This window comes from Corvus cornix, chromosome 4A (genome assembly GCF_000738735.6).
Source record: "Corvus cornix cornix isolate S_Up_H32 chromosome 4A, ASM73873v5, whole genome shotgun sequence".
Classification (NCBI taxonomy): Eukaryota; Metazoa; Chordata; class Aves; order Passeriformes; family Corvidae; genus Corvus; species Corvus cornix.
The window spans coordinates 2701374-2762321 of NC_047058.1; the positions used below are offsets into that span (position 1 = coordinate 2701374).

Consider the following 60948-nt stretch of genomic DNA (forward strand, 5'->3'; position numbering starts at 1 on the left):
GGTGCCCAGAGAAGCTGTGGCTGCCCCTGGATCCCTGGAAGTGTCCAAAGCCAGGTTGGACAGGGCTTGGAGCAGCCTGGGCTAGTGGGAGGTGTCCCTGCCCATGGCAGGGGTGGGGACTGGATGGGCTTTAAGATCCCTCCAGCTTAAACCATTCCATGATTCCATGAAATGGGTTTGGGTGGTGTTTGAGCCATGTGTGTCCGTGAGGATCTTTCCACTATGTCCAGCTGCTCTCCACACCTTGAGGATCCTATGGAGAGTCGGGATTTCCTCAATCCAACATGTATGAATGATCCCTCTGGGAATGCATGGTCCTAGCTGCTGATCCATGGAGTCTGTCTCCAGGTCCAGCTGGTGAGACAGCCAGAGCACCCCGCTCCAAACTGGAGCCTCCCAAATGACCCAATATCACTTATTTTTTAACTGGTTTTGAGTATCACTCATGCATCTGGAGCCACGAGCCTTAATGAGCCATAAAAAGGAGGAATTTTGCTGGGTAGGTCTCCTGGACACAGAACAGAGCAGAGGATGGAAATGAGATCCAGCTCTGCCCAAGCCAAAACTTTCTGGAGGCGATGGCGAGTGTCTCTGGTGGCCATCCTGCATTGGGCTCATGGGGCAGGGATCCTCCTGCATCCACTGACTTCTCCCACCACCCTGCATCGAATCCAGACCCTGCTCAGGCTCCTAGGAAAATTCCCTCAAAAATTTGGAAGCTTCTGTGTCTCCTTGGGGTTGCATCCCTCACCAGAGCCACGGCTTGGGGGGTAGCGGGGCTTGGTCCATGTCCCACAGGTCTCCCTGTGGACTTGCTCCTCAGCAGGTAAAAACAGGGATTTGCTCCTCAGCTTAAAAAAAAAAAATATATATATATATATATATATTAATGTAAACATCTCTGGGGTGGAGGAAAGTGTTTTATTTGCAGAAATTTGGCTTGGCCCATTTGGATCCCGGCATTCCTACCCCGGCAGCCACGTGGCCCCAGAACCAGCCCCCGCACTTTAATTCTTCCTTTTTTTTTTCTTAAAATAGGACACACCTGTAAGGAAGGGGAGTTTCTTCAAGACATTCCTGATCCGGAGCATATTAAACTGATATTTTTGTTTTGTATTTTGGGTGATTTGCTCCAGTGATAACATAATAGCATGATATGTAGCCTGGGACTGATTAAAACATTTCTTTTGATCAGTGCAGCAGATTGCAGATGTTGTTTATTACTGGACAAAGCTTGGAGAAAAGAAATTAAGAAAAAAGAGCTGAAGAAAGAAATGGCTCTGGGTGGCTGTTGGGTTTGGTTTTCACTGGGATATTTCCTTTGCTTTGGGAAAATTCTCTGCTCCAGCCATGGTTTGGGAAGTGCGAGAAGGGAAGGATGATCCATCACGCTGATGGACAACGGCTGAAAAGCTGGGCACTGGCTGTTAAAACCACACGTGTGGGGAATAAAAGTCATTTCTCCCTCTCAGGACACACCGGTGGCCCAGTTCATCACTGATGAATTTGTACATCCAAATTTGGCATTTCCTAGGAGGAAACTTCTCAGCTACATCAATCACTGCACATTTCAATGCTGCCTATGTTTTAAAATATACGATTTCAGTTAAAAAACCTTTTATTTTGCTTTATCATTTAAAAAAAATGCAGCATTATTTTATTACAAACCTACAACATCTGAATGTAAACATGTTATTCTGGTTTAGCTGCAGTTCCTCTAAAGGCTTTTAAGGCTATAGATTTTAATTACACGAATATTTTTAATAAAATCCCCTTTTTAACTGCTGGCAAGACTGAAAGGGAAAAAACAATAATATCTGGCTCTGTCTCTTTGACAGGATAATTCTTCAAGTTGCGTTTGCCACATCCCCGCAGCTGCGACCAATAAGCCTCTGTCTTTATGATTCTCCTCCGATATGAAATTAAAATGAACTGGAAATGTTTATGCTGCAAATGGTGTGCAACACATTAAACAGATAATGCCAGCAAAGGGTTTGCTTCAAACAGGGGTTCTTCCTCCAGCAGAGCCCCCCTGTAACTTATTCCCCCCTTTTCCCAGGCAGCGGGAATTGCTGCTCCGCAGAAAGCCTCGGACACATCATGATATCTTCATTAAAGAGGAATTACTTCCATCTCGCCATCCCCAGGTGCCACTGAAAGCGGGGCTTTGTTTCATGTAGCCTGTTGCAATTCCTGTGTTTATAGCAGCGGATTCCTTGGCTTCCCGGGACATTTGGAGATGAATCTGTTTTGGGTCCTCTTTGCTTCCCCCAGCCTTTTCCCCGCAGTGTGTTTATAGCTGCATATTAATTCCTTGGTCATGCCTTTGTAATTTTTCACTGCTGACAATAAAAAAAAAAGAGGCCTCATCCTATTTAATCATCTCAGCCCAATATATTTTTTGCTTGCTTGCACCAATCAATACATTGGGCTAAATCAAATTCTTTCAGGTTGTTAATTCCGAGGGGCTCCATTCCCAATGCCTGCACCTGCCCTGTGTTTTCCTTGCAAGGGGACACCTCTCCCCAGCTCTGGAAGCGACTCCCTGACATGTGTGTGCAAAGGGATCCTGGGGATGCAGAGAGCCGGGGGCTGGGGAGGTGAGAGCTGCGACCTGGTCATTTGTGTCACATGTCCCTCGTGTCCCACAGCCAGACATGGTGCCAGTGACTCAGGAGGGGAAAGAGCTTGTCCCTAACTGGGGTGTTTTTCCAGCACAGCCAGTGGGATTTTTGCCTCCTGCTGCTCCCTGGACACAACCACCACAGGATGGTTTGGGCTGAACCATAAAGTCCATCCGGTCCCCATCCCCTGCCATGGGCAGGGGCACCTTCCACTGTCCCAGCTTGCTCCAAGCCCCATCCAACATGGCCTTGGACACTTCCAGGGATCCAGGGGCAGCCACAGCTTCTCTGGGCACCCTGTGCCAGGGCCTCCCCACCCTCACCTCAGCTCAGAAACATGGTTTCTGCTACACGGTGCTGACTTCAGGACTGGAGAGTCCCATCAACTTTGCTTTAATATTTCAAAGCATTGGAAATAATTGCTAATTGTTCCTCCAGAGAAACCCAACCCCTCCAGACAGCACCTGCAGAACAAAAAAAATAGATTTATAGGAGCACATTGTCATTTTGGGGTGGGTTTGGGTTTTTTTTTTCCAGGCTGCTTTAAGCAGAACAGAGTTTATCCCACACCCTCTGTATGGCAGCATAAATCTGGCCAGGGAGGGAAGGAAGGGAATGGCAGCACGATCTGTCAGCAGCTCCCTGGGATCTGACAGGGTCCAGCAAACGCTCCCCCCATCCCGACCCTGCCTGTCAATCAGCTTTCGGGGAGAAGCCCCTTCCCACCCTCCCCTCGGCCCTTTGGCGAGGAGCAGCAGCCAGCTCCAATTTGGAGTAGCTGTCATTTATCATTATTTCGGGGAGGAAGGGGCCGGGAAGGTTCTCCTCACCCCGAAGGTGCGGGCAGAGCAGAATTTGAGATGATGGGTGGGGATTTCCACCGGCACAGATGGGAATAAGACTCGGAGCTTTCCAGGCTGCACCAAAAATAGCGGCCCAATTTCAATCTCAATTAGAGCTCGGTAACCCCGGAGTATAATTCAGGAGTCAGCTTCTAATATTTCAATTCAGGATGAAGAATAATATTCTACTTCCCCCTCTGCAGCCGAGCGATTTTCATTTCATAGGGGCTAATCTTGACTCGAACATGTGTTTCAGTGAGATGCTCAAAGATATGAGTGTGCTAAAGAAAATAGGGGGAAAACTTGTATAGAAATGGCTGTGTTAAGGTCTGTGCAGGAGTCAGCTCCTTGGAATTAAAGAATCATGGAATGGTTTGGGTTGGAAGGGATGGTAAAGCCCATCTTGTTCCACTATGCCAGGTTGCTCCAAGCCCCATCCAACCTGGCCTCGGACACTGCCAGGGATGCAGGGGCAGCCACAGCCTCTCTGGGCACCCTGTGCCAGGGCCTCACCACCCTCACAGGGAAGAATTTATTCTCAAAATCTCATTAAAACTCCCCTTTTTCAGTTTAAAGCCTTTCATTTATTTTTTTGGATGTCTCTATTACCACAGAGTTCCTACCAACAGGCCTTATGGAGAAGAAAAAAACGCAAAAACCCTCCCAGACTTATTCTTTATTTTGGAAAACACTCCCTTTCCAAGGCTTCCAATCAGTATTATCATTCTAATAATAAATTCCTTTAAGAATTAATATCATAAAATGACTGCCTGAAGAATATTTTTAATTTTAGAAGGCAAGTCTCAATATGATTTCATTCTGATGACAAAAGAAATTAGCTTTAATATTCAAATTAACATTATTATTTAATAAATATCATATTTTTCACTTACATGGTTCACTTGTAAGCACTTTTTTAGCATTTAAAAGTAAAGAGTTGTATGAAGGGATTGATCCCTTGAGTGGGAAGAGGGGGGAAAAACATACATGTTTTTCCAACAGCAAAATACTGATTTTCCAGCCCTTTTTCATTCTGTCACTGGAGACTGCTGGGGTAGAAAAGCTCCTTCAGAGTTTTTGCCCACCCATGGACCTTCCTGCAGCTTTGGCTCATCCCTCCAAACAACAAGGCTGGTGCATTGGGAAGTGCCCCTTCCCTGTGCCGCTGGCGTTCCCCCTTTGCCGTAGGAATTATTTCTTTGTTACTTAATCATCTGTAATTATCTCCTGGAGTAAATTCTGTTGGTGCATCAATTTTCAAACACAACAGTCATTTTTATCAGTCATGTTTATTTAATTTTAGCTGATTAGCACAGAACCTAACAAGTGGCTTAGACTAACAGTGTGTCACTGCCCAAGTATTTTGTAGGTAACAAGAAGACATGGAATAGTGCACATGTTGCTTTGTCTGCATTAATCTATTTACATTGTAATTCTTCAACTGTTTTTAATGGCTGGTTCAGCTGGAAGCAATTAGTTGTCTAAATTAAAGCCACATTTCTCACTTCATGCACTGGGAAGGTTTTTTGCCGTTGTCTTTTCCTTGCTTTTTTGTTTTCCAAATCAAGATGGATACCATTTAAAAATGCATGAAATTTTATTGAGGGGATTGATGCGGGTGTTTGGAGCCGTGTTCCCGTGTGTTTGTCTGGAAGCCAAAGTTTTGGACGGGCCAGGGAATGGTGTGTTTGGAGGTGCACTCTGGAGCAGGGCTGTCAGCACAGCAGCAGCAGCAGCCAGGCCTCGGAGCAAGACCTCGGGGCAGCTCCAAGAGCAGGAGTGGAGCAAAGCCAGGAGAAGAGAAAGCAGCGGATCCCCTGGGCTGCTCTGCAGGGGCAGGAGCCCGTTGTTTATATATTAATTAAATTAACAAATAGGTTTGTGTTAAACACAACGTAATTTATGCAGCACTTCAGAGCAGAGGGTCACTGCGTGTTGGATCCCACCCTCATTTTACTTTACAGGTAAAAATGTCACATTTTTAAAGCACTCGTGGAACACTTGGAGTAAGGCTGGTGCTGCTCCACCCCATCTTTGCTCATCTCATTCTATAACTCTATGATATTACAGTCCAGTGTCTCCCATGAGGTTTGGACTTTCTGTGCAAGATGGGAATTTTTCCTTAAAAAGTACTATTTTATACCATTTGTGAAAAAATAAAATAAAATAAAATAAAACAAAATAAAATACTCTCCAGGCATTGACTCTGAAATCAATGCACAAAGTCAATGACTTATGAAGGCAAGGAAAGAAAAGCCCCACTGTGCCCTCCATGGACTTGGGAAGATCCATGGTGGTACCCAGTGCACCAGACTGGGAAGGAGGATAGAAAACACGGATTTAAGTTGCTGTGTCCCAGTGGAGCACCTCCGGGGGCCATTGGACAGGTTCCGGTCTTGACGTCATTGAAATTGACACATTTTCTTTTCATTTTGGTAACAAAATTAATAAAATTCACACGTAGTTTAGTCCAGACTGAGTCTAGGCTTAAGTTGATATTCCAGTAAGTCAGGTTTTGGCTCAGATTTCCTCCTGAGGAAGGTTTAGTTGGTGATCCAGCAAAACAGGGTGAAGGGAAGGAAGGTTATCACCCTGTTTGCTGCTCTTCCTTCTCACCTCCAAACCCAAAAGCTCCAGTGGAGAGTTCTCTGCCTTCTCCAGTTTGTGCCAAGCCAGGAGCCCCTCAGGTGTTTGCATGTGTGTGTGCGTGTTGTCCCTTCTCCCTCAGACATTGTGTGTGTTTTCTCCCTTCTCCCTCAGACATTGTGTGTGCTGTCCCTTCTCCCTCAGACATTGTGTGTGTGCCCCTTTTCCCCTCAGACATTGTGTGTGTTCTCCCTTCTCCTTCACACATTGTGTGTGCTCCTTCTCCCTCAGGCATGGTGTGTGTGTTCTCCCTTCTCCCTCAGACATTGTGTATGCTCCCTTCTCCCTCAGACATTTGTGTGCGCTCCTTTTCCCCTCAGACATTGTGTGTGCTCTCCCTTCTCCCTCAGACATGGTGTGTGTGTTCTCCCTTCTCCCTCAGGCATGGTGTGTGCTCCCTTCTCCCTCAGACACTGTATGTGTGTGTACTCCTTCTCCCTCAGACACTGTATGTGTGTGTACTCCTTCTCCCTCAGACACTGTATGTGTGCTCTCCCTTGTCCCTCAGACATTTGTGTGTGCTCCTTCTCCCTTGCACAGTGTGCGTGTGCTCCCTTCTCCCTCAGACATTTGTGTGTACTACTTCTCCCTCACACGTTGTGTGTGTTCTCCCTTCTCCTTCAGAAATTTGTGTGTACTCCTTCTCCCTCGGACATGGTGTGCGTGTTTTCCCTTCTCCCTCAGACATGGTGTGTACTCCTTCTCCCTCACACGTTGTGTGTGTTCTCCCTTCTCCCTCACATGTTGTGTGCGCTCCTTTTCCCCTCAGACATTGTGTGTGTGTGTACTCCTTCTCCGTCAGACACTGTGTGTTCTCCCTCATCCCTCAGACATTTGTGTGTGCTCCCTTCTCCCTCAGACACTGAGTGTTCTCCCTCATCCCTCAGACATTTGTGTGTGCCCCTTTCTCTCAGACATGGTGTGTGTGCTCCCTTCTCCCTCAGGCATTGTGTGTTCTCCCTCATCCCTCAGACATTTGTGTGTGCCCCTTTCTCTCAGACATGGTGTGTGTGCTCCCTTCTACCTCAGGCATTGTGTGTACTCCCTTCTCCCTCAGACATGTGTGTGCTCCCTTTCCAGTCCATCCCAGCTGTCCCTCATTACATGCTCCGCCTGAGCCCCACGCAGGGTCGGGTTGCGCCGAGGCAAAGGTCAGAGGTACCTCCAGCCTGCATTTTGCCATCGCTTGATTATTCAGATAACAAACAACGTAAAGACTGAGGGGGCTTCTCTGTGCCCACAGACAGGGCCCGATCACTGTAGCAAAAGAAAAAGGCCATTTCTAATTCCTCCTGGCTCCCTGCTATCCTGAATCTCCCAAAAATAATTAAGCGAGCAGATGGTGTTTGTGGAGCTGGTGCTTGGCCACAGACTCCTTGCTCTGCCACGTCCTGCTTTTAATATACTGCCCAGCATTAATCAAGCAGTTTAGAAGCATCCTGTATCAGTTGTGCAAAACAGGGCTTAAATGATTTACTGTCGGATTCTTTCAGCTCCTGTTAGGCTCCTGTTTTTCTTTCATGTGGGGAGCAGGGGTCAGCAGCGGCAGGAGATCCGTGCTTTCACTTGGCCAACATTTGCTGCTGTCATTCCGAGCCCGCTCCAGTCCCTGCCGAGCGACGGATGTGTTCATGCTCCCAGCCCTGGATGCTAATTGATTTTAGGGAGCCCATTTATCAGTTAAATTTAGTAGATCACCCACCAGGTTTGCTGTTCACTGTCAAAGGTAATTCAATTAAAACTCCACAAGTGTGACTAACCAGTGGATGGTAAATATGTTCACCAGCTGTGTTTGCTGGACCTTCTCCATCCTATTGTGTCTGTGCCTGGTGGAGGATGTGCCCGAGCCCTATACCTTGGCTGATTAATGTATACAACAATTCTGCAGCACTGCCAAAAAAATTAAGCCCAAATGCCACCTTTGGGATTTGAATGCCTGAACATAAGAGCTTCAGAGAAGAGAAATCCTCAGGTGTGTTAAAGGCAGAAGTGCTACCATGATTGAATTAACTCAGGTCTTGGGGTTTTTAAAAGAACCTCTCAAAGAATCTGATTTGGATTTTTGGTTTTGAAAATAACTTCCAAAAAATCGAATTTGGATTTTAAAATCCATTGACAGTTTGGTTTCTCCTCATTCACTCCCAGTTTGCCCTCAGCCATCAGTCAGAGTTGATGTGAAACCATCCAATGTGGTTTTATCCATCATCAAAGCTGTATATAAATCAGGGAGATGTTCAGGAGCTCCTGGAAAGATGTTTCTATTAAACCCTGAGGTGGGGGAGCCTTGCTGGACCCTCCTGCCCGATCAGCTGGGCTTTGAGTCTCCTGCCTGCTGCCATCGGGCACTCAGATGCAGTTTGGTAGTAATTAAGCACATCATTAACAATCCCATTGCACACCACAGGACAAAATGGTGCGTCTGCTCAATAGATTAAAGGAAAACACTCTCTGAAAAGCACAGGTAAACAAGACACTCATCCCTCAACCTTTCACCCTGGAAGACCAAGGTTCACATCCCACTGGAGCACAAATAAATAGGGACTGGACTCCCCTGGGTCACTGCTGGGGGGTTTATAGTCACAATGAGACTATTTTGGAGCACGACAGAGTTGGTGGGGATGGGAGAGGATGGGTGGGATGCAGGCTTGGAAGGGGCTGGGAGCAAGCAATTCCTTAAATCCCTGCCTATCTAGAAAGCAGTCAATACAGTACTTACAGTGGCTGCCTAAAATTCTTCTTAAAAAATAAATTAGGCAGCAACATGGAGTTTCCAGGAGCTTCCATTACACAGATCCCATTCCAGCAGCCCCTTCTGCAAGAGTGAAAGCCCACACAACACTGAGATTTCCTGATTTCTCTGTGGTTGTAGGAAATAAATGAGCTGGAGCGACTCTGCAAACCACCGGCTTTCCTGCACATCTCTGTAGTGCAGGAGGAGGAAAACCTGTGTGGTAAAGAGTATCCTGAGAAAACAGCCAGATTTCCCAAATATCCCCATAAACCTTAATAAAGAGCTTGGGAATAGCTGGTTTATTACTCCAACCACAGGCTAAGAAAATTGTAAAACTTCAGCAAAAGCATTAAGTTTAGAAGAGAACCTGATATATTCCATATTTGCTGCTTTACACTCACCACACACCACACAGCTCAGGGTTTGGTGAGTATTACCTTTGTATTTCTAAACTACTTGGATGAAAAAACAGTGCTATTGTTAAATGTAATAATCACCACTAATAAATTATTACTTCTACTCTCTTTGCACATAAAACTACTCTGCAAAATATGTTATAATTACACATTTTACATGGAAATAGGAAGATTTTAAGCAGTGGTCAAATACTTACAGCGAGGTAACTGGATAAGGAATGGCTTCGATATACAGCTGCTGCCAGGAATTCTCCTTTTGTTGGTCCTGTTGAATCTCTCCCTTCTTCTAGCGTTAATAAATAAAGGCACCTGCTCTACAAATCAGCAGAAATCTGGAAAATCATTATCACTCCAACCTGGAAACAATGTCCATCATGACAGAACAAATGGGGAATGAGCCTACATGGGACTTTAAAAAAGGGCTCTATTTGTCAAATTACCAGAGGAAAAGTTGATCTTACTGTTATGGACTTTATCCACTTCCAGGTCACATCAATTAGTCACAGCAGGCTCGTGGAGACTGGAACTAATTTACAACACTCTGAACAGGCCTGCCTGCTTCTCCTATGGATTTCCAGGCAAATATTGGGACTTCAGATGGAACCTGGAACTGGAAAACCACCAGCAGCAGAAATTGAGCTTAACGGTTCTAGTATTGACCCATCTTGCAGCAAGAGAAACAAAGCCCTCATTGTGATAAGAATAAAGGGAAATATCTCCTGTAGAGACTCCAGGGTTATGTTTATCTAATCTTTGAAAAAAGAAAGGAGTCATAAAAGATTTAATAAAAAATGCTGAGCGCCTTTAAAGGAAGTTTTAAAATGTTTTCCTATCCCTGACAGCTCATTTTGACAGAAATTGATTGTGATAAAGAATTATGAATCAGATAGCAGGGAAATTAAATTAAGCTGATTATTATCTTGTCAGATACACACATTATGTCATGTTCGTTGCTTTAAACTTTTTGCAAAAAGATTGTTTCACTCAGGCTTAATAAATTTAGACTATCCTAAGCAATACACACAGGCGTGACTGTAAAACATCTTTTTTTTAAGACATTTAGATTTTATTTAGATTATTTCGATATTTTTATTTATATTATTTTCATTTTATTATTTTATATATAATCAACATATTTATATCACTCTCTAGATTATTTGGATTATTAAATATGCATATTTAGATTAGAAATATGCAATATGAAATACTTTATTCTCTGAAATCTCCCTTGTTTAGGTAAGGGCTGAGAGCAGCTTCTGTGCTGTCTGGATCTGGAAGCTCCTCATGGCGACCAGCACCACTGGAAGACCCTGGAAAGCGTTCCCAAAACCTGGATCCTGCAGCCCTTTGATTTTCTCTTTTGAACCACATCGTGCCGCTGATCCAGGCTGAGTTCCTTAATAAAGAGCAGTAAAGGGAAGCAGGAGCCTGGAAGACTCTCTGAGTGCATCTTCTTCCCAGTGAAAGCGGCTCCACTGGCACGTGAAATTAGTTACAGATTGTTCACGTCGGGCCTTTCCCTCATGGAATGGTAATGAAGGGAGCTGCTTCCGAAACAAGCAAGGCCACTGACCCTTCTCGGGGTTCCACTGGAAAAATGTTGTTTGAAAAAAGAAAGTTGGGAGCCAAGTGCTGCCGTGAGCTCAAAGCAGCCCAAGCAAGACGTGAAGCCAGAACTGCAGTGAACTGCAGAGAGAATCCTGAAATTAAAGTCAATCCTTCATCAAACCAAAGCTCATCAAACCCCTGATAAAAAATAAAATTACCACTAAAATCCATTTTCATCAGTACACACTCATTCCTTAAGTATAAAACAGAAGAACTACCACAGGACAGAAGCAGAACGCCAACGGCTAAAAACCCCCAAGATTTAACTAAAAACGAAATTTAAACCCAAGTTTTAAGCACAAGGTTACTCACTATCACACTCCTAACAGATCTCAGAGACCTGAATTACCCCCAAAGGCAGCTTGAAGAGTATTTAGTGCAAACTGACCCCATTCAGCTGATGGCCCTGTGGACGTGCCGGATTTCGGGATCACAGCCCCGGCACAGACACGTCCTACGGCGAGTGGATACTGCCCGAAGAGAGGTTCCACGGGAGAGGCTGTTCCCTAAATCAGCCGGCTCTCCTTAAACTATTCCAACCAGTCATTTCTGTAGGATCCACAAAAGCAAAGCCGGAGGTGCCCTCTGCTGGTTCCCAAACGACTGAAGAGAAATGTTAAAATGCACGGGTTTTAGGTCTGGGAAAGCCAAACCCAATCCCAGACTCAAACCCACACCACCTCCTGCCAGTTTTCCAGTGGTCCCTTGTTCTGTGTGTAAGGACAGAAAACCCTCTGAGTTGTTTAAGCACAGGGCTCTCTCCATACCAGACTAAACATTTTTAAACACACCATAAAATTAGAGTTTATGTTGCTACAATTAATATTAATTACTTCCCAATTGTCCCAAATCTCTCTCAGTAGTACCCACTTCATTTTCTTCTTGTTTTCTCGCCATAAAGATTTAATTTTCTGAATTTCTTCCCACAGGAAGGACATCTCATCTGCTTGTCCATCCATGTACTGAGACCTGTAGCAGCCACACAACCTGGACACGCATCCAGAGTAAGTTGTCTGTACAATTTTATTTACCACCTGCAGTTACATTTACAAACTGTCCCATACAAGTAAAGCAGTTTTCAAAGTGAACTCAACCAGAGCTACAAAAATTATTCTCTTCTCTATACACGGTACCAGCTTCAGAATTTGTCTATACACAACTGCTGATTATGTTTAACAAAAATTCACTATTTTTTGGCTCCAAGGATCTCCACAAAGGCAACTTGACAATTTTATCCCATTGCAATCATGACATTAAAGTTCTTTTTCTTGTTTTGCTTCCCTCTTCTTCCACCTGAAGCTTTGCATGGCTTTGTTTTGGAATTCTAACGAAGACAAAGCTACCACAGACCAGCAGTTTTAGTAACAGAGGACAAAAATGCTGAGCAAAACCATCCAGCAACATTTCAAGCAATGTTTCACTTTACACGTGCCTGCTCATCAGCAGAAATATTGAAATTTTAGCTGGCAATAAGGTTCCAGAAAAGCACAAACAAGTGATTTACCATGAAATGAACTTTACAAACAGTCAACTTACAGAGACAAAACAAGGTTGGAGTGAGGAGCCAGAGCTGCTAAGGGAAGAGAAATGTTTTGAGGAGCCTGAAGGGAGGAAGGATGAAACTCAAATATTGCTTTAAGAGTAACTTTCAGCTTTAAGCATTTCCAAATGACATGAGAAGAATGTATATATTTAAAATATAACTTAAACCTTTCTGGATGCAGCTCTCAGCCAGAGTGAAAGCATTTCCCCAGGAGAGGGCAGGAGTTCTGTATGCAGGAGCTGCCAGCCCCAAACCCTGGCACGGCTGGAATACACAGCAACTCCGGGAGTGAAGTCAACAGGGCAAAAATTCCCGGTCTCAACCACTTATTTCTTTCTAAGCCTCTTTGCATCACAGTCCCCCAGACATAACCTTAATTATGTCAGTCAAACTTTTTTATTTCTTAATTCCTTTCAAGAGACACCACTGGAAATCTATGCTGGTCCTGGAGATCATCAGCCTGGGATAAGATCAAAACTCCACAACAATCAATAAAATAATGAAGCTTATTTAGCCTTTCTGTTGCAGCAATCTCAGTCCCACTCTATTTTTAAATCCCTCCAAGGCTCACAGCAAGGCAACAGACTGGGAAAATCAACCATGTGGGAGCTCAGAATTGCTGTATGACCCTCAACTAATTCCAGAATAGCCCAAAACAGTCTAACAGCAGCATAATCTTTAACATTAAAAGAAGCCAGACACAGCAGCCGGAGCTATCTGCTATCAAACACTGAATCCTCAGTATTTCATGGACAGCTCCAAGTAAACTCCAGTGTGGAGCGATTCCACAGCAGGAAGCTCCCAGCACTCTCATGATATGAAGTAACTGAACATTAAAAAGCTGAAGAAGTCCAGCAAGGCAAAGGCACACACACAGCCACCCCAGCTGGGTAACTGCGTTGCATAGATACACCATGATCTTGGTTACACTGTTCAGAAGCAGCCAGGGAAGAAAATGCAGGAAGTAGTCCCTTTCCTAGGATGTTTTTTAATAGTTGGAAGGGATTGTAGCCAGACTACAGCTGTCAGGATGTGGTTTTCAAACACCTTCCAACTTCTCCTGTTTACAGAAGAAACACTCTAGGTGTTTACATTTATTTTTAACCCCACTTTCTTTCTAACAAGTGAAAAGATCCCATTTTAAACTCACGGTTTGAGTTCAGCCACCAGTGTGAGAGAGAATCTCACAACAGTTCACATTGTTTTGTCTATCTTATTTTCCTTATTTTATTTTTACAGTAACCTTGATTACTCCAGTCCATAACATCCTGCTCAATCCTTGGAGTGAGCTGGGTAACACATTCAAAATAACGTCTGAAACTGCTCTGAAATGTTTCGTCATTTTTGTACATTTTCACTGAAAAAATCCTGCTTGAATAAAAAAGTGAGTTGTTGTTTTTTTTTTTTCCCTTAAACAATTCCCTAACTCTGGAAAAGCCACGTGGCCCTGAGCACCAGGCAATTAAGAATCAATTGCAAGCCTGGTGCTCCACATCCTCCCTCACCCCTACAAAGACAAAACACAAAAATGAGCCCAAAAAAGTCAGGAAGAGAATGTGAACGTCACTGTTTACCACAACACATCACAAGTGGTCTCAGCTACAAATTTCTACAACCATTTTTTACTTTACAACTGCAACAAGAGTTTGAAGCTACTGAGAGCAGCCAGACTCTCTTACTATGCAGAAATACAAGGGGATTGCTAAAATTAGCTCCTCCATACAACCAGAATATTACAAATCATGGGGTTTTATCTGCAGACAGCAACAGACCTGGCAGAGTCCAAAAATATATTTTATTCCTCCTGTGCTAAAGTGATGCCACCACACAAGTCCTCAGTTATATGAAATCAGCTTTTGGTAACTCATTTTTGAACTAAACTGTTAATTTCAGCACATTTATCCTAACTTTTAAAGACTAAAAAACTCAAAGTCCACTTATTTGTTTCAACAAGTGCATTTTCCAGGAGGTCCACGCTGTCCATCCCTGCGTGTTCCAGGAGATTGGCTCTGTAGGGAAATCATCTACAACAATCATCTGAACTGATACATCAGTTCTCCAACCATAAACAGTTCTCATAATTTAAAAAAAATCACTTACTAATTTAAAATATATCTCACTGACACTCTGCTTTGCTTGGAACTAGAATGTACCACCATTAGTAGCTGACTTAGAACATCAACTTGAATTTGTGAAAAAAGCTTGCAAAAAATAGATCAACTTCCAAATGTACAGAAAAGGACATCAGAGCTGGTATTTTTGGGTCACTTAATGTATTTCAGAAAGAGTAGCAAGCTGGGAGTGAAGTCCCCTATATTACAAATATTCAAACACCTAAGCTGGACTGTTTTACACCTCAAGTGGAGTGCAGGGTTAGTTCCAGACAGGGAATTTGGAAGCAGGTCCAAAGAACTGCAGCTCTGTTCAGTTAGACTTGATCACGTAGGCGGGCCAGTCTCTGTGACAGCTCATCCTGCACAGTTGGAAAACACAAAGGGAAAACCATCCATCAGGAACAGGAAAAGCAACTTTTGCCACCTCATGTCCAGCTGATGAGAAATTCTCTCATGGCTTAACAAGATTTGCTTAAAATCTCAAGCATGGCTGTGAGGGAGGAGTTTCAGAACACAAAACTAGGTAGAGAAAGGGTTGGGGTTTTGCGGTTTTTTTCAAAGAACGTGGAATATTTGATAGGACAAGGAGGCTGAAACCCTCCCCTGTGAGGGTGGGGAGGCCCTGGCACAGGGTGCCCAGAGAAGCTGTGGCTGCCCCATCCCTGGAAGTGTCCAAGGCCATGTTGGATGGGGCTTGGAGCAACCTGGGACAGTGGAAGGTGTCCCTGCCCATGGCAGGGGGTGGCACTGGACAGGCTTTTAAAGTCCCTTCCCTTTAACAACTGTATTGCTAAAATCAGTGAGACTTTTAACCACATAGTTTCCTTGGGACAGCTGGAAAAGAATTCTAATTTAGCAATTTAGCATTTTGTTTTGACAGAGTGAAGCAATAATTCTCACATCCCATTTCTCCAGAACACAATGACTTCACTGAAATCCAACGTTTACCTGCTCTGCTGAGGCAACGCTTGTACCAACAGAACCTGTCTGTCCTTGAGGTAGTTCCATGTTCAGATCAAGGCTAACAGGAGAAAACAGAGCAAACACCAAGTCAGGCACAGGTGGATAAAGGGGGAAGCACAATAACTGACAGCAGAGGAATAATGAGACAGCATCCCATGAACGCTGTACTCCAGAGCTACACAAGCTGGTGAGTAATTTTGACTCACTACTAAGACAAGTCATGTATGTCCAGAGGTAAAAGGAAAATTGTGGTTTTTCTCTGCTTCCAAGAGACAGAGTTATAAAACAAGGGTGTTTGACCTAAGTTACAACCAGGAAGGGTTGTGGGAACCAAGATTTATTCGAGAAATAGAAATTTCACCTACCCTGCTTCATCTGCCATTTCCTGCAGGAGCATGTCCACCTGGTTCTAAAGGAAAACAAAAATGGATTGTTGTGGTTGGACTTTCCAACAACCTCTCCTGTTAGGTTTTTAGAGAACAGGAATTATTTTAACAAAACTGATTTAAAGGTAAATGTCTTCGGCAGAACAGTTTTGTGCTTAACCACTAGAAGGTATGAACTCAAAAGAGCAGAGGTGCTCAGCAGTCAAAATGACATTAATTGAACTCTGGCTTGTAAATAATGCTTCTAAGGAATTCAACTTATCTGCAAAGAACTGCAAACATACACCTGGAGTGTTTCAAATGCTGATAATGAACAGCTAAGACACATAATTTAAGATCACCTTGTTAAAATATAATTTATTATTCTTACTTGTGGCGTTGTTAACGTTGTAGTGTTGCTCATTGTGTCTTCCATCTGCTGTGTCTGAACATCCAGTGTCTCAAACTGATGTTCAAATTTGTCCATTAGTGCAGAGATCTATGAAAAATATGAACCAAATCACTTATCTTAAGATAACAGAAAAAATACATCTCAACTGGAAAACTCTTGATTGAATGTGCCTTTTTAAAACTTGTGTCTGTTGTCCCTTCTGCTTTTGGTGTCAGCTCCAAGAAAATTAAGTCTATTTACCTTTTCCAAGTTCATGCTCTTCAATGTGGCATCCATAGACTTCACCACCCCTGCCATCGACTTTGTTACCTGAAACGGGGGGAAGGGAATTATTACAGGGAAAAATGAGCAGTTTAGGAACAAATCCTCCCCTGTGAGGGTGGTGAGGCGCTGGCATAGGGTGCCCAGAGCATGGCTGCCCCATCCCTGGAAGTGTCCAAGGCCAGGTTGAACGGGGCTTGGAGCAACCTGGGATAGTGGAAGATGTCCCTGTCCATGGCAGGGGGTGGAACAGGATGGGTTTTTGGTCCCTTCCAACCCAAATCATTCTACGATTCTGTGATTTCTTACCCAGCTCTCTTATCTCTGTCCACAGAGCTTTGACAGCATCAAATAAGAAGGAACATACTATTGCCATCTGGAACGTCATATTTTAAATAGCTCCTACCATTCCAAGCTCTAGAAATTAACTCAGCCACTTGAAGTACACGTTGTGAGGCAAAATTCACTAAAAATGAGCTTTATATGGCATTCATTTCTGTAGACTTGAGACTTGTCGCTGTTAAGGGATACATTTGGTCCACAGGTCACAATAAACTTTCAAGATGAAGAGCAGCAAATTAGTTTACCTTAAACAACTACCTGAGCTAAAAAAGATCTCTGGAATCACAACTCCCACCTCATGACTTTATGTATTTTGAAGGGGAGAACTATCTTTGTAAAACAATCCAAAGAGCAGCTACCAGAGGATTTCCAGCACCCAACTGACTCTTGGCTACATCTCAAACTGAAAGTTCCCAGCTCATTCCAGCTGGGATGAAGTCACTCCACAGAAGGTGAGAGGTGTCCTCCTTGCCCCTGCAGGATGGGGAGGGCCTCACCTTGCCCATGGTGACGGCAGTCTGGACCCTGGCTGCCACGGCGTCCACGCGGGCGCTCATGCGCAGGAAGTTGATGGCCTGGTTCTTCTGGCGGATAGCGTTCTCCGCGTGGATCCGGGCCACTTCCATGTTCCCCTTCTGAATGGCCTTGGGAAAGGGGGAAAGACAAAAGGAAAAGCCTTTTACCCTTCCCTGCTCTTGTAAACAGGATTTCTGTGTAGTCTCTTTTGATTTTGAAAGAAGCATTAATTAGTCACTATATTTTTTTCTACTAAAGAAAACAAACCCCTCCCTCCTCCCACAATAGATCCCAAACGTTTCCAAGATGTGAACCCCGAACTTCTTTCCAAGGAAGGCATTGGAAAGAATGCACTTCAAACAGGAAGTTTTGCAGAGCTACAGAAATACAATTTTCTGTTCCTGAAAACATCTTCAGTCTCAAGACACAAACACAGGCACAGGTGGTACAGCTGTATCTCATGGGCAAAAATACAGGCAAATCAACTCAGTCTCTCTTCACTACTTCAAGGACTCAAAAGCTGTTTTGAAGTTCCTCTCCACAAGTCCTTTTAATACAAGCTGATAAACATGAAGTGGTTTTAACTCTGAGAACAACAGTCTCTACAAAGCACATACAAGACAATCCTCTCGGGAAGCAAACGCCACCAGCGGGCCATGAGGATACACAAGGATTTATCCTCATGTTTATTAATAAGCAAAGGAAGATTTATAGTCACATATTTTAAATCACAAACATTGACCACATGATTATTAGCATGCACACCAGGGAAATGACAAAACACCAGATGTCTTCCTGCTGTAACATGCAAGCAACAGGCCTAGAAAGCTTGGTTCAGACTTACCTTCTTAATTTTAGCTTTCTCAGCCTTTTCTTCTTTGTCGCATTTTTTGGAGTTTCTGTTGAGCTCCTTTGCAGCAAACTTCAAATTAAACAGGTGTTCTGCAGTGCAAGTTAAGGGACCAAACCTACTTCAGACTGATAAATCCAACCACCAAACACCCCCCAAGAGCAACTGAAAGTGGTTCTCTGCCAGTTACTTTCACTCCCACACCTGGGAGCTGCGACTCTCAGTGAAATGATGTGGTTCCCTGACCTGCCTGGAACCTCGCCATCCAAAAAAAGCCCAAAGCCACTGTTGAACACAACAAACGACCAGTGTAACAGCAAACTGGTTCAGCTGGCCATGGCCAGCTACAAACCAGCAGGATCTTGAATTTAAATTGCTCATCCAGCTCCTTCCCAGCCCTGGGTCATGTGAGTGATCCTGGGCTCTCCGACAGCTCCATCATCTGACTTTTGGGCAGAGAGTACTTCAGTCAGGAAAAGAAACTTTTTAAAAACAAAAGTTCAAGTCCTGCTTAAACTGACAGCTCCAAGAAAACAAGACAAGCCTTAAGAGTGACTTGGAATGACTGCACTAGACTACTACTAACAGAGAATGAAGTGTGTGCTGTAAAAATAACAATCAAAAAACATTCTCTTAAAATACTGTTGATGAAAGCTTCCAAGTAATATCAGTCATTCTCAAACAATATGGAAGACTTTGAAAGAAGCTTGTAGGCTTCTTTCCTGCCACCTGTGCTATCTCAAGAGGAAGATGCACCAGGTACTAAGATAATTAACAATTAAGTGGAAGCACAAAGCTAAACATTATGAGTACTTGAGGTTTCTTCAATATTTCAAGCACATAAATTATTCCAGAGCTGTTTTCTGCTTTGAAGTCCAGCCACGCCTCTTACTCTGACAGCAACCTGGAGACATTAGGAATGTCTTTATTATCCTATAAACATCACCAGCAGGCTACAAACAGGTAACAGGTGTGACTTTGCATTTAGGAGATCTATTAATGTAGGTACCAGTAGCAGAGCAGTTTATTTTGAAGTAACTTCCTCAGTTACACAGCTGGGGAATTTACCTGACATTAAACCAGCTCACCTGCCACCTCCTCAGCTCAGCCATCCCTGAGAAGCACATTCCTGCTCCTCCCTTCAAGGAGTTGTCTTTCTCAACGTGCGACAACCCAAGTGGAACCCAGCTTCCACCTCGGTTTGTGACTCACAGTCAGCTGCTCCAGCAATCCCGTCAGTCCATACCAGGACAACTGGCAAAGCCAGCACTGCCTGCACATTCCAATCACGCTGAGACCACTGGAATCCACACTGAGACTTCTGGAATCTGTAAGAGTTTTCTGCCCCTGTGCATTAAGATGGTTTTATACAGCAAGAAAGTTTCAGTCAGCCCACACAGGGCTCTGTGTGTAAATTCTTTGCAAGAGCAGGAAGCACAGCTGATGTGGTGGCTGTCTGGCAGACAGCCCGGCTGACATCACTCCAGTCTATACACACGTATGTCGTCCCTGCCGCACAATTTGCACTATTTTTAGTATAAATTGTGTTTTCTGCCTCAGGAACTGGGCTGTCCCTCCATCCACCACAGTCCTGCCTCCTCCCCCTCACTCCCATCCAAGGCTGCCTGATCACACCTTGGGAAGAGACATCGAACTTCCCACTCACTTCCTTTTCCCTTCAGGGCGGTGAAACCACAGAATCACGGAATAACTGACGTTGGAAGGGACGTCCAGAGATCACCCAGTCCAACCCCCTTGCCCTGGCAGGTCACCTGGAGCAGGAACGCGTCCAGGTGGGTTTGGGATGTCTCCAGACACGGAGACTCCACACTCCCCCGGGCAGCTGTTCCAGTGCTCTGCCCCCTCCACGGAAAGAAGTTCTTCCTCGTGTTGAGGTGGAACTTCTTAGTTTTTAGTTTATGGCCATTGCTCCTCATCCTGGTGCTAGGCACCACTGAACAAAGCCTGGCACCATCCTCTGACACCCCTTGGAGATACTGGTATAGAACATGAAATCCCTTCTCGGTCTTCTCGTCTTTAGAAGAGAATTCCGAGGTTCAGAGAGCTCAGCTCCTGCCAGTGTCACACCCAGCCCTCGCTCTGCTGCTGCTGCAGCCCCTCGGGCCCCGCGACCACCGCCATGAGGGAGGATCGCCTCCTCCTTTCCCCGCGCCCCGGGGGCTCCTCCCGGCGGGGAGGCCTCGTTTGCCACCGCCACCGCCACCGCCACCTCCCCCCGGCCCGGCCCGGCCCCGGCGGCTCCCGGCCCGGCCCGCCCGCGGTCCCGCCCGAGGATACTCTCCATGTTGGACATGCCGGCGGCCCCGGGGGGAGCGGCGCGGCTCCGGACCGGGCTGGGGCAGCGCTGGGCCCGGGGCGGCGGGCGGCTCCGGCGGCTCCTGGTTCCGGCCCCGTGACGAGCCGGGGCGGAGCCGCGCCTGCGGCTTTGGGAAGGGAGGGACGGGGAGACTCATTCCGGCCCTCCCCTGCTGTGGGCAGGGACGCGTCCGTACAGCGGGGTGCTCCGAATCCCGGCCGGCGTGGCCTTGGACACGTCCACGGATGGGGGAGCTACAGCTTCTCTGCGAAATCTATTTCAGGGCCTCACCACCCTCACAGGGAAGAATTTCTTCCTAATATCCAGTGTCACTTTCCTAATATCCAGTCTAAATCACAGAATATCCTGAGTTGGAAGGGACCCACAAAGATAACAGTCCAACTCCTGGCCCTGCACAGACACCCCAGCAATCCCACCCTATGCATCCCTGGGAGCGGTGTCCAAACACTCCTGGAGCTCTGGCAGCCTCGGGGCCGTGTCCATTCCCTGGGGAGCCCTTCCAGTGTGCGACAAGTTCTGGGAGAAAAGAACCTTTCCTGATCTCCAGCCTGACCCTCCCGTGGCACAGCTTCAGCCTCGGGGCCTGTCCCTGTCACCGCCACAGAGATCAGTGCCTGCCCCTTCGCCTTCCCTCACGAGGAAGTTGTAACTGCGATGAGCTCCCCTCAGTCTTCTCCAGCTGAACAGATCAAGTGCCCTCAGATGCTCCTCAAGGCACTTCACCATCTTTGTGTCCCTCCTCTGGACACTCTCTCCCCTTCTTTAGTTTGAATCCATCCACCGCTTGTCCTGTCACTCCAGGCCCGTGTAAATAAATAGTGTATCTTCATCTTACTTGTTCGCTCCTTCAGGTACTGGAAGGCCACAATTACGTCACCCCAAAGCTTCTCCATGGTGGACACCCCCAGCTCTCCCAGGTTTTCTCCAGAGCAGAGCTGCTCCATCCCCTCTAATCATTTGTGGTGTCTTCTGGACTGGCTCCAGCAGCTCCACATCCTTCTGGATCCCAGGGCTGGAGGCAGCTCTGCAGGGCAGAATTCCCCCCTTCCTGCTGTCCGCGCTGGGGATAAGCCCAGGACTTGGGGGGTTCTGGGCTGGGGCATGTCCAGCCTCTCACCCACCAGGATATTTAATGATATTTTCTACTGAGGCATCTCGGACAAAACCTGCCAAATGAGTGATGCATCTGAGCTGGCAGTTCCTCCCAGGTGAAATGCCTGTAGGAGTTGCGGATATGGTAATAATGCAGGAGTGCTTGTGGCAAATGAACTGCAAAGAGTGTGGCAGAAGACACTTGAACAAAGCCAGTAACTAATTATTCTTGCTGGTGTCTCAGGAGTCTGAATTTATAGTGATAAAGACCGCTGAGTCCTGGCTGTGAAAGCTTTGAAACCCAACTGGTGACACCACAGCAGTGGCAGACTCCATGTGTGTAATGAGAGAGGTCTGCAGGAAAAATCTTTTTACCCAGGAGATGGGAAAAGATGTGATTTTCTGGACCTGATAATTCTTAGTATCACCAGTTCACAGAAGTGTTCTTGTCTATGGTTTTAAACCAAATCTCTGGAGAGCTGTAGGAGAGATTTAACATATTTAATAGTTCTGTTTAAAAGAGTCTGTTCCTGCTTGGATGACCCTCCTGTGTTCAGCCTCCTGGAAGCTTGGACAGTAATTCTCATGAGTAATAGTTCTTTAAATGAACAAGGGTTTCCAGGGTCAGAAGCAGACACTAGATCATTGAATATCCACCTTTTTTTTCTCTGTTTCCTGGAACTTTCTCATTAGGACACGATTTGGAGGTGGCAGCGATATTAGATAGGAAGTATTAGAGTGATCATCTACTCTGAAAAAAATTATTCATTTCAGTGCTGTCAAAGAGAAGTGAACCTGACCTAATTATCCACAACAGTGCTAGAGAGCAAAGCAGCAAAACCTGCTCAGAAACAGGAGCATGTAATGTTCTACCTCAATTAAACCTGGAGAAGCATCAATCAGTGTCACACAGGTGACACAGGATGGAACACACTGGGCTGCAGCTTCCTCAGAGCTGCTCAGGACATCAGCTCACAAATTCCCACTGAAATCCCTCTTTCCTTTTGACTGCTGAGGAGATATCCTGGTGATATGCCTTTAAAAGCTACCTGAGTTAATAAAGAAATACAGTTTATTGGTTTGGGGTTTTTTTCCTGACAAGCATCACTGAATTTTCATTATTAAAAAACCCCCTGAATTTGGAAGAAATACATTACCAAGCAATTATCCTCAGGAACCTGAATTAAATATATTACCTACTGTGGGTGCAGGTGTAGAGACACCTGTTGGCACAGATTGCAATGAAACCTGTGTAATTTAATTATTTAGAAATATTTTCATTATAATAACATTCTGGAGGTATAGGAGGGTCCCTCCTGAGCTGTGCTTTGGGCGCAGGGTGAGGCTTCACTCACGGGAACTCAGTGCTAAGACCCTCCAGCCTTTCTCACCCGGGAGAAAAAGAACAACTTTGACATTGGAGTCCCTGTTCTTTGACATCTGAGTCACCAGTGCTTGGAAAGGAATAAAGCTGTTGAATAATCTCTGAACTCTTGGTACAGACCTTCTGCCTCTAAAATGAGAAGTTTGCTGTATCCCAGGTTTTGAAACGTGGAGGCGCAGTTGGTGGCTTTTTCCAGGCAATAAAATTGTAAATAAATTGGTTTACCTTCAAACAATCATGGATGTCCAGTGCTGCTGAAACCACCTTGCACAGCTACAATTTCCAAACAGTTCCCTCCTGCTTTTTGCATTTCAGTTCTTGATAAATCCATTTTAGAGCCCCAGCCATTTTGTACTGAGTTACCAACTCTCAATTCTCAAATCTCTTCCAAAAGCACCAATTTCAAGTCTACCTCCTGCCTCCTCCCCTCCTACACAATCTCCATCTCATCTTGGATGCAGAAAATATTTATTTTTCTGTAAATTTTATTGAGTTGTGAGTTATATGTTCCTCCCTCCATAGCACTTTGGAGAAATAAGATTGATAAACTGAGCTGCACAAGAGGATGAGCTAGAAAAGAAGTAAACTGAAAAGATGAAAAAAAATCAGAATTATTAAATAAAAGTGCTGAAAACTCAGCAGAATTGAATTTCCAGGCATGATGGAGGTGTATGGATTTGCTTGTTTAATGATTGCACTTACAGGTGGTGATGGTGTTTAGGGCAGGAAGGAGGTGATGAGGTGGAAAACATTCATTACATAAAATTCTCTTTCTCTGTCTGTGGTGTTTCAGCTCAGTCTTTCTTTTATTCTGCCTCCATCATGCTATTTTCCATCTCTTTTTTCCCTTTCCTGTGTGTTTTCATGTGCAGGAATTGACCAACCCAGGATTTGTTGATTATAACAAGCTTTTCAGTGCAGTGTGTTACAAACACTTGGCATTTCCTTGATGCCTTTCAGCCAAGCCTACAGGAATATCCTTCATGTTTTGCAAAAGGGAAGAAAGGTACATTTTATTTTCAGGGTACCTGAGATCCCATATTGCATAAACCTCCCGAACAGTGGCTCTTCCTATAAAATGGCATTTTTGAAATGCATCCAAACCCAAATATTACTTTACCATTAGGTATAAAGGCCATAAAAACAGCTTGATTTTTACTCTTGTGACGATCAATCCTTTAATTTTGATGAAGCAATGATTTTACTCTGCTCAATGAGAGTCTCACCATATGCAATGGTTACAAACCCAAGCCAAATGAGCTCATGAGCGCTGGCTTGTGAACTGTGACACCAAGAGTGATGAGGATCAATTTTAATCACAATAATTGATCTGTTCCCTTAGTCACTCCTGATGTCAGTCACGCATGAGGTGCAAGAGGCAGCAAATGTTAAACAGGAATTCAGGGGGTAGAACATGAGAACAAGCAAATCCAGGTGTGATACAGCACTGCTGAGAACTCTGACCCTGGGAGAACACTTGTAATTAATTGGCAGGTTTTTTAGTGGATGCCAAAAAAAGCAATACAAGGATTGGACTCGCATAGTATTTAAAGTCTACATACAGCACAAAGAAATTAAGATGATAAAGACATTGGGGGATGTGGCATCTTGGCTGCATCTCTGAAGCAGAAGCAGTTGGCTATGGGAAGAGGGATGATGTTATCCCTTGGGATGAGCCAGACAGCTTGGCCTCATCTTGTTGGATGGAGGAGCACTGGCACCAGGACATGCACACGTTGCCCACTGGCTACTTTGCTTTTCTGCTTGCAGAAAGACTCACCAAAGCAGGGGGACTCAGCAGCTCAGAATTACTCATGGTCCAAAATGCTGGTGACTCACCAGATTTCCACTGCAGGTGGTTGGCAACTGCACGAGTCCAGTTCAGAGAGGTAACAACAAATCAGTCCTGGTTCAGCATGGAGAGATGATGGCAAAATACAGCTCTGCCAACTGTCTGGACCTGGATAAACAGGGATGCTCTGGCTATAGGGAGCCAGCTACCTCTGGGTGTAAAAGGCCTGTTGATCCTGGCAGGTTTTTGTACCACACACTGCATGGTTACATCCTAAAATGAGCATTTCCTTGACTTGATAAAGTCACTACAAGTAGAAGGCAACAACAGGAGACACTGAGGTTGCCAGTGATGGTGATTTAATCGTAGAACCATAAAACCATGGAGTGGTTTGGGTTGGAAGAGACCTTAAAGCCCAGCCCATTCCACCCCCTGCCATAGGACACCTTCTGCTACCCCAGGTTGCTCCAAGCCCTGTCCAACCTGTCCTTGGACACTTCCAGGGATCCAGGGGCAGCCACAGCTTCTCTGGGCAACTGAATGTTGTTTTGTTTACCACTGAACCGCTGGTTGTTCTTTCACAGAGACACGTCTCTAACAGTTCCACCTAAAAGACACCACTGAAAGTGGACAAAACAGAGTTTCTGTTGCACAGAAAATTCACCAAATATTGTTCCCATTTAGAGTGCCCACCAGAAATGACGGAATTTTCCAGGAAACGAGAGTCCAATAATTAATGTTTTAGAAAAAGCTCATTTCCAGATTTTTTTTAATGTTTAATCATTTTTTTTTCATAAAAAACTCCTCTTAGTCATATTTCGTGTTCTTTAAACATCATTGCCTTTAAAACCTTCTGGCTGTCCTTTGAAATGTTGCCATCTCCTTCAAAGTTTCATGGAAAGAAAGCTTCTTCCACCATGGGCATTATTTATCTGAAGCAGCAGAGAGATTTCTCCTGACTCTTTGTGGAACAATGAATACAGACAGGACTGTAAAGCCCAGGATGAAGTGTTTAGGAATCCAGAGCAAACCTGCCAGGATCTGAAAGGCAGCAGCCAGAGGGCATGAAAGAATCAGTTCAATAAAACCATTTAATTCTCCAATAGCAGCATTAATGATCTGAATCTCCACCTCTGAGGTCCCCCAGATTGTGTCATTTTCAGAAAAAATTGGTGTAAATCTAAGTTAGGTCTTTTTGAAAGGCAGTAGGACAGGGAAAACCAAAGGGCTCTACATCACTGGGCTCATTTATTTTTACTAATAAGTTTTTTTCCCTGTTCTGTTACTATGAATTTCCTGAATAAGCTTCATTTCCAGCTTATCTCTGCCAGGAGCACTGGCACAACCTTCTACTGAGCTGTACTGGTTGTGTTCTGCAATGGTTTGTGGATGTGCAATTTAAAATAGGGATGTGGGGTTTCACTCAAATCAAAACAGATTGAGGAAAACAGACCGTTAGGTCTGAAAAAGATGTGAAACTTTATTTTTCCCCCCCAAAATGCTTCCTTTCTGTTCTTAAATAGATTAATATTTAGCCTTTGAAAATACTCTGTCAACCACTAAGCAAATGAGAAGCTGGGACAGATTTAAGGAGAAAATTAAACTTAGTTAATGTGACAGGGAAGTGATTTTTCTTCTGGAAAATGTCTAGTGGAGAGAAGCAGTTAAAAGAACCAGCATGAAGATAAAAAATCAAAATTATTTATTTTTAAAAATTTACCTCCTTTCAATAATAAATCAATACAACAGCCAGGAGTGGCTCTGCCACTACTTGGGGTTGTGTAGCTGTGGTTAAACTCAGCCCAACCGTGGAGGAAGACAAGGACCTCCAAAGGCGCACAGAGACTACAAAAGCTTTTATTTGGAATAGCAATTTTTTTTTTTTCAAATTAAAACAGTATTTTTATGTCCTTGCTTTACCTTTTGTTGCATTTTATTTTGGGGCACTTAATAAATAATCCTCCACAGTACTTTTAGGGGATTTCCCCCCTTTTTTCCCAGCTGAAATCATGTGACAGGGAACCACCAGGAGCCTACGTGACTGCTCTGTGCTCCAGGGATTCAGATTTCTGCTGCCAGGGCTGTCTGAGCTGTGCCGAGTGCTTAAAACATGTTTTCTCAATGATAATCAAAACAAATCCTTCCTCTCAGTGCAGTATTTATCAGATTCTCTAAAGGAATTGCTCTGGATTTGTCATTCTTTGGCATTGCTGCAATATTGCACAACACAGTAAATAATAATACCAGGCTCCACTACAGCTCCTTTCATACAAAGCCCATGAAACAGTTCCTTGTAGCCCATGAATCCCACTGCAGAGCCTTGCTGCTTCTCCCTTAACAATCCCATCCAGTCTGATCTAAGCCGTTCCCACTTTGCAAATGTGCAAACTACTCCCGTTGTTCCGCCTGTCCCGGTGACTCAGCGCTGCTGGCGTCACGCTGAGGTCAGTCCCAGCTGCGGGTCTGGCCCTCGGGCTCCGGCACGGAACACTCACTGGGACACCAGTGCCACCACCACCTGTGCCACCGCCAGTGCCACCGCCAGTGCCACCACCGGCCTCTGCCCCCTCTGGAGGGCAGGGGCCAGCTCGTCTCTTTTCCCTGGGGGTCCGGGTCGATGGGAAGTTGGATCTGAGTCAGCAGGAGGGACATCCCTGTCCTGGGGGACACCCGGGAGAGGGAGGGGATTGTCCTGCTCTGTTCTGCACTGCAGCGGCCTCACCTCCAGTCCTGGGGAAAGTTTTGGATCACAGTGTAAGAAAGACATTAAACTATTAGAGAGCATCCAAAGGAGGCAAAAAAGATGGTGAAGGGTCTTGAGGCGTGGCTGAGGTCACTTGGTCTGCTCAACTGGAGAAGAGGACACTGAGGGGAGACTCATCACAGTTTCAACTTCCTCACGAGGGGGAGAGGGGGATAATGGGAATTTACAGGTAGTTAATGCTGTTACAGCACCAATGATGCAACAAACCTGCAGGAGGATGTGCAGCCAGGTGTGACCCCATCGGGGATGTCGCTGCTTCCAGTGGGAGCCAAAGTGCCTGGTCCAGGCAGCAGAGCAGTCCCGGCTGTGGGAACAGCCCCTCAGGAGGGACACGGTGCTGCTGTGCTCCCTGTGCTCCCCTCAACAGCTTGGGATTGCTGGAAGAGCCCTGGAGCAGGAGATCACAGAATCACAGGATCATTAAGGTAGGAAAAGACATCCAATGTCATCGAGTCCAGCCTGTGACCCATCCCCACCTTGTCACCAGCCCAGAGCACTGAGTGCCACCTCCAGCCATTCCCTGAGCACCTCCAGGGAGGGGGACTCCGCCACCTCCCTGGGCAGCTCCATTCTGATGCTTGACAAAAACACCTATGGAATGCTTCATGGATTTATGTGTCCTCACCTGGGTCTGAGGGTGAGCAGCAGCAATCTCATGACATACTTGGAGCACTGATGCAGGAAGGCATTTCAGCAGTTTCTCTGCTCATCTACAGTATTTCACTCTCATCCCTCAGGTGCTCCAGAGTGCCCTACACAACACAATCAAATTATTGGAGCTCTACTAGGAGAGAAGATTGGATTAGCAGCTAAACAAACCAGATCAGGTTATAGATTTCTGTGCAGTTTTATTTTCTTCCTACCACCACAGGGATATGTGTAAACAGGCACATACATAAAGCCACCAGCATTTGCCATCCAGGGACATCTTGTTATAACAGCCACACATGTCTGAAGTGTAAACATTTTTATGTGGGATCTGATACAGGAGTCAGAGGTGAAGGGCACACACAGACCTCGTCTTTCCTTCAGACTGGACAGGCAGGAAATAGCATTTTCTGAGCTTCCCAGCTGTCCGTTGATGACGAATTCCTGCTTGTTCCCATTTAGCCCAGCTTCAGCTGGCCTGAATATATTCTATTTGCAAGTGCCCTGGGATTAGTTCAAGTTGCTCCAGACTTCAGCGTGCTGACGTTGGAGGAGATAAACAGAAGTAATTTGCTGATTCACCATTACAATTTTCATAAAATATGAGTCAGGGTTTTCTTCTTTCATGTAACACGGAAATTAGGTTACCATGCTTTGCTGAGCCCTGTGCTGCACTACGTGTGTTCCCAGTAGCATCTCATGTTCCTGCAGAGTATTTTTGGAAGAATAACCAGATTTGTGAGAAACCAGATCTGTTTCCCTTGGCCTTCCAACAAACTGGCACTCACCACTCAGTGCCTTGAGTTAAAGGCCTCTTCTTCCCTCCATTTATAGAGTTATGATCCCAAGTGGATTTTCTGCAGCCTCTCACCTGTTGGAATGTTAAACCTCTGTTTAAATTTGACACTCCCATGAGCTTCTCCAAACCTGGACATCTGCAGCAAGGCTTGCTGAACGCCTGTGGTAGAGGGGTTGGAACGAGAAGATCTTCAAGGTTCCTTCCAACCCACACCATTCTGTGCTTCAAGCCTCAGGATCCACCTCAAATTCCAGACTAGGGAGACACCTCTTTCCTCAGGTTGTTCTTTCATCTTGCAAAAGCGTCTTCCTGGCAGCCTTTGCACGTGGATTTCCCCTTGGATGTGTCTCCCATGTTCCTGCTGTTGCCTGGACAAACCATCCCCTCCTCTTGACTCTGGCGGTGCCTTTCTGGTTTAACACAGAGTAAAATTGAAGTGGTGACTGGAGAAAATGACATCAGCATTTAAATAGATTTCCTGAGGAAATTTTTAATGGTCATTTTTATAGCTTATTTTGTGCTTTTTAAATTTTTCCTCCCTGGTCAAAGGTCAAGAAATTATTTCATACAGACCAGTACAGGAAAAGAACTAATTCTGACTAATCTCAGGGGGTTGATTGTTTTGATTCATTTTCATCCTGAGCATTGATTGCCTTCAGAGAGTTTCTTTGGATGAATCAAAATATTCTTCACTTCTAGGTTGAGGCAATACAAAAACTTAACAAATCTCTTCACATTTAAGAGTAAAACTCCATAAAAGGGAGTGGGCGCTATAAAACCCCTGACCTCAATGGACTTCTGGGACTTTCTTTAAGAGAAATGTGCACAGCAAGGAGCTCTCAGTACTTTCACTCAGTGGCTACTAAATTGAATATAAATTCCTTCCAGATCCTGGCCGAGCATTCAATGCAAGGTGCCTGGGGACGAGAGGAAGAGTTTACAGTGCTCTGAGAGTCCTATGTGCAATCTGGCTTCACTCTGGCAGGCTGGAAAGGAAAATTTCTCATGGTTCTGTTCTCTTTGTGTGTGTACGTGTGTAAAAATGAATGTCCAGTTCACCTGGGAAATGCACATTTACCCACCCCCATGTTGGTTCAGAAGCATGTGCCTAAAGTTAAAGCCACGAGGAATGTTTTTTCTGAGGTGATTTCCTTTGAGACAGAATAAGCATCATTCATGAACTTGAAATTCTGGAGTTTTAGAAGGAAAACATAGCCCTGTGATGGAATTTTCCAAAGGTAAAGATATTTCCTTCCACCTTGCTGAACTGCAGAGTGCTGAGCTAAATGCACAGGGTATCTCAGATCTAAATACACGTGAGAACTGGGGGAGTGCAGATCAGGCTCTGACCTTTACAGTTCCAGTCTTCAGCCTTTTACAACTGCTTTTATTGCTCTCACAGTTTGAACTTGTTCTGCACAGCCAAATCCCTGTGAAATTTGATAAAATCTCCAGGTAGGGCTGGACCCCATCGTTGCTGTGGAGGATTTAGGCGCTGTTATTCCAGCAAAACATGACCTTGCATTAGGTTCTCCATGGCATACTATGGACCTTGAGCTCTGCATTCATAAAACCCCATAAAGGGCACGGTTCCAAAGTCTGTGAAAAACTGGCTGTGCCTCTACAGTTTTATTCAGCAAGAAATCAGTGCTGTGCGTCACTGGTCAAAAGATGACTAAGCTCTGGTTATAAATGATAGAAACTGTGAGGATTTACAGCTTGATTATCCCTTTTTACTCCTTTGGAGTAATACCTTACTTCTTCACCAAGGAATTAGAGATAAGCAAATCTTTAAACGAGGTGTTTGCTCAAGAGCTTTGCCTGTGAGAAATGTATTTATGGGTATATTGAGTGCTTTCTGGAATTAGGGCCAAAGCAGGAGGAGGCAGCAAGTGTCCAGGTTTAGGGAGTGTTTCTTGTACATCACCGCAGGAGACCTGGCCTCAGGGGCGGCCTTTAAAATCCTCATTTCCAAACCAAACAAAGGGAGCTGGGTGAAATCCTGGCTTTACTGAACTCAGGAGCAGAAGTTCCAGCAACCTCAGTGGCCCGGGGATGTCATCAGAGAGATGTCCTTGTCCTTCACCCAATCTCCTGTCACTTTTCCACACGGAGAACGTGGTGCTGTCAGCTCTGCGGTGGCATTCCTGACCTGCCTGCCTGTGGCCAGTCCCAGCAGCCTGCTGACATCACCATGGCACATTTTTACATCTGCCTCCCTGAAAATGTGCAAAGAGGTAAAGGCATAATTCCAAGAGAATCCAGCTCTCCCTGACATTAAACTGCATTCATCACCCATTGAACACGAGCTATTCTCGGTGTACTGAACACTATTCCATTGCCCAGCTGTGCCATGGTACTGCAACTTCCTAGTGATAAAAGTGAAAAAAAAAAGGAAACATATGTATCTTTTCCTAAGTAATTCACTGTTTACGAAGTGCAGGAGGACCATTAACTAATTAATTTGCCCAATTAATCATTCAATAGCTACATACAATGGCTGGGCAAACCATGGGCTTCATCCTGTCACAGGCTGAGTGTGCAGCTTCCATCGTGTTCCTCTCTCCAGCAATGCTGCCTGTCCAGGGCCACTGGGCTCCCTCCAGCTTGGCTCTGGTGGCCCAGGACCAGGCAACTGGAAAAGAGACTTTTGGGGACTGAGATTTGGTTTGTGTTTGGAATTTGTGAGGCTTTCAAATGTCTCCTCACCTCTTTTCCCTAACTTCTGAACTAGGAATAGAAATTAATATAATAATAATAAACAAAGAAAAGAAATAATAAACTAGTATAATAATATAAAGTAATTGAAATATAAGTGCTTTTCAGAGCTAGGAATATAAAATATTATAAACTGACTTAATGACATAAAATGAAGTCGTCTCGGGAGTGGGATTCTTTAATTGTCAAGTGCTTTGTAATCGCTGCAATTGCTCCATCATAAAACTATTCCTAAGAGGAAAGATGTTTTTAAGGGCCCTAAAGAATAACAGCTGGTCTGGGGATTTTTATGTTCAACAAGGGTCATATTTCCTTGCTGTGGATTCTTTTAGGAGAAAAGGTTAAAATCCTGCTTTGGCGTAATACCCAAGAGCCAGCCTAGCAGTACCTGGGTGCTGGAAGGTCAAGTACAGACACAGCTATTTAAGGTGATTTTATATTTCCCTATGATAAAATGCAGTTTAAAATACTTTCATGTCCTTTTTTTTTGCTCATTGTTATGAGTCACTGTACTACTAAATCTGCACTTTTTTTCAAAACTAATCATGGCTTACCCATTTGGCATATTTTCTCAGAACAGTTAAGTAAATTCTCTCTCATTTTAGGTCTGTGTTTAAGCAAACTTAAGCCTTGTACAGCAGCAAAGGTATTCAGTGTCACAGTGGAATGGAAATTACCAAAAATGGCACAAATGCCGTAACCTCATCTCATGCCGGGCTTTATCCCATTCACCCAGTGAAGTAATTGATCAAAGATAATAAATTTTAGAAGCTCACGTTGGAAAGCCTGGTTTTTAAATTGGGTCTTTAGAGCTGAACTGAGTCTATGACATCATGCCTTGTACAGGGAAGAGCATATGGAATGTTTACAGCAGGACCATCTCTGAGCAGAGCCACGCTGGAGGAGATCCTGGTTCCAGAGCTGAGGATCACACAGCTGCCAAGCACTTTTCCACTCTGGGAAGGGTGGGGCTGCAGGTGAGGCAGAAATTGGGGGATTGAGTGGCCAAACTGGAGGTGCTGGTGCTCACATCACTGATTTCCCCTCAATCATCTTAATCCTTCTATTTGCGCTTCTGAAACATAGATTTCCTTGGCAATTACATCCTGTGTAATTGTGTCTTGCCCACAGAAGCTGTGGCTGTCCCATCCCTGGAAGTGTCCAAGGCCAGGGTGGATTGGGCTTGGAGCAACCTGGGATGGTGGAAGGTATCTCTGCCCATGGCAGGGAGTGGGACAATGGTCTTTAAAATCCCTTCCAACCCAAACCATTCAATGATTTTATGAAATAGTGAGGCCAAACCCACAGACTATTTGTGCAGGAAGGACCTTGAAACCAAACAAGTTTAGTTTTCACTTTTCTTGGGTTTAGTGATCTGAGAACTGGATCACCAGGACAAAAATGCTTTCCACCAAGTCAGTGGGACCTTCTTTCCACGGGCTGACAGGACCTCACATTGCACCAGGGGAGGGTCAGGTTGGATATTAGGAAAAAATTCTTCATGGTAAGGGTTCTTAAAGCATTGGAATGGACTGCCCAGGGCAGTGGTGAAATCACAGAAGCATAGAATATGCTGAGTTGGAAGGGACCATCAAGATCATCAAGTCCAGCTCCTGGCCCTGCACAGACATCCCAACAATCCAACCCTGTGCCTGAGAGCGTTGTCCAAGTGCTCCTGGAGCTCAGTCCCCGTCCCTGGAGGGATTTAGCAGCCATGTAGATGTGGCACTTGGGGACACGGGTTCGTGGTGGGTTTGGCAGCACTGAGGTCTCTCGGTGGCCTTAGGGGGCTTTTCCAACCAAAACAATTCCCTGATTTTATGATTCCTTGAGTCCATGCTTCCACAGTTCTGTGCCCTCCACGGGGAGTGTGTGGCAGGGGAGGTGGACGAGGCGATGGTGGCCGTGTCCTCTCGGTGTGACCGCGGGGCAGAGCACGGCCGCGGTGCCGGTGTGCGGACCCTCCGAGCCGGGGCTGCGGGTGTGCCGGGGCTGCGGGTGTGCCGGCGGTACCGGCTGTGCCGGGGATACCGACTGTGACAGTGGTGCCGGGGGTACCGGCTGTGCCGGGGGTACCGACTGTGCCGGGGGTACCGGCTGTGACAGTGGTGCCGGGGGTACCGGCTGTGCCGGGGGTCCGGACTGTGCCGGGGGTACCGGCTGTGACAGTGGTGCCGGGGGTCCCGGCGGTGCCGGCGGGCCCGGCCGGGCGGCGGCGGGCGCGGCCCCCTCAGCGGCGTTGCCATGGCGGCCGCGCTGCGCTCCGCGGGGGCGGGCGGGGGCGGGCGCGGGGCGGGGCGGCCCCTTCAGCACCAGCGCGGCCGCGGACAGCGGCGGCCCCGGCGCGGCGCGGGCACCACACGGGGCGGCTGCACGGTGAGTGTCCCTTACACCCGCTCCGTGAGTGTGCCCACACGGTGAGTGAGGGTCCCCCCACCCGCTCGCTGCGTGTCCGCCGCACGGGGAGTGAGTGTCCCCGCACCCGCTCGGTGCGTGAGAGCCCCCACACCCGCACGGTGACTTGAGTGTCCGCACACTCGCACGGAGCGTGTCCCCCGCAGCCCCTTGGTGACTGAGTGCTCCCACAGCCGCTCGGTGAGTGAGTGTCCCCCACAGCCGCTCGGTGAACGGGTGTCCCCCGCATGGCGAGTGAGTGTTTCCACAGCGCCCAGCCCGCAGGGCCGGCGGGTCGCGGGTGCCCGCGGGGTTGGGCCGGGCGGGGCCGTTGCGGGAGCGGTTGGGCTCGGTTAAAAAACTTGGCCAAGCCCGGAGCGCTCGGCTCGGCTCGGGCCTTTTCCTTCTCTCTCCGTAAGGCGTTTTCCTTAGAGACTTATCGGGTGAACTTGTAAAAAGGGCGGTTTGGCGGCGCGGCGGTGCTGGAGGGGGCTGTGTGTGTCTGGCTGCACGTGAGCTCCGTCTCACTACGGGCGTTCCTTTGCATGAATCCTAAAAGCTCCCTGGATTTGGGCAAGCCCTGCCTCGCCACATTCATAGTATAGCAGTAGTGGGAGCGTGGCATTACTTACTCGCTGTCAGAAGCTCTGTCATCCCACTTAGATGATGACAGCCCTGGTAGCTGAGGCCTTTTCTGTGTATTCTGCAAGGACCATCCGTGTTTTGGGGGAGGTCACAGCCTGGAGGTGACAGTGACAGTGAAGTGACAGTGACTGCAAGCTGCGATTCTGTGCCCTAAACTATTCGGAAGTGCCTGCATGCAAAGCAAAACTGCTTTCCAGCAACTTGGGGCTGGAATTCTGTGTCTTCCCAGCCAGGAATCACTCTCCTGTGCTCCCTGCCTTCTCTCACAGGCATCTCTGATACATCTTTAAGCCACTGCAAATCTGTAATAACATTAATTGTTCCCTCGGAAAGAGGAGGGTGGGCTCTGCAGGCTCACACACGTTGTGTTCCGTGTGCTGCCTTAACAGTAACAGCCTGTTCGTGCCTCCCATGAAAAGCAGCCAGGTGGGAATGAATGGGGATGTGCCGAATTCTCCGCTAAAGGCCGAGGGATGAATAATAAATGACAGTGACTCCAGAGCAGGGACTCTCCCACGCTTCGTGCTCCTGACTTCTCCTTAAGCTCTAGACACAGATGTGATGTGTCTGTCCCATTCAGAAATGTTAAAAACAATCCCTGTGCCCTTTCATCCTCTGTGTGCTGTGCCTGCAGCGTCCAGGACTTGGGAATACGGGCTTGATGCGTGGAGGGAGAATAGCAGTCTGCATTATACCTTCTGCTCCTTCTGTCTTATCCATCTGGCATTCCCACAGCTTAGTTCAAAGGGGGCACCAATAATTCCTTTAATTTGCAGTGCTGCAGACCTTTGACCTCAGGGCAGTGCTGCCTGCACACCCTCCCAGCCCAGTTGTGCATCCCAGGCATAACTTTACAGTAAATTTAGTTTTGTTGCCTCATTAGGCACCAGACACACAGGGCTGTGTAAGGACTGTGTGCTCTAGAATGATTCAGCTGCCACAGAGACATGTTGCCCCCTGAGAGCAAAAGCCTGACCCTAAATTCCTGCCCTGTAGATCAGGGCTTGAACTCCTGCTTAAGCTCAGGAGTAACTGCTGACACAGTAGAGTCCCGTAATTTATGAATCGACTATAAATCAGGGAGACAGAAGTAGACCAAGTTCCTTGAAAGATCACATTGAGACTGAGTTATTTTGGAGAGTCAATTAAGCAGCATTTAGGCTGGCAGTGGAAATTAATTCATTAATTAACACTGCTTGAAGGAATGAAATTCTACGCATGTTTTCAAAACACTCCTAATCCAGAGTGGTTTCGTGGCTTTCCTGGTTCTGGGCTCTGATGATCAGACTGCAGGAGGGGTTTGGGCTGTGCCATCTGTGCTTGGGCATAGGAGGGGGTGAAATCTTTGTACCTTGTGCTCTGCTTTCCCTCCCTCATTTGTGTTGAGAAGACCTTGGTGGGTCATCCTGAGGTTGCTGACAGTGTTTGTTGAGTTCTCAGTACGTTGATGGTCTCTGCATATGGGGATAGATTTTTTAAAATGGATTTAACACATAGTTATGTGTTCTATGTCATATCTCTCTTATGTGTCTATGTTTAACCCACATGGTTTAACGGTGAAAGTCAATGAACAGTTAGAGGATTTGGAGGCAAATTCCAAGTCAAATTTCATCATCAAAGTATGGAGTGAGGGATGGTCCATGGAGAGTGGAAGTGAGCTCAGGGTTTATCTTACAGATACTCAGCCATGAACAGACCAGGCCAATTCTGCTCCCATTTACACCAGAGCAATTCCTGCTGAATTGAATTGTTATTCAGTCAATTCCTTTATCAGGAACTGTAGTGGTGGGACAGGGAGTAGTAATTTCAAACTGAAAGATGGGAGATTTAGCTTCAACATATGGAAGGAATTGTTTCCTGTGAGGGTGCTGAGGCCCTGGCACAGGGTGCCCAGGGAAGCTGTGGCTGCCCCTGGATCCCTGGCAGTGTCCAAGGCCAGGTTGGACATTGGGGCTTGGAAGCTTTCCACTGGGACAGTGGAAGATGTCCCTGCCCATGGCAGGGGGTGGCACTAGATGGGCTTTAAGGTCTTTCCTGACCCAAAGCATTCTATGAATTTATGCCATTTGGATTCAAACATTAAAAAAATAGAAATATTTTGAAAAGTGCAGTCTGGCTTTTTCCCTTTGCCACCATGATCTCATGCAAAAATAATTATTCAAAGTATCAGTAGGGAAATCTAGGATGCCCCAGGAAATCAGCAACGTGCCATTGCCTATGGCCGTGCTGAGTTAGTGTGGTATGGCAGGGGAGAACCCAGCTGCAAAACTGGAGCATAATATTGAGCATGATTCCCTCACATTGCAGAATTGCTCACAGGTAAACCACCATTTCAGTTCTTTTCTAGCCAAGTTATTTTAGAAGCTCTAAAAACTGTTTCTCTCTCAGCGTGTATCAGCAAAAGGAGGGTTTTCCTCCATAAAACACCACGAACGGGTACAGCAGATGTTGATTTATGTCCACATCAGCTGATTTTCTTCTCCATTACCCTGTCTGCTGGATCTTTGCTTATCCAGCAGGTCCTGTCGCCCTGACATCCGATGTCAGGTTGGATGTTTTTGCACATTGGGTGAAAGCTTGACTCAGTCTTTCTCCCCAACTTGGTGTCGTCAGGCGCATGATGGTCATTATGAATTATTGATAGTGATGGAAAAGTCACGAATGCACAGCTGTGCTGCAGGGCCCGGGCCTTTTTCTTGGGTTTAATCATCACTTTATCTCCTCTCTGCCTCTTAGTAATAATGTCAACAGAGATTTCATGCTACCTTCACCACAAAAGAGGAGCAGTTCCCTGCTCTGATGCTGCAGTCAGAATCCTTTTTCCTGCTGCAGTTTGACCAGAGTTATGCAGATTTTTTAACTGAAAACTCTAGAAAACATTTCACTTATCAAAAAACTATTTTCTAGGGGAATCTAGGCTGTCACTGATGCAAAATTAAACATAAACTCTTGTGCAGCAAATACTTTGAAGATAATGAATAATTCATTTCTTTTTCCTCACTTTTACAGTATAACTCATAAAATTGGGAAAATGGCTGTAAAATGAAATCCCACTGCTGTGTTTTGTATTCAGAGAGTAACTTTCTAATATAAGTATGGAAATTAATTCATAAAAATATGAATTCTATATGAACATTGTAAACACAAATAGTAATATAATTAAGCAGTGGAAGACGCAGTAATCTTTGAGTAGCTTGTGAGACCCATTCCTGTGGAGGTGTCAGCCCAGCCTGCTCCAGGATACAGAAGTTTTCCCAATTCAATTTAAACTCCCCCCTTGCTGTTGCAGTCAGGAAGAGCCTTTATTTGAAGTGATCCTAAACTGCTTCACAAATCAACCTGGAGCCTGGGCCTGGAGTTCACAGCTTCTGCCATGAAATGAAAATACTCCTGGAGTGGAACAGAATAATTGTTTAACAGAAACACTTTTCTAACATGTGCAGAGCAGAGCACAGGTGATGCAGGGAGGCCTTCGGGGTGCATTTCTTTCAGCTTTCACGCTCCTTCCAAGGAAAACTCCAAATCCACTCTGGATGAACCATCAAAACCCACCCTCAATACCCCAGTGGATCATTACTGATTTAGAGGGGAAAACCCCCACACTGCACTGACTGAAGGAACTAAATGCAGCTTCCAGCAAGGGTTTTTGGGTATGATCAGTCGGAAAAGAGAAATGCATTCTGTGGATGTGGTTGTGTTGGAACCCTCTCAAAATAGACAGAAATGTCATCGTGAAGGATCCTCTCATGGTTTAGTGACCAAGGCAGTTCTTGGGGATATTTGGTGCTTGTCCTTTGGTGTAGATGAGGGGAGAGTGGTTCTGGAGAGTTCCTGAGGAGAGCCTTGACTTTGTAATGCCCTTTTTACCCTGAAAGCAGCCCAGCATTAGGGCTGCAGTGGCACATGGCATCGCTCATCCCTCTTCCTCTGGCATTTGAAGAGGAGAGATGATTATGAAGATGGTTAAAAGACGGAAAAGAAAGATTGTTTCAATTTTTACCTTGCCTGCTTTTGCTGCAGTTTAGTCATAATAATGAGAGTTTTTGATAAGTGAGCTTTGGATTGAGTCACTGGGATCTCGAGTGAGTAAATAGATTTTGGGATTAGTCTGAGGAGTTGAGCAGAGCAGTCAGGAGAAGCTGCAGCACAGAGGGGGAGGAAGGAATCTCTTGGATCCTTGGATCTTATTCCTGCCACTTTGGGGGGCATCACCATGAAATGCCCTGGGAGGGCTCTCGAGGTGTCTGAGAAACCTCCATGTCCACCAAAGCCCATGGGAGACATGGAAACCTGGAAGGTTTGAGGGTCAATATTCCTCGGGGTGGAACCTGGGAGTGGGGACACCCAAAGGAGTGACCAGCTGGGAGATTGTGGGACAGAGGGAAATCCAGGACACAGAGCCCCACGTCATCTCCCGGACTCTGCTGGATCTCAGAATAGTCCTGTGCTCCTTAGGCATGGAGACACCAGGGGAAAAGGCTTGGGAATGGGTTTGTTGGTGCGTGTCGCCACAATTCGCATCCCGCATTCAGGAGCAGGGAAATACTCTCTTTAAAGCACAGGGTGATTGTTGACACAGTCATTTTTATTTTTGTTTCTCCTTCAGCTGAAAAAGTCCTGGGAAGCCTGAGTGTAGAGTAAGGAAATGATGCTTTTTCCTGCGGTGACTGAGCCAATAAAAGGCAGCTGTTGGGAATAATGTCCCCGTAGGCAAAGCAGCTCATCAATCTCAGCTGCTGCTTCTATGAACATGTTATATAATAATGCCTCTTCTAAAAAAAAATGCCATAAAGGTCTCTCTCTTCTTCCCCTAAATATCACCAGGGGAAGCCATAAATTCTGCTCCAGTGTTAATCTGTTCTATCATGGTGATATATCCATTAATGGATATCATATATCCATTAAACCTTCCATCCTTGCACGGAAAGAAATAACAATATTTCGGTGTTAAAAAGAAGTTTGTATTTTTATGCAAAGTGACTGATTTGTCTGACTTTTCCAGACTCTACATGCCGAGAGTCTTTTATCTAAGCAGCCCAGAACTCTTTCCTTTGCCATCAGGGTCTAACTGGCTGCTCACTGCCAGGCTTAGAGCAGAGCTCAGCCCTTGCCAGACTTAACCCTTTATTCCAGCTGCCAGTGTGAGCCATCAGTGCACGGATTTGGGGGCAGGTCAGGAACATGCATCCAGCTAATTAGTAGCCCATCAGGAGCTGGAAAGCAAATGAAAGCTGCAGACAGGCCCTGGCACAGCAGACAGGTCCTCACAGGGTGAGCAAAGCGAATGCTGTGCTTCTGGCAGCACTAAAATGGCATTTTCAGGGATAAAAATCTGCCTGCTGTAGCATGGAGGAAAAATCCATTATATTCCTAAAAAATTAATAACACAGTCCATACCTCCTTGGGCTATAATTTCAGCTTTTCCTGCAGGTTATGCAGATATTTACACTTAAATCATACTTGCAATATTATGTTTCCTAAGAACCATATATAATTTCAGCATAAAAGCTGAGATTGTGGAACACAACTCAGCAAGGAGTAAATTCCTGTGGATATCAAACCGTCCAGTGGACAGGCCCTGCTTAGGATAGTCAGGGAACTTGAGTGGGTGTTGTGAACTTTGCGGGATGGGGTGCTGGAATGGGAGGTGTTGGAAGGAAAGCCTGAGAATACGGACTGTCAGCATGTGTTTGAAATGAGAAACAAATATAAGAAAGTGCCTTTATGACAGCAGATGAATATTTACAGAAATATTTCATTCCAGCACAGCCAGCCAATGAACATGGAAATTCCAGCAATAGGATCCTGGGCTTACTCTAAATGAACCAACCTCACGTGCCAGGAAACAAGACCTTCCTGTCAGCTGCACACTCTGATAGAAAGAATCTAAAGCCACTACACAATTCATAATACTTCATTCTGCTGAGTTATTATTCATTCTAAATTTTATATGATTCTACTACGTCCCTGCTAATTTGCATGTCTATTAATAATATTAAATTCCCACTCAAAATCCCGTAGGGAAAATGCCAAGTTTGTTAATATCCTTGCAGAGGATTAAGCATGACCTGAAACCCAGAGTTTTTATAAGCACTTTGGTGCTTTTTCCACTACTTTTACCTTATAATTTCCGACTTCAAAGGCTGTTGTTATACCTGCAGGACTGCCAAGCTATAATGCATCATTTATTATGTCCAGCAGGTGACTGGTGGTTAACATTGATCTCCAAATGAATGTGGTTGTTTGTTGGGTTTTATTTCCTGCAGCTTTCCCGGGGAGCTTCGTGTTTCTGTCAGTGACAAGATGACAATTCATATTTCTACCAAATGATCCAGTGACTCATCCTATTAACTCCGCTGGAATACACGCTTCCAGTCGTCCTGCCACGGTGAGTCTGGAATTTTGCATCTTTGCTGGGAATATTATTCAGGACTTAGTCCATAGTATGTGTTTGGTAGTACAAATAATCTTTTCCTAAAGCAGGAACTTCCCAGGCATGACCACAGCCCCAAATAGACCAAATATTGCATATGCCAGCTATTTTTAAAAAGTTATTGAAGTATTTTAGAGCAATTGAGATACTGGTGGCCTCATGTTCTGTACACTGCTTGGTTTGTTTGGACTGGAGGCCCTGTGAGAAGGAGCCTCGTGTGTTGTGGGAACTGATACCAGGTCATAACAAATGGGCCCTTGAAAATGTTGCCCTGTCAGGGGATCCCCATCTGGCTAAGAATGAGTGTACCATGAATCATGATGGAAAAATGGGACATCCAAAAAGCCCTAAATATCCAGCATGGCAGAATATGGATTATGATTTCATAGTGGGTGCCCAAATTAAACTCCTCATTTTGTGCCTCCTGAGAGCTCCCAGCTCATCAAGCCAATATCCTGGAACATTCCAGTACAAACATAATCCCGGGATGGTTTGGGTTGGAAGCACCCTTACATCCCATCTTGTTCCATGGGTAGGGAAACAGCCATAGTTCAGGATGCTCCAAGCCCCATCCAACCTGGCCTTGGACAGTTCCAGGGATCCAGGGGCAGCCACAGCTTCTCTGGGCACCCTGTGCCAGGGCCTCCCCACCCTCACAGGGAAGAATTCCTTCCCAATATCCCATCTGACCCTGCCCTCTTTCCCTTAAAGCCATTATCCATGTTCCTTGGGTTGGGTGGAAAAAGTAGGACACATTTTTGTGGATCAAGTCTCCTCTTGTGTTTACTTTTTGTGCCCTTGAAGGTGACATTCTGTGGTGCAGCCCAAGCCAACTGCTTTGCAGTGCATTTTGCCCACCTTGCAACCTTATCTGCCAGGGAAGAGCTGATATCATTTGTTATCCCGGGGAAACTCGATGGTAACTGGCCTGAAAAACTGATGGCAATTCATGCGTTATCTCTTGATAACAGGATAAATAAACACTGCCTCCACCGTGTGCATTAACATTAATGGAAGGAAAAACTCATGGAAAACACTGTCAAACCAATTTAAATATGTCCCCATTTAGGTTCCCCAGATGCTTTACTGCTTCTCCTTGTCTCGTCTGGGTTTAATTTACAACTGGAAGTCCCTCCACGTTTGACATTCTTGCCTTTGGAGCTTATGCCAGCTGCAGTCCTGAAGTAAGTGAACAAAATACTTCTAAATGCCTGGCTTAATGGAGAAATGGATCTCTTAATTAAAATAAAGCTTTAGCAGGACATCATGGAAATCGTTAATGATGTACATCATGTGTAAGCAGGAAAACCAGTGCAGAGATGTGAGGAATGGCAGAGTTTCTGTGGGTGTTTCTGAAGTGATCCCCCAAAACAAAGACACCGCGGCAGCTCCCAAGACATTCTGCTACATCTCCTTTTTAGCCTCTTCTCCCAGGGAACAGGAGACAGGATGAGGGAAGTCTCAAGCTGTGCCAGGGGAGGTTCATGTTGGACAGCAGCAGGAATTTCTTCATGGAAAGGGTGGTCAGGTATTGGCAGGGGCTGCCCAGGGAGGTGGAGGAGTCCCTGTCCTTGGAGGTGTCCAAGGAAGGACTGGAGGTGGCACTCGGTGTCTGAGCTGGTGACAAGGTGGGGATGGGGCAGTGGTTGGACTCGGTGGTCTTGGAGGGCTTTTCCAGCCTCAGTGATTCTGGAATTCTGTGATCTGTGAAAGGTCCATGCACAACTGATTTCAAGTGCAAAGTAGAAAGAATTGGAGCATTTAAGTACTCCCAACCTTTATTGTAAACAGAAAAACATGGGAGCAGATAGAAGCAAAGGGAAGAGGATGGAGCTGCCACAGCTGCACAAAAACTATTTCAGCTGTATCCTGCCTGAAAATGCCAGCACATGGCAAACCCTTTGAAAACACACTGAATCAACATTATGGAATATATAAAAAAAGAACCTAAACAGTTTATCAGTAAAATATGAGCTAAATTTGATGAGACTGTTCTCTAGACTGTAAGTATCTGTTTCTATGAAAGTTGTGGGGAGCATGAAAGCTGTCATTAGCATGGCAGATTTGCTTCATTCAGATGTAAAGCCAGATCTGCTTGGATTTTTTTGATGAAGCTCATGCATAGTGGAGTACTGAGAGGTGGTTAATGAAACATTTTAGCATCATTGTAAGCCCAAACTCAGAGCTGCTTGGTCCAAAAAGAAAACTAAGAGCCTCTAATTTCAATAGGAAAACAAATGATAAAATTTAACAATATTATGTTTAATGATCCAACAGAATCCAAACATTTTTCCATATTGTGACCACTTTATCAGCTGAAGGTGACCACTCAAGGACAAGTTGGAAGTTGAGTCAGGGAAATATTTTTCTAACCTTATAATAAGGATAATATATCACAAAACTTGACTGGGTCTGATCCATCTTATTCTGTGCTTCTCTAGCCAGTGTATGTAAAAGAAAACACCCTGAAAACTGCTTTTCCTCATCATTTCATCTGTCAGAGATCTTTAATCAGGTGGGATTCAGGGTCTACTGCAGTTTATGGTAACATTTAAATCCCATAAACAAAAAAACTTAAGAGAATCTCAGTAAATTACAAATATTAATGAAGTGTGGAAAGAGACATCCTCTTTTGAATTTCACTACCATGGTGGTGGTGTTTGTGCAGCTTCCATTTGCCCACGTGCAGACTTTAGGACAAGAAAGCCCTGAATGTGGAACCCATGAGATGCTTTGGGGTGTTCCTATGGAATTCTTTGGCAGGGTGCCACAGGGAAATCTTAAGGAAGGCTGGGATTAGGGGTGCCACTGGGGTGAGGTGTATCTGCATCCAGGGACCATGGAATCCCAGGATGGTTTGGTTGGAAGGGACCTTAAAGATCACCTGCTTCCAGTTCCACTTCTACTGTCCCAGGTTGCTCCAAGCCCTGTCCAACCTGGCCTTGCACACTTCCAGGGATGGGGCAGCCACAGCTTCTCTGGAACCTGTGTCAGGGCCTCACCACCCTCACAGGGAAGAATTTCTCCCTAATTTATTCTAAACCTCTCCTCTTTTACTTTAAAACCATTCCTGTGTCCTATCACTCTCTTTCCATGTAAACTGATCACCCTCCATTGCAAACAGCGCCAGTTTCCAAGGAATAAAGTGATTTTACAGCCTCTTTTCCCATTAACCAGCTCAGTACTCACTTGTACTTGGCTTCATCTGAGTGCTGTGGTCACATGCAGGGAGTTTCCTTCCCTTCATCCCAGGATCTCTTGTTTTACACAACACTTTGACTAATTGCAACCTCAGTGTTGCTGCTGATGTATTGCAACTGAGGTTAATTACATTAATAATAACTCCTGGCATTAACCTGAGCACCTCAGTAAATAAATTTCCCCCTGCTTTGAGAAATCAGGTTCCTAAGGACTATAAAAGTGCCTAGGAATTGTTCTTGCTGCCAGAAGAGACTGAGGAAAAGAACAAGGGAAAATCCTTCTAGGAGAGTGCAGGGTTAAAGTATTGGGTTGCAAACTGGTAGAAAATTAGTAAATAATAAATACTACTACTAGTGCTACTAATGTTTATTTATGTTTATCTGCAAATTAATTATATTTTTGAAAACTGAGTTCCTGGGTTTTTTTCCTATCACATTTTCCTCACTTGTCAAAGCTGAAGGTGTTATTTCAGCACAGAATTCTTTAATATTTATCATAAAACATTAATGGTGAGACTCTGAGCTCCCAAAGCCTCCCCAGATTCTCCAGGAATCCCTTCAGAGAAATGACATTTTGAGGGACGACTCTTCAACACAAAAGAGAGATTTACTGACATTACCTTCTCGTTTCAGTTTCAAACCTCAGTATATTGGAATAACATCTGAAATACCTAAAAACATGTAGCAATAAAGGAAGGATTTCTAAGCTTATTTAGGGATACGTCCATCTTCTGACTTTCCAAGTGTTTGAAGAGGGTCCCTCTGCTAAAAGGGGATTGAATTTCAACATTCCCTTTTCTATTCCCCCTTTTTTTTTTACATCACAGCATCAGCCTCAAAAAGGTCAAAGTTTTGCAATATTAGACAAATGCCATAATAAAAACTACTGCTTAGACAACAATTCTGACAATTCTAAGTTTGCTAGGGGATCATTGGGGCTGGTCCACTGTAATCTGATGTATAAAAAGCTGGACTTGATGATCTTGGAAGTCTTTTCCAACCTTAATTCTGTGATTCTGTGAATGATTCAGGTGACAACATGGCAGCAAAAACATTTGAACAAAACTCCCTCCTTTCAACCTGCCTCCACCCAGGGTCGTCCCACTTCCAGAATTTCTGTAACAGCTGTTTTTTAGGATAAACTTGTACTGAGTTGTCATAAAGGCTCTGAAGGATGCTTAGCAATAGTTTTAAAGGAATAAGCATGGCATTCTGATGAAAATTTAATGATGAAATCATTAGCATGTAAAATAGGCAGTGCTGTGGATGGCAGTTTCTCTGCTTTTCAGTTCAAATGTGTCCTCTAAATGCCTGCAGGAAAAACGTGGATATTTCTGAATACACCTGAAAACATACCTGTTATGTCTGTGGAATTATGCACTATGTACACGATGTCAGGAGCTACGTGGTTGTGCCAGACCTATGGGACCGATTCCAAGACCTTCACACTGTCAATTAAATTCCCAACTTCAGTCCTGCTTTAGCCAACTTTTAAAACATTCCTTCAACTTCAAACATCTGGTTTGTCCCATTCTTTGTCATGAGGCCAGGAAGGTGCTTGGAATTACATATGCTCCTGATCAGCTTAATGGGAGTTGAAATTCCAGCAGAAGTATGTGAAATAGAGCTCTGCCATATTCAAAGCTATTTGGCAGCTCACAAAGTTACTTGAAATTACTAAAATATTCCAAAATGTGGAATCTGAAGGCGAGGGAAGGGGAATGTATGACAACGTACATATGGAGTCACTACTGATTAAGAAACAACAGTGGGGACTTTTCAGTAGTGTTATTACTTAGTATGATTTTATTTTATTTTTATTCTTGAGCTTTGGCTGAAAGAATATGTTTGAGCCATCTGGCTGCAGAAACACTCGGGGGTGTTTCAGTAGCAGGTTCTGGGTGCTGGCAGATTCCCAAAGGCACTTCTTCCACCCGGCTGGTGCCTCACTGAACATGTTCAGATCCCCCCTGGACTCTACCTGAGTGTCTCATCTCCTTGCTAGATGTGATGTTATGAAGGCAAGATACCCTTTTAAACTGAGAAGTTCCCAAATCTGAGCTTTATCCCATGTATTCTATAGGTGTTTCTTTACAGGTTCTCTTGAGGTTCTTTCTCCACAAGACTGGAAGGAGTTGTCTCACCAGATCTGACAAACCACGACTTGCAGCATTGATACATGAATGTAAAACATGGTTAATGGCTTAGAAGGGAAATATTTTCCTCAGAAACATCGTGGAAACAGCTTAACAGTTATCAGACATCCAGTCCTTAAACCATAAGTGATTAAAGGATGCATGTGTTTAGATGAGCCACAGAGACCAAAGTTCATCCAAGGCATATGGCTGGATAAACGGGGAGCAGGTTGCATCGTTCCTGCTTTTCACAAAAAAACTTCCTGGTCTTTTAGTACTATTAAGTATTCAAGTCACTGAAGATCAAGGGAGATGTCTAGGCAGGACAGAAAGAACAAATTTGCTCATTTTGTTCCTTTTAGTTCTTCACGGTGAAATTTATTTGGAGTTTCATTAGAACCACCAAATATTTCGTGTTATTAACCTTTGAGTAGTTTTAAACTGGGTCTATATGGTTTGCTGCATTTACTTTGAGTCATGGGTTATACAATAACATGATGGCTTCTCAGCAGGATTAAAACCAAAGTACATTAAGATTCAATTAAAAGCCTGCAACAAGTGCAGTGGTTGACTCAGACCATTAACTGGGGTTGTGTCTCTGTAAAATGAACAGCTCTGTCACTACACTGAGGGAGGAAGTTTGGTATAACCAAGTGAAATGTCCTCTCTCGTATTCCAGGAAGTTCTAACATTTGTCTGTAATTCCTTTTTCTCCCTGTTTAGCCAACTGATATCACAATGACTGAGGACTTGGACCACAGATTCAGTTATCTCACCTGGGATCAGATTAAAATCCTGGATCAGGTTTTGGCTGAGGCTATACCTATTCATGGGAGAGGAAATTTTCCGACCCTGGAAGTAAAGCCGAAGGATATAATCCATATGGTAAAGGAGCAGCTCATTGAGAAGCAGATCCAGGTTAGAGACATCCGTCTGAACGGTTCCACTGCCAGTCACATCCTGGTGAAGCACAATGGAACCAGTTACAAGGACCTGGACATCATTTTTGGAGTGGAACTTCCCAGTGAGCTCGAGTTCCAGGTCGTTAAGGAAGCAGTTCTCAATTGCCTATTGGACTTCTTGCCAAAATGTGTTAACAAGCAAAAAATCACGGCTCAGACCATGAAGGATGCCTATGTGCAGAAGATGGTCAAAGTCTCCACTGACCACGACCGCTGGAGCCTCATCTCGCTGTCCAACAACAGCGGCAAGAACGTGGAGCTGAAGTTCGTCAGCTCGCTCCGGCGGCAGTTTGAGTTCAGCGTGGACTCCTTCCAGATCATCCTGGACTCCATCCTGACTGTCTACAGAGCCACAGACCAGCCCCTGACACAGGACTGTCACCCCACCGTCATCGCCGAGAGCATGTACGGGGACTTCAACCAAGCCATGGACCACCTGAGATACAAACTGATCTCCACCCGGAACCCGGAGGAGATCAGAGGAGGTGGCCTCCTGAAGTACAGCAACCTCCTGGTCCGTGACTTTAAGCCGGCAGATGAGGCTGAAATTAAATGTCTGGAACGTTACATGTGTTCCAGGTTCTTCATTGATTTTCCCGACGTTGCCGAGCAGCAGAGGAAAATCGAGTCCTACCTGCGCAACCACTTCATCGGGGAGGAGAAGAGCAAGTACGACTACTTGATGACCCTGCGTGGGGTGGTGAACAAGAGCACAGTCTGCCTCATGGGACACGAGCGAAGGCAAACCCTCAACATGATCACAATTCTGGCTTTAAAAGTGCTCGGAGAACAAAACATCATCCCGAACGCGGCCAATGTCACGTGCTACTATCAGCCTGCTCCCTATATCAGTGACAGAAACTTCAGCAGCTACTACATTGCTCATGGACAACCCCCTGTGTTCTACCAGCCGTACCCTTTCCACATACAGCTACAGAGCGGGATGGTGTAGGAACGCTCCGACCTCCAAGCACTCACCACTCCTCTCTTTCCAGTTCTCTCCTTAATAAAGGCCTCATTAAAGCGAGTTTTATCAGCACTTTTGAGTTAAGGACGTATTTTCGTGCAAGTTGCCAAAGTTGTTTGGTTGATCGATGTCTAACTCACCATTAAGCAGGTGAAATAAGTGAAGCATCTGTCATTCGTGAAGTGTTTATACCTTGATGTGTGTTTGGGCTGTATTTTTTTGCAATGAAAAGAGAAGGATATAAATTATTCTAATTTTATAAAAATGAAATGCACTAAGTTCTGGGTTCTAAAAAAAAAAAAAATTCTTAAGCAAAATTTAAATGGTGTCAATGAAAACTGAAGCCAATGAAATACCTCTTTGTAGAAATGCCTGATGTTAGAAGGGTCAGTGCTCTGGGTACATCAAAGTCAATCATCATCCCTTGGTTTTATCCATGCAGTTCTAGGAACATTTATTTACAGCACCTTTGAAAATACACATTGATGGGTCATCTCGTGGTGGTGTGAGCTCTGCGGATCGTTCCTCAGGTCAGTCAGAGACTCGGGGTCACTCCCCTCCCCAGAGTACTGGTTCGTACTGGTGAGTGGGAAATGCCCCTACCGAGAGCAATTTCTACTGATCCCAGTGAAGGGTTTGGCTGCTCAAGTCAGGCAGCATCAGAGCCCAGGATCTGCCTCACAGATAGCAAAAGCTGTAAGGGATACAACTGTTCTGATTAAATTGGTCTTGAAAGCCAAGGCAAGAGAATGAGAAAGGAGGTAAAAATTGAGCAGATCAGGCTCACTTTCTATTGCTAATTTGTTATTGATCAGAGCTGCTTTAATGCGCAACAAACAGAGTCAGGAAAAAACTCCAGAAGCCCAGGACTGCGCTATTTTTAGGTGAATTAAAACAAATCCTTGGCAGTGGCATTTGAAAAACTGTTTTATACTGGTAAAGTCCTGTCTGTGTTTAGATACCTGCACACATCCACCGGTAGCAAATGAGGATTTACGATCAGGAAGCAAAACGTGAGTTACACATTTGTGTGTGTGTGAGTGTTTACCAAAGATAAGTTTTAAACATGTCACATAAGTGCCTCCCTGTGCCAGTTGCTCCATGAAATGTTGGAAATGGTGCCAGAGAACTCCTGAATTATGGAAAGAGAAACGTGGAAAGGGAAACGCCCTGAGGTTGCAAAGTGTTTGTAGCTGTGATGGGCGGAGGGCTTGCTCCAGGATGAGCAGGTTTGGGACAGATGGATCTAAAGTGGTTTCACCAAAACCAAACATGGGAAAAGAAATATGGAACAAGAAGGACTAGTGGGAAAAGGAGGTTTGGAAGGGGTGTGGGTATAAAATGGGAACAGGCAACTGGAAATGCAAGCTGTAGAGTTTCTTACATCGACTTCGTGTGTCGTTGTGTCGTCCCTGTCACTGTTCATCCTCATCTCCTCCTGCTCCAAAGCAGTGGCTGCATTGCATCCATTTACAACAGCTGTCAGGCCTTGGGAATTTCTTCTACTTGGGCACAAGAGTTTGCTTTATTTTACACAGAAATGTGGACCATAAATGTGCTGTTTCAAATCAAACATTTCTTAATTTTCTAAGTCCAATTGCCAGTGAAATGTAGCTTCCCTTTTCCCCATTATATTCCTGTACATTTGAACAAAGAATTGTTCAAAGACAGCTTTGGTGACCATCATCACTAAAGTCAACTTTTTTCTGTAAAAGACAGTGCAAAAAATTGGTATTTCTGCAACATAAGAAGGGTTTGCTAATGAAGCTGACTCATTTTGTGATGTCTTTCATAAATAGAGTACTGTTACTTTTACTGATTTTTCAGGTATGTCCAATTTGGTGTCTGAAAGCACACTTTATTCCACTTCCACTAAGATCTTTCCATTGGTTAAACAATATTTAATAAAAACCATCAGTTCTGATTGCTCTGTGATCAGCTGTGGTAACACCATATTTGCATGAAAGCACTTCTAGGGAATTCCCCCTGACAGGAGCAAAATGGAGTGAGACATGGTGGATTCCTTTTATTTCTGTTTTAATTGAAGTGTCTGGATGACAAAGGGAACCTTTACATTTAGTTTGGTGTTTGCCATGTTAAATAGCACTGTGAAATTCTGTAAGAGCCTTACGTGGGTCATGTCCCTGCTACTGCTTGAGATCTGCAGGGATGAGGAGCTGAGAGCTGGACTGGGGAATCTGTGGGAATCAGGCATCCAAATGCCTTAAATTTCAGGAGGAATGGGGCTCCTGATCTCTCTAGATTAGTTGGAAAGTCTCAGTCCATCTGCACTGGCCTGTGACCTTAATGTAGTGTTGCCACTTTGATTTATTACTCCTCCCCTCCTGGTTTCCTTGGTTGCTGGGTGGAAAAATGGGTTGATCTTCTCAGGAACCAGGGAACGGGTCAGGCAGGAAGGAGCATTTTCAGCATGTCTTGCATGGCCAGTGATCCAATACCCGGAAAAATTCTTCACTAAGGTGTTCTGTAACCAACAAGTAGAAACATGCATTGGGTAAAGGACTAAAATTCTTTTGAAATCAGATACTGTGGAAGTGTCAGGAGTGGTGAACTCGCTGTGGGTTTGTATAAACCAGCCTGTGCACTTGTACAGAACTTTATTTAAACATATATTGAATTCTGTCACCTCTCTGTTAATCCAGGTTGGGGAAGGAAGGGCTCAGCCAAAGTCCATGGAGCTGGTGGGAAGAGTCCACCTGGCTGCGATGGGCTTTGTACCCCAGGAAAAAGGAAAGACTTAGGGGAGCACCTACAGGCAAAGGTACAATGATATCAATATGCAACAATCTCTCAGGTATAAAATAAACCCTTCAAATTTATGGAAAAAGGTCTTATATTTCTTACCTAGAGGTAGTTCAGTTCTGAAGGTTGAGGCTGTGATTTTGTATATGTAAGCATATATGTGTAATTTATTTTGCCTTACATATATAAAATCTCGTGTATCTACACCTACAGGGGCAATTAACAAAACCTGATGGTTTAGATTATTTCCTTCCAGATGTTCTATTGATACCTGGCAGCAGTAATTGACCTGGAGGTTTTTATTTTTCAAGGTTGTAATGACTCTGTAAAGTAATATTAAAAAGGGAATGATGTGTTGACTGCTGCTTGCAAAACAGTGATATCAGTGTGTAGGATGAAATATTGGAACCTCTTCCCCAGTTGTTACTGATTTTATCATGTGCAGATCTAAATCTACAAAGAATTGAGAGTTTTCTCAGTGCCGGTCTCCTGAGCTTCATGTTTGCATTATAATTATATCTCGTTGTTACAATCTGTTCAATGATTATAATGCCTGGAAATTGTAATGCTGATTTTATTTAATCACAAAACTTCTTAGGGTTTACAGCTTAAAGTAATCTAATGTTGTCAGGACCTAAGTGTTACAGTTTCAAGTGCTTTCCTAAAAGAATGTCCTTTGAATTTTGTGTTTCATTGTAAAAGGTCTATTTGAAGCAAATACTTTATGGTAGTTCCTTTAAAATGTATTTTGTGAGCTTTATACTCGAGACGTTACAGAGGTTTTTGCAATGGATAAAAGAAATGCAAATTGTCCTCAATGGGAGTGTTGCCTCTCCGTGTGTTACCTGGAGGATCTGTGAGGGGATTCGGGTGGTGTTTGAGGAGTTACAGTGATAAATTGGGAATAAATTTGGAGTTGCACAGGTGTGGATTCAAGATGAGCTGCAGAAATACCTGGAGAAAGGAGGGCAGCGAGCTCAGTTTTGGTTTGATCCTTTTTCTATTAAATTAATCACATGGAAGGGCGTTCAGGACAAAGCTGTTGCAGATGAAATATTCCTCTTAATGTGCCATCTGAAGCTGTGGAAAAAATATTGTAATGCTACAAATGTGTAAGAATCCCACCAATTTGTAGGTCATTAGTCCACGGTGTTGACTGGTGCCTTTGGGTATTCGGGGGGTGATCATTAAAAGAACATTTTATTTAATGTGTGGTTTCCTGTAATCCCTTCATTGCTCCAGCTGGAGCAGGCAGGTTTCTCTAGGAAGCCAAACTGGAGTGGGGTAACTGCAAGAGAGATGAAAATTTGGTTCCAGTTCCTTAGGTGGATAAACCACAAGCTCAGGTTCATTCTGGCTGACCCACAGGGGAGGTTCCAGAGGGGCCAGGTTCCCGTGGATCTCCCATCCCTTGGAATGGCTCTGTGCTCGTTGTCACCAGGCTTGTGTCAGATACTGACATCTGAAGTGCCTACATCTCTATATTTATATAATAAAAACCTGACTGTCTGCTGGGTCAATAAAATTAATACTTCAGTAACAAAGATTGGACCTTACATATGCACATCCCCGTAAATTTTATCCCATATTTATCCAGGATTTCTGGTGATGTTGCACCAAGGTTGGAGAAACTCCCACAAATTTGTGGGTTTTAGCTGGGCAACATAACCACGCTCATTACAGTTACATTTCTGGTTGTTTACTTGGATTTTCTGGGTTTTGGGGAGTTTGGCTTGGGATTTTTTAGGGGTTTTTTTTGTTTCATGGCCTGGGCTTTGCACTACTACTCATTAATTCAGAGATTTTAAAGAGGACAAGACAATATTGTTCTTCTCTGGGGGGGTGTCATAGCTGTTCAATCAGAGTCTTACAGAGGAGGGGCAGGAACATTCCAGAGGTTTTGACCCCGTGTGAGAGCTTGGAAATTCCCAGTTGACTCACAATGGTCCTCAGAGTTTTCCCCAACTCTGCTCAGCCTTTCCCTGGGCACCGGAGCCATCCCAGGCTCTGGGTGTGGGAGGGCAGAGAGACCCCTGCACTGCAGGGAAACCTTTTTTCCTCAATTTTATCCAACATTACTAAAATCAGGGTTTTTTCACCTGTTTTTCACTGCGCAATGGGCAAATTTTTGTAAAAGCCCTCCCATTATTTTAACCAGCAAACACCATTTAATAATAATTTCCTGACTGTTTCTTTTATACAGTTGGATTTTTAAGAGTTCGCCTCAATAAAATGGGAAGTGGGGAAGTGAGAAGGCAGCACATAAAGGGGAGTTTCCCCTTCCTTAAATATTCACCAGATGCTTTCCTGAGGAATTCAAAATCTGAGGAAATACATGACGCTGAGCGAGAGCTGTTTTGTGTTCTAGTCCCTGCCACCCCCATTTTTTCTGCTCCATCAACCCCCATCATTAAATACTATTTCATAAGCAAGCGATTTTCTTCTTCCCAGCTGCCTCCATATTCAGCTCCATTTCGTCCTGTGCCATTGCAGAACCTGTGCCTCGGAAATCACAATTAGTTACCATGGAAAGCAATTCAAGACTGTAATAAATACACTCGAAGGCTGCTCACTCTGCCTAGGATTCCAAAATAAAAGTAAAAATAAGTCCTCTGGAGAACTGGATGCAGATCATGGATGTTTACGGGCAGCATGTGCTTGTACATCCCCAGGTTAATGGCATTTTTGAATTCATTTTCCTCGTGCCTGGGTGCATGGGAATGGCAAACCCCTCCACAATGCAGCCCCGCTCCCTCCCAAGCCCACTCTCCAACAGGAACCCCTTCCCCCATCCTCTATTTCATTTTCCTGTAAATATTCCCATCCTGTTGTTGAGAGGAGTTTATTCACACTCCTTCTGGTTTGCTGCCGGGATAGACGGGCACAGGATGCTGCCCATATGTTCCTGGATTTCTGCACACACAGAACCAGCAGCGTTTCCGTGTTCCGGGAGCTGCCCAGGGCCAGCTTTGCCCTCCTGTTTTCCCTCTGGATGACAATTCCCAGCTCGAGATGATGCAACCCTGCAGTGCTCTCACCATTCATGCCAACAACTTCTTCCTCCAGCATTTTCTCAGCTGCCGACATTTTCCAGACAATAGGCTGGAATTGCAGCTCGTGGTTCTGTGTAAAGGATCCACATGGATGTTGGAAGAGATCCCTTTTTATTGTATTGCCTGCTTATCCCTGGCAGCTCCCAGGGAATGGCATTGCCCAAGCAAGGATCTGGATTCACCACCAGCTTTGAACGGCTGATTTACCCCCAGGTCAGGAGAAAGAGCTGTCACCCTCCCATGTTAAAGTACCAACAACTCATTACACCTCCTTAAAATTGGTTCAACCAGAAGTTCCATCCCAAGCACTCAGTTGTGGAACATTAGGATCATTTAGGTTGGGAAAGACCTTTAAACACTGTATTCAGTGAATGAATTTCTCAACTCTTATTGTAGGACAACAAAGTGTCACAAGTGTTCCCACCCGAGGCGTGAGCCAGGCATGTGTGTTGTGCTCCTCTCACCGAGACACGGCCCTGGGTACATGTAGGTGCTTTCCTGAACTGAAACGGGATTTTTCCCCAGGTCATAACAAGAAAAATAGGTTCTAGAACAAGAACTAGGGAAGGGCCCTGGCAGAGCGTGGTTTAGGTAAAATCAATCTGTGCTTCTGTGAATGTACAAAACAAGGGGTGCTCAACAGCCATGGGAAGCCAAGGAAGAAGGATCCCAGCCTGGAGCTGCTCGCTTGGTCTGGGTGAGGCTTGGTGATCTTGGCTTTGCCAGTTTGGGAGGCAGGATGGAACCTTTGGCCGTGTCCACGTCCTGCCCAGTGGCCATGAAGGACCCTCTGTCCTGCTCGGCTGAGGACAGCGGCTCTATGGAAACACCACTGGACATCGTTATTTATGGCACTTCTGTCACCCTGGAAACAAAGTAGCTGCTCCCAGACATGACTTTTAACACTGCTAATTACATCATTAGTGTCAGGGCCACTTAACCACGGCCATATCCTTTCCCTGGGCTGGTGCTGCCAATGTTTCCATGGGAATGACCCAGCTCCACACCTCAGAGGGGACGCGCCCGAGATGTGACAGGACCAGGGTGAGGTGTCAAGGCTTTCTGCCACTCCTTCCAGGGCACGTTTGGTGGCTAATCCCAGTCCTGCATTGGCTAAAAAAGACTATTTGGAGAGCAAGAAACTGCTGATGAATTCAGTCTGATTCACTGAGCGCTCTGCCCTGAAACATTTCTGCTGCCGTCCCTGTGTGTGGGACTTCAGCAGCACTCCCACCTCAGAATCCACTGAAGCAAAAGAATTCATTCAATAAAAGATAATTACAAAAAAAGAGCAAAGTGAAAGCTTTCCTCCCTCTTTCCCAGGGCTTCCTGATCAGCCCCAGCAGTGTTGATCAGCACTTTAAGGTTTCAGAGTGACTCAGAGGAGGTTTTGGTGGGTGTCCAAACCATTCATTGCCTGGCACAAGCCACTGGTTCCGTGGGGAGTGTGACCATGTCCAAAAGCCATGTCCAGCCGGGATCTGCTGCAACAAGAGCCTGCCAGGCTCCTGAGATCCACAGGCAAGCAGGAAAATGCTGTTGTTTTCCTCCTCAGTTGTTCATACCTGGGAGGCCAAATCACTGCTGATGGGTTTTGTGAAGTTTAACAGTGTTAGAGCCATACGCTCACAAAGAGTATTGGCTTTAGTTTCTGACTGAGCAGCAAACAGCTCTGTAAAGAGCTAATAAATGATGCTTGGAAGAAAAAACCGCTGAATTATTAAATCCCTGTCCCGAAGGCTGCACACGTTGGCTCTGCATCCTTCCAGAGCTGCTTCCCCCCCCAGGAACAGCCCTGATGGATGGGCTGGTGGGGCTGGGGCTGATCATCAGCATCCAGCTGTTCCACAGAGGTGCTGTCACCACGACTAGCTGGGGCTGGCAGCATTTTGGGGGTGATCAGTGTGTTTTCAGAGGCTGATCCCTCCCCAGAGCTGCAGGGGGTGGTTTCTGAATGAGGGGAAATAAGAGGAGGGATGGATGGGCACATTAAAGCTGAGAACAGTGCTTGTGGATTTAGAGAAATTGGCTAAAAAATAATGAAAATCACTAAAGAGCCACTGAGAACCACGTGAGTCTGGTTCCCCTCACCTGGGAGAGATGGATGGCTTCCTTAGCAGGTGATAACCAACAGATCCAGCACTGCAGGAGGCACAGGGTTATCCAGGGAATATGGAAACTACAGGGACACGGATGTTGTGGAGATGTCCCCAAAGCCCTGAGAATAAACCCAAGTGCCTGGTGGACATTTTTCAGCGAAGACAAGACGTGAAGTTGGGGACTGTTTTGCTGGGGTTCAGCTCCACAGTCCAAATGCAATGGGAGTTTTTCCCCTTTTGGTGATGCTTCTGTGTATCCCCTGTGCCCATCACTCCACATGGAGCATCCCTGGGCCCAGCCATGCACCCAGCTCTGACATTCCTTTACAGGAGTTCTTGAGGTTCCTATGCCTGCTCTGTGCTGCAGCTGTTTCTTGCTCTGAAACAGAAAAAAAACCTGGCAAAATGACGTGTCCTTGTAGAGGAAACAATGTCAACATGAAACTACTCCAGACTGGAAATAAAAGGTGGCTCTTGACCGTAAGGTTTGGGCTGGAGGGCCCAAATTCCTGGACCCACCCCATCCCAAACCCATCCCTGTCACCCCAGTCAGCAGAGTAGGTTTGGGCTCCTCTCCCAGAGTCCTGTTGGGAAGACCTCATGGAAAGCAGGGCTGAAGGGCTGCAGCACACCAGCAGAGCCTGTTCATGGTCTTTGTTCTCCACGGACAGAGGGAAATGGGGCAGGAATGGCTTCCCACTGCCAGAGGGCAGGGTTGGATGGGATATTGGGAAGAAATTCCTCCCTGAGAGGGTGGTGAGGCCCTGGAATGGATTTCCCAGAGAAGCTGTGGCTGCCTCATCCCTGGGAGTGTCCAAGGCCAGGTTGGACGGGGCTTGGAGCACCTGGGATAGGGGAAGGTGTCCCTGCCCATGGCAGAGGGTGGGATGGGATGGGATTTAGGGTCGTTTCCAATCCAAACTGTCCTGGGATTCCATGTGCTGCTCAGTGCTGTGCCTGGACTGACCCTGGCACAGATTCTGCTGCAAATCCAAGGACACTCTGCAGCAGAATTCCTGATCCCACCGAAATCCCCTGGCAGCCTCTGCCTCAGGTGCCAATTAGTTCAAACCCAACTCCAGCTGAAGAGCACCTGCTCATAAATATCCACAAATCCTCCCATATCCTGCTTGCATCATCGTCCCTGTGCTTTGGTGGGAGAGAACATGAGTAAATGACTGACTCACAAGGTCTTATTTCCCAAATTTCATACAGTTTTCGAGTTTTCCTTGTATTTTGCATTAAGATGCTTTTATAACCTTCATTACACAGAGCACAGACGCAAATAGCTCTTGAATTCATAAATATGGAGCAATCAATGTATTTTATTTTGCAATTATTGGGATAAACAAATAGAATATTTTGGGGCTGCTCAGATGTGCTCTGTAAGTGATGCCTCCCATTGTCCTTTAATTGTAAGGATTTGCTAAATGAGCTTTAAAGGGTCTATTAGTATTCGTTAGGCAGAAGCTCCCATACATTTTCTGCAAAATTAACGAAATAGAACTGTTTCTTCTGCTGATGACGTGGCTGAGCTGCAGCCCAGCTCAGTGCAGGTTTATTACAGGGAACTTTTAGGGGTTCTGCCCCAATCCTGCTCAGGAAGGTTACAAAGTGGCTTTTTCCAGCTGGTGGCTCTGTACTGAGCACAGGGATGGGCTCTCACCAGTTTTCTGAGGATTTTCAGGGTAAAGTCCATTGCCCAGCTGGGAAATGATGCTCGAAATCCAACTGGATCTTGGAATGCTAAACCAGCATTACCAAGCCAACACCTTTGGGGTGTCCCAGTGCTCCCCATGGGCAACCCCAAAAGTGCAGAAGGTGCTGCCAGTGCTGGGGTGGGGGAAGAGGAGGTGAGCCCTGCCCAGGGGGGTGTGGGGACATGTGTAGGCAGCTCCTCTCATATTTTTTTTAATATTATTTTATATCAAATGAATTTAAAACAATTTGCAACTGGTTTTTTTTTTTTTTTTTGGTTGGGTTTTGAAACAAAAACCAAACTTTTTTTTCTTTTAAATAAAACCAACTGCAACCAAAAGCCCAAAGAACAGCTACACAAGTCCGGAAGGATTTATAAAACCACAGGAGAAGAGCTGAGGACTTTTTCCTAGCAAATTAAGGAAAACTTGACCTAAGGAAGGTTTCAAGGGTCTCCACACAGTGGAAAATTCTTGAGGAGGTGGGAAAGATGAGCTGAGGCTGAAACAGGTTGTGCAGAGGGGTGAAAATTCCACCAGCACACCCCTCAGGATCATGGATTCATGGAAGAGGAGGTTCTGTGGGAACATCCACACCAGTGGCTTTGTCAGGAGCAGGAGGCAGCACATGGGAACAAACCTGCCTGCGTCATCCCTGGAAAACAACACCCACTGCCTGTCAGGGCGTGAGGATATAACATAATAAATACATTTATAATGGAGGACATAAAAGTAAAGCAACCCCAAACATGAATGGTGAGCTCTGCTGAGAGGAGGTTTGTTATGGGTTTGTTGTGGAGATGCCAACCTGGATCCTGCCAGGTGATTAATAACCCGGAATTGGAATGATCCTGCAGCCAGTTCCAGGAGCTGAATGAAAAATGAGTGAGGGCAGAGCAGGGGGGGGGAGGCTGCAGGACGTGACAGAGGTAAAAAATGACCGAGGGGAAGCATAGTTAAAAAACCAACTCAAAACCAATCAGGAAAGCTATAAAAAAATCAATTAAAATATAATGAAGGCTAAGACACTCCAAATTTTCCTCTTCCCAAAACGCTGATTAAATCAGCACAGGGAGTGGAGGAGTTCAGGCTCTCATCCTGAAGGGAAACACTTGTTGGAATAGTGATCCATCAGACTGGGAGAAAAGTTCATCATCAGGGGATTACTTATGGCAAAAGAGAATGCCACCCCCAAGGCACAGCAAACTGTGGGATTTGGCTCCAAATCCCCATGGAAGTGGCAGAAGCCTCATTCATTACCCGGAGGATCTGGGTTAATAAAGAAGGGAACAGGTCAAGCAGCTGATGGCTCTATATAAATATTTAAATAGCACCAGAGCAGCCCAGCATTTGTGTTGCCCAGGGGTTTAGGCTAAATAAATGAAGTTGGCCTTTCCCACCTTGTCCTCTGTAGTTTGGTAAATATTTGGGATGCTCAGCCACCAAAGACAGGGTTTGGGAATAAACCCACACCCGGCACTGAATTTAAGAGCAAATAGCTCCATGCTCCCACTCCGAGGGAAGAAACAATTGCTGCTTTCTGGTTAGGTCAGAATAATGAAGAATTAAGTAAATTTGTTGCTTAAAGGCATCTGAAATGACAGATAAAGGATGTAAATAGAAATCTTATTGATCTTTTGATCCATCCCAGGGTCAGGCGAGGATGGGCAGCTCCATGTTTATGGCACACGATGTTAATGCATGGAAAGACAAACTCCAGCCTGCTTCCCCTGACCAGGAGGAACTCTGCTGGGTTTAATGGACTTTGAGGTATCCTGAGAATTCCATTTAGGACCTGGGATGTGGTGTGTAGGTGAGGCATGAATGAGTCAGGGGTTTTTCTCGGTTAGAAGAGGCACAAGCACCTCCTCCCGATTTTCAAGGGCAGAGCAACACATTGATCCCATCTCTGCCCAAATCAGGGATTTTGCATGTCTCCATTCAAGGCAAAATCACTCCAATCACCGTGTGAGTGTTTTCCTCTCCCCCAACCCACGCAGAGCAGGGCAGAGGCTCAGCAGCACCAGCCAGAAATAGAAACACTCCTCAGCAGAGCTTGAACTCCCCTGCACTTCCCCAGCCTTCGCCTCATGCAGGGGAAGGGCCACAGAATCATTGCATAACTGGGCTGTTGCAGAAGCTGCTGGGCTGGAGGATCCCTGGAGAGGTGGGAAGGGACAAATCCCAGCTGGAAGTTTCCAACTGAGCTGTCTGGGATTCAGGCTGGTGGCAGGTGTGAGGAGAGCGTGGTCCGAGCCAGGGGTGATGTGCCACGAGCTGGAAATTCCTGAGTGGCTTCCCTGTAAAGCAATTGAAATTTTATAACTTTATGCACAATGCAAAATAAAAGGTATTTCATGGAATCACAGAATGGTTTGAGTGGGAAGGGATGTTAAAGGTCACCCCATTCCACACCCCACAATCCCAGGAACACCTTCCACTCTCCCAGGCTGCTCCAAGCCCCATCCAACCTGGCCTGGGACAATTCCAGGGATCCAGGGGCAGCCACAGCTTCTCTGGGCAGCCTGTGCCAGGGCCTCAGCACCCTCACAGGGGGGAATTTCTTCCTTCATAAATCCCCCACTTCCCAAAACAGAGCCCAGTACAACCGCCTGTAACAGCACAGGGACAGGAGAAATGCCTGGAAATGGAATCCAGTCACCAATACAAACCTCTTCATCCAGCCCCTGGCTAGACCAAGGCAACACAAACCTATACTGAGGGAGTAAAACTGTGATCAAGCAAAGAATATTCCTCCACCAGCTTTATTGGGATCAGAATTTACTCACTGGATGAGGCAGGAAGGTTTGGCAAGGAAACACCTTTTCTGAC

At 45.4% G+C, this 60948-nt stretch overlaps 2 protein-coding genes and 1 long non-coding RNA gene across 6 annotated transcripts; 1 reads left to right on the top strand and 2 right to left on the bottom strand.

Annotated features, from left to right (window-relative positions):
* Positions 1-6448: 6448 nt before the first annotated feature.
* Positions 6449-11452, bottom strand: LOC109145016. The gene is made up of 3 exons (XR_002046138.3): positions 11256-11452; positions 9457-9869; positions 6449-9056 (listed from the first exon to the last, which is right to left on the bottom strand). It is a non-coding gene; the product is annotated as an uncharacterized LOC109145016 (long non-coding RNA).
* Positions 11453-11871: 419 nt separating this feature from the next.
* On the bottom strand, positions 11872-20654 carry CHMP1B (charged multivesicular body protein 1B). Its single transcript, XM_039572179.1, has 8 exons — positions 20532-20654; positions 18228-18325; positions 17365-17511; positions 16505-16573; positions 16244-16351; positions 15853-15896; positions 15473-15545; positions 11872-14883 (listed from the first exon to the last, which is right to left on the bottom strand). The coding sequence occupies exons 1-8, from the start codon at positions 20545-20547 to the stop codon at positions 14839-14841; spliced, it is 600 nt and encodes a 199-aa protein (XP_039428113.1). The 5' UTR covers positions 20548-20654; the 3' UTR covers positions 11872-14838.
* Positions 20655-32649: 11995 nt separating this feature from the next.
* TENT5D (terminal nucleotidyltransferase 5D) lies at positions 32650-52475 on the top strand. 4 transcript variants are annotated; one of them, XM_010402737.4, is made up of 4 exons: positions 32650-32745; positions 41074-41195; positions 42310-42424; positions 47299-52475. In XM_010402737.4, the coding sequence occupies exon 4, from the start codon at positions 47314-47316 to the stop codon at positions 48487-48489; it is 1176 nt and encodes a 391-aa protein (XP_010401039.1). In that variant the 5' UTR covers positions 32650-32745; positions 41074-41195; positions 42310-42424; positions 47299-47313; the 3' UTR covers positions 48490-52475. The 4 variants fall into 4 exon arrangements, with proteins under 4 accessions (XP_010401039.1, XP_039428270.1, XP_039428272.1 ...); XM_039572336.1 differs by lacking the exon at positions 32650-32745 and adding an exon at positions 34089-34144; XM_039572338.1 differs by lacking the exon at positions 32650-32745 and adding an exon at positions 34169-34363.
* Positions 52476-60948: the final 8473 nt, after the last annotated feature.

Excerpts from the sequence above, each read along its gene's own strand:
- CHMP1B (XM_039572179.1), bottom strand. Across the intron at positions 17,512-18,227 it reads AGAAAGCTAAAATTAAGAAG|GCCATTCAGAAGGGGAACAT; the intron begins GTAAGTCTGAAC and ends CCCTTTCCCAAG. Across the intron at positions 15,546-15,852 it reads GAAATGGCAGATGAAGCAGG|CCTTGATCTGAACATGGAAC; the intron begins GTAGGTGAAATT and ends TTCTCCTGTTAG.
- TENT5D (XM_010402737.4), top strand. The coding sequence starts at position 47,314 with ATGACTGAGGACTTGGACCACAGATTCAGTTATCTCACCTGGGATCAG.